Genomic DNA, 72,089 nt, shown 5'->3' on the forward strand with positions numbered 1-72,089 from the left:
TCTCTCTCTCTCTCTCCCCCCCTTTCTCCCTCTCTCTCTCTCTCCCCCCTTTCTCTCTCTCTCTCTCCCCCCTTTCTCCCTCTCTCTCTCTCCCCCCTTTCTCTCTCTCTCTCTCTCTCCCCCCTTTCTCTCTCTCTCCCCCCTTCTCTCTCTCTCTCTCCCCCCCTCTTTCTCTCTCTCTCCCCCCCCTTTCTCTCTCTCTCTCTCCCCCCCTTTCTCTCTCTCCCCCCCCTTTCTCTCTCTCTCTCCCCCCTCTCTCTCTCTCTCCCCCTTTCTCCCCCTTTCTCTCTCCTCCTTTCTCTCTCTCCCACTCACAGTCTGTCTCCTTCTACAAAAATAAATATACACTAAAACAAATTTTTTTAAAGCAAGAAAATCTTCATGGCTGGTATGAGGGAGACAGAGAGGAGAGTTATTGTGTAAGACAACTTTCACCATCACTAATGGAATCACTGCCATCCATTGACTCGATGGAATTTTTTTACGTTACAATAATAAACTCTTGTCATATATTGTATTTAGTGTAGTTGGCAATAAGGCAGCAGAGGAAAGGGTCTACATCTATAGGCAGCCTGACCTAGAATGAAGCAAAGCATTCCTCAGCTTACTCTTGTATGGAAAAGCAAAGCACTATCCATAGGTGCTTTGAATTGACAAAAAATAAAATAAAATAAAATACACTAGTGCCGGTTGTAGGCACCTTCCAACGTTCTGAAAAATCACAGATTTCTGCCAAACACCACAGCCTGAGATCGAGCATCTGATCATAGGAGATGATCACCCACAATTCTGCAGCGAGAGAGCAAGAGAGCGGCCACTGAACCAGTTGTGAACATGTGACATTTGGCCTCTCATACTACTCCTATTGCAAGACATCGTTTGTTCATCAAGTTAATATTTATTAGAAATGTTTGCACATCTTGCAGAACACTCACAGAACAAGTAACTCACAATCCAAGGTTTTACTGCATTTTCTACTATCTCTTGGCAGTGAAGTATGGTGGTATGACTAAATTTAAAATCAGCAGGATATAAATGGAAATGGTAGACATAACTTCCAGTCATTTCCTTCACTCTTCCTCCCCTCCCCCTCCTCCCCGCCGACTTTCTTTTCCCTCCTTCCCACTGACTGGGAAATGCCACTGGAAAAGCTACCACTACCTTGGGATGGCACAGCTCCCCCTCCAGCCCTGAATCACTTGCTCTGGATGGTCATGTGAAACAAAAATAAAATACTTATTTCCAGTCTCTTCATTTTAACAGTTTGCCTACCATGTTTTACTAGCTTTGGAGAACCCTCCTATAGAATAATAGTTGACAACCTAGGAGCTGCAATAGGAAAAATGCATATTTTAGAAGAATATGAATATTCTCCATCCTCATAGCTACTGGTAAGAACTAGACATTGTAATCTTCCCCAAAAGCATTCCTGCTCACTAATTTTTCATTCACAAGAAAATAAATTTTCCTTGTTAGGTTGAAGTTACATTAAGCCAAAAAATTCAGGCATTATATTGAGTGCCTACATGATAATAGAATATGGCTGCTTAAAAGGAGTAAATGTTAATAAATAGAAGGTCAGAATACAAGAATTTCACTGTGTAATATAAGTGTATGTAATAGAAATATAATACACACACACACACACACACACACACACACACAGTATTAGAGCTACACTTCTCTTTCCCAAATATGATGGTATGCCACATGAAATTGTTAATTTACATGTGACAGATCATTATGATATAGTTTTACTCTAACCCCGCTCAATAAAGCGCACTAAAATAATGATACATGTAGTAAATAATGTTAGATTTGAAGAATAAAAGTTACTCTTCACCAGTAAATACAGTGACAATTAAGGTTATCATCAGCATCTTAGACATCATATCCTAAATTCCTGGAGGTAAGAAAAAAAAACATTTGAAACCACCTCTATACTTCAATAGTACTTTCTTCAAAGAAAGTACTAGAAAAAAGTTTAACAAATTTCTCATATTTGCTCTTAAGATGTCACACAAATCCCCAGTCTTACTATTGGTGAATATACTCTGCTTTTCTTTAAACATCCTGCATTAAACAAAGAAATCCAATAATACATTTAAAGCTATATAAATACATGTGCGTGTATTCAGTCACAAGAGAAAACAGGCTGATGAGGTTTGAGGGGTTCGACTTAGAAAACCCAAGGATATATAGAAACACTCCTAAGGGAAGATGACAAGGTGAATTTTTACAGAAATGTCAATAGATTAAATTTGGAGTAACTCTGCCCTTGATATAATAGTTGGCATAAACAAGGAGCCATGAGTTATCAGCTGTTCACATAAGCAGCTTTAGAGAATCATGGAAAGGAGATTAAATGGACATAATTGATAATGCAAGCTCTCCATAATTCTAGGGGTTTCAGGACCAGACTTCCACAGAGCCTCTGGCTAGGCATCATTGCTTACCTCCACCACAACACTGGCTGACAGTGTGCTCTTTGGTGTTGACCTATTGTTCCTCAAAAGAGTTATAGACACAAATGCAAATACAAATCTATTGGATTTTCAACCCATTTTTATAAAGCTTTCACTTTAAGAATAAAAAAGAAGAAATAACACCCAATTTCCTACTTAACTCTATAAGCACATGAAAGACAAACTTCTCATACATAGATGTTGTATTTACCTTTTTAATATTCAGTATCCAATTTCTCTGTTGGGGAGGTGCATTTTAAGAAAACACATAAAAAATATAAAAACATTCATTTATATCAGGTTCCTTTTCTTGCCTACCACATGGTGTAATAAACCAAGATTAATACATAATTCAATGGAAAACACTAGCATATTTTGCTATATTTAGAAGTGAACTTTTCTAGATGATTTTTTAAATCAAATTACAAGTGATAGGCTGCTGCATCATAGACATCTCTCCCAGAATACAGTGTGTTATTTCCTAAGAGTGAATTTTTTCCACTCACTTCATAAAGTCATATAGATGAATGGTACCTGAATAGAGAAACTACATTAACGTATATATACATTTCTATTCCTTAAAACAAGTATTTTAGAGTATAACGTACAACAAAGATCAGTAGTTTTTTTTAAGGTTTACTTATTTTTGAGAGGGAGAGTGAGAGAGCGAGCAAGCCGGGGAGGAGTACAGAGAGGGAGACACAAAATCTGAGGCAGGCTCCAGGCTCTGAGCTGTCAGTACAGAGCCCGATGCGGGACTTGAACCCAAGAACTGAGAGATCATGACCTGAGCCGAAGTCGGACGCTCAACCAACTAAGGCACACAGGTGTCCCAAGATCAGCAATTTTTAAGTCAGGCTTCCTGGACTTCAATCCCAGCTTCCCCATCTATTAGTTGTATAACTCTAGGCAAGTTCTAACTGCCTCCCCCAGTTTTCATTTCTCTCATCTGAGCAAAGGTCATATTAATCAAGTCTGAAGTGCCTGGGTAGCTCAGTTGTTTGAACATGTGACTTGATTCTGCCTCAGGTCATGATCTCAGGGTTCATGAAATTGAGCCCAATGTCAAGCTCTGCACTAATAGCACAGAGCCTCCTTAGGATTCCCAGTCTCACTCTCTCTCTCTGCTGCTCCCCTGCTTGTTCTCTTCCTCCCCCTCTCTCTCCATATTTTTTCCTCTCCCCCTCTCTCAAAATAAATAAACTTAAAAAAAATAAAGTCTATTTCTGTTTTGAGGATAAAATGAGATAAGGCATCTCAATGAACAAAATGCTACAGAGTTTATAAATTCTCAAGAAGGGTTAGCTATTATTATTCATATGTTTACCTTGTTATTTCCACACATGAAAAACAAAAGTCTACTGTTACAATCCATCAAAAAGAGTTACGTACCCAATCTGCAACAGACTACTTCTGTCCCCTCAGAATACACTTGCTGAAACCCTAATCCCAATGCGCTAGTATTAGAGGTAGAAACTTTCAGAGGCAATTAAGCCATCAAAATGGAACATTCACCTTTTGGGATGAGCACTGGGTGTTGTATGGAAACCAATTTGACAATAAATTTCATTAAAAAAATGCAGCATTCATGAAGGAGATTAGTCCCTTTACAAGATTCTAGAGAACTAGCTAGTTCTCTACTCTCTGCTGTGTGAGGACTCCTGGTGTCCTCAGGAGAAGAAAACCATCCATAAGTCAGCAATTGGGCCTCCCCAGGCACCAAATCTGCCAGCAACTTGATCTTGGACTCCTAGCCTCTAGAACAGGGAAAAATAAATGTTTGCTGTTTAAGCCAGTCTACAATAATTTGTTATAGCAGCCCAAACAGGCTGAGACATCATCCCACAAACTGACAAAAAGAGGAATTTCTCCTCCTTTATCACCACTGCGCAGAAACAAAAAGAGCCCATTATTATGTATGTACACATATATAATTGTTGTATGAGATAAAATGTGTGTTAAGACATCCAGTTTGTCTTTAAGGTGCTATGCAGTTGAAAAATCCTGCATATAAATGTATACGTTTACTTTGGGGCCATTTTAAGCGTATCCCTGTAGCAGTTGTCTGCAGGAAACAAAGTAAACCTCTCTTCTATGGTTGCTCATTTCCGCACTTTCTAAGAGCCTTCGCATGTGGGATATTCTTTGTCCTACTACATCCTTTCTTTCCTTAATACTCTACTTTAAACTCACACACTAACACACTCTTTCCAGAATAGTTCATTTGACTCTCATCACAGTGAAAACCTTATCACCCTATATCCATGGGCTCTTTTCTCCTTTATGGGTGCCCTTTCACAGCAAGATCATGTCCATAACTCACCCGGATTGGAAAACTGAGTCATTTCCAATTTTCCCTTCTCCCTCACCCTGCACACTTCCCCTCCAAGTTCAATCCAGTGCATTACCAAATTATTTCCTAATATGAGCCCTACCTATTCCCCACCCACCCTCAGGGAAACTGCTAGTATTAAAGTATTTTAAGTGTGTGTTCTTTCTTGAAATAATGCAATATGTTCTAATATCCCTACCTCTCAATATAGGTCTCGTTTCTTACATATATTTTGTAACGTTTCGGAACGTTTGGCATGAAATGTGTACATCACAAGAGCAGTTGAAGGATTGAATTTGGATACTTATAATTTGTCTTCCCATCATGTCACTGAAACACTCCAAGAAAATGATTAAAATTATTGAATAACAAAGTAGCTCTGATGCTGAAGCTTTCTTATGAACAGGAGCTGTTATAGGTCAACTCTCAAACGTACTTTAGCAAGCAATCGGCCCGCCCTCAAGCACATTACAATATGGTCTTTGTTAATAAATTGGTAGGGATCTTGCATACAAAACTGCTTAACCGTTGAGTTTCCATTTGGATTTGGATTTTTACAAGCCAGGGGAATACCCCTAGCTATCGAACCACACAGTATTGATCTTTGGTGAAGTTTTGCTGTAAAGAAGTGTTCAACTCCCAAACAGATGCCGAGATTCAGGAAAGTTATTATTTTGCAAGTGATGTGAAGAGCTTCGGTGGTGTACCGCGGGTTGATAATTTTAGAGCTATTCTCCTGAACATAGTCCATCTCCTCCCGCATTAGTATCATTTATAGCATCCAAAAGGCATTTGAATTCAGCAGATTTCCTGGAACCCCAGAAGGGATTCATTATATATCCTTTCCAAAGTTAATGTCTCTCTATTTGCATAAAAATTTAATTCCATCACAGCTTCCAATCAGAGGCAATAGGAGAGCTTTGTGGATGTCTAAAGGTTTTTGTATCTGAATAGATCATGAGGATGGAGCTTCACATTCACTGTTGACCTTTTATCTTTTATCACTGAATTATACACACTACAAAAGGATATACAACTTAGAAAAATCATCTCTCACAAAGATGCAGGAGCTTGTCTATAAAGAGGACATATGTCGTGATGGGTTTTGTAATGAAATACCACCAGCCTTTTCTTCAAAGTCAAAAAGAAACCTCCACATAGATTCCAATGATGGGAAGTCCTCTAAAACAGGACCATTAAATTTCTGCTCTACTTAATTATTAAGCTCCCCTTTTAGGGGACTGAATTAAGTTAGTAGTCCTAACACTTTGACCTTGCCATTGTTTCTTACTTGTAAGAAAATGCAAAGTATTTTTACTTTTTTTTAACGTTCATTTATTTTGAAAGAGAGAAAAAGCAGGGAGGGGCAGAGGGAGGGAGGGAAGGAGGGAGGGGGAGGGAGGGAGGGGGGAAGGGAGGGAGGGAAAGGGAGAGACGGAGGGAGGGAGGGAGGGAGGGAGAGAGAGAGAGAGAGAGAGAGAGAGAGAGAGAGAGAATATCCTAAGCAGGCTCTGTAATGTCAACAGAGAGCCTGACACAGGCCTTGATCCCACGAACCTTGAAATCATGACCTGAGTTCAAATCAAGAGTCAGACACTCAACCAACCTAGCCATCTAGTCGCTCCAAAGATGCAAAGCATTTAAACTGATGAATTCCTAGATGAGCCATCCATAGTCAGGCCCCAGAACAGAACTTGTATAGTTCAGGTTTCCTTAACTCTGGTCACAAAAGGTGTTAGAGTCATTTATTCATTCAGGTGTCCTTTACTCATAGGTATCCTGGTTCACCTAAGATAGTCCCTGTTTATACCTATTGTTTTGGTATAATTATTAATAGCATCACCTTAAAGGGCTCCTTTTGGATGATACAGTATGTGGTAACGATTGTTTTAATATCTTATTTATTTTTGATACAGAGAGAGAGACAGAGTATAATCAGGAGAGGAACAGAGAGAGAGAGAGGGAGACACAGAATCTGAAGCAGGCTCCAGGCTCTGAGCTGTCAGCACAGAGCCCAATGTGGGGCTTGAACTCAAGAACCATGAGATCATGACCTGAGCTGAAGTCAGACGCCCAGCTGACTGAACCACCCAGGCACCCATGTGGTAACCATTTTAACTGAAGGCTATGTATATGCCAGGCCATTTTAGGTTTCAGGTAATGGACAAAAGCACTCCAGTCAAGCAATGAAATCCTTTTCCTGCCTACAACCATAGATCAGCAAGGAGAGTCATTGAAGCACAGGAGAAAGAAAAACAAAAAAGAAGAAACAACCAGCTAATGAGTGTTAGAAACCAAAGCAGCTAGAGGCAGACTAGGATGACCAGATGGAGACGAGTAGGAAATTGCATATTAATTACTCAAAGATAAAGGTTTTTGTCTTGTCAATTCCCTCGAGAGGATGGGTATTTCAGAGAACAATCACACTATAATTATACCTACATGTTATTAGTATCACACTTAATGTATATGTGCGTTTCCATAAAATATTAGCCAATGTGCACCCAATCTGGTTCATCTGTGTTGTTTAATTAGTTCATTCCCAAGACCTTCCCTGCTGTTTATTTACCCACTGAAGTTATTAAACTCCTAAATTAGTAACTGCGCATCCATGTTTAAGCGTAAATCAGTAAAACCATCTTCTTGGATGCCAAAACAGACCAAGTGTGCAACCCTTTAAAGGCAAAAAGGATACTACAAGTGGAGGACATGTAAGGTCCAGAAACATGGCAACTGGGGCTGTTCTTTCAGGGGATCTAGAAAGATCTAGAAAGATAGTTTTACCCCCAGATGATTCCAATAGGAGCACCTGCATAATGTAGTAGAAAATACAAGGAGTTTGCAATCAGAAGGTTTGAACTTGGGTCATACATACTAACTAACTGAGCTTCAATTTTTTACCTCCAAGTATCACATCCTCATATAAGAAATGCAGATGATAATCATACTGATTTCACAGTGTTATTTTTAGGGTCAAATGAGTTAAGATACAATCATGGAATAGAAGATGCTGGCAATGACTCTAGGGCTGCTAGTACACCCTCGTTTTCTTCATCCCATTTCTACAACTCCCTTCAAATTGGTCCGATTTCAATTATTTCAAAAATATTTTCCTTTGTTCATCTATTTTCTCAACATTGGCATGTAGGCAACAAGAAAAGTAGGCATACGAGTACACACAATTTTTTCTGACAACATGCATTTCTTTTTTTGTTGAATCCAGTCAACTCTGCTCTTGGGTTTATTAATAATATAATTAACGACACTTGTCTAAACACTTCACTTTGCAGCTATTTGTTTTATTTCCAGGAGGAAAGAACCATAGTTTATTTTTATCTCCTTGCTAAGAGCAAAGATTTTTCAAATAATCAAAGCTAGTAGGGTTCTGTCATCTAAGGACATCACGTGTCTTTCCTGAGAAGAACTGTCTGATTAGTGACTACTCTCAGAGTAACTGATGGCAAGTGCATGGATTCATACTGTTCGTGATTATCTGGCCCATACTTCATTCAAATTGACATCTATACCTCCTAATAAATAGTCCTAGGGTCTTTTTATGCTCTGTTATAAAAAAGTCTTCTTTTTCAACACATGAGAGCATTCACAGTTGAGAATGAAGTTTTAAATAAAAAATTACAAGTTAGAATTGAAATTACAATTTAAATCGCAGTTCAGTATCTGAAAAAGAAGATCATTCCAAGCCACTCTCTTTAGAAGACCAAAAAACTCCATTTCACAAAGCTTCCTATCTATGCTATTATTTAACCAACCATGAGTACTCAATGCCTGAATTTCTGTAGTGGTTGATACTCTGTACTCAGCTACTCCAATCCCAATCTCTTATAATTCATTTTTTATTATTTTTCTGGAAATCTCAAGCTTTTCATACTTCTTGTCTGGTTCATTATAAGCATTTCTGTAGGAAACTGATGACCAATGTCAATGCTAACATTTTACAAATGTTATAAAATCATTGGGGCAGTGGCAAAATTATATAATCACTAGTAATTACATCCCAATCAGACCAGGGGAACTTCACTATGTTGCTCCATGCTTCAGTCACCATTATAAATTAACTTTACAGTTTATAGTTATAAATTATAGTTACTCAAAAATATCCAGGAAATGATATTAAGCTACCAGGATACAACTGACAATAAGGAGATTAAAGATAAATTTAAAACCTTAGTTAATAAAGATAGAGACATGCTATCAACTTTGGTTGTGTTCATTTACATACTCAGTCACCCATTTATTCAACAAGTATTTATCCAACACCTACACTGGGCCAAGCATCATTTTAGATTATAAATCTATTAGGATATATAGGTTAGCAAAATTTCTGCCTTCAAGGAGCTCATATTCTAGTAGATAGAGACTAACAATGTGCATTATTAAGAAAAAAGTATACAGTACCTAGGAAGTTTATTCCTAGGGAATAAAGGGATGGTCATTTTCCCTCAAGATAACAGCTAATTATTAAAAGTCACTAGTACAGAAGCATTTGCTTAAGTATTTAGGAGCTTTTACAGTACAAAATTACCCATTTTTCTTGCCATCCCTCAAATGTATTCCTAACTGCCATTAATAAAATATGCAGCTACAACAGAAAAAAAAAAAGAAACATAGGTCATCTTAAATTTGATGTTATCTATTTAGTTGCAAAGGTGAGGTCATGTCAGTCCTATCAATAAAATTGTGTTCTGACATAGTACACTAAAAACAATAGCTCTAATTACTCCAGGAAAAGCAGCTGCTGCCTGGGAACAGCTGTGCATCTAGGATAGAACCAATTTATTTCAGTTGATATCATAACTATGATAGGTTCAATAATGTTCCACCATGGCTGTACAATGTGTATTTTGTGGGTCACTATTGCTCTTATTGTAGAATCACATTTTGTTTTAAATGTCTCTAATGACTCTATTGTTACCAAAAAATGGGTGTTAACAACATCAAGAAGATGTTAGCCACTAATGCAGCAATCAAAGTAACATGCATATTCTCAATCTCTCTGCAAAACTGCATCCGTTTCTCATTTAGAACTCAATTCAAGAAACGTTAATTGAATGCTACTAAATGCCAGGATTCTTGCAACATATTATAAGGAATATGATTAACAAAATCATGTGCCCCATCCTTCAGGAGGCACCCCCTTGGGGTCTGCAAAGTGACTAGCTCTACTTAAAAGATGTCAGTATTTGAATACACATGGGAGAGATTTTGAACTGTATTCGGATTTGGCCCTAGTCAATTAGCATTTTCTAGATCTCAGATACCATCACTCCAACTTCTTGGGCCTGTATTTTCGCTTGCTTATTTTTCCCCTTTCAAATCACACTTGCAAATGTGAAATTTCCAACTGTGAATCAGGATAGCAGAAGAGGTGTGCTCACACTCATAAAATGGCAGGTGGGGCACATGTTTGAAAAGAATGTCCCTGATGGAACTAAAGATCAAGGTAAATGAAGAGAGGTCATTCGAGAAAGAAACTGTTCATCACCTGGCAAGAACAAGGGTATCTATCAAAGCCGAGGAACTTAACTTCTTTGTGCCAGGAATTTAGTTTTAAGTACATGAAATAAAATAAATAGCATTACCAAACAAATCAATGAAATAGAAATTTTTTTTTTATTGTCATACAATTATGTGTTCATTATTAGGAGGTTACATTATAGAGGTAGCAGCCTCTTTATTTCACAGTAGTGTTGAGTGCAAACGATACTGTGAAATCTCTGCAACAACTCTGATAGGGTTTGCAAACATCTGGGATTTCCACTGACAAGTTCACAGGTGCTAAGACAGTGGTTTGTTACCTTCACATATAATTGAAGGACATGCAAAATTTTATAGGTTATATTTTACTGATTATAAAATACATCGTCACCCTCCTACCCTCCATCACTGGTCGGTGGTAGAGACCTAATTCCTACCAATGCTTAGTGTCATTCAGCAGTTTAATTGCCCAATGCCTCACAAAAGCAGCATCTTATCACCCTCACCCATTTGCCACAAAAGCATCAACCTCATTATGCCCCACAAAGCTTCCTGTCATCACTGCTACTGTGCTCGTGAGAATGTGCACTTGGATTAGGAGTTCTATTTGCCAGTCTTGGGTCTGATAAATGCACCACTGTTAAATGTCATTTTCAAAACCACAAAAATCATAGTACTCAACATTCCTGCAGCCTGTCAGAAATACGCCAAATACAGGATACAGCACCAAGACAACTCTATTGAGACCTACAATCAAGTTTAGATGGTTTATAAAATCTAGACATTATAACCAAATCCTTTGGTTAATGACGGACAGGAGCAACACAAACAAAGAAACTCTCTGAGTGCTGTTATTCCCTGAGTCGGTTGCCAAGTCTGGTGCCAAAGAAAAAGAATCGTGTAAACTGTGTCAGCAAAGGTAGAATGTTCTCTTAGGATGCAGACAGACAGCCTGACGTCAGAGTTCAAATAAAAGCAAGATACGCTGCTTGATCCATGTGTCAGTGTGTGGAATACTGTGCCATTCTATCTCTGGAGTAGTTTCATCTGTGACACCTATAAGGAATATTTCTCAAAAGACACTCACTTACTGCAAAGAACCAAACATGTAATGTACATTTGAGACATTCTAGGTCCACTCAGTAATGCTGAACATTCCTGACCACATGCATACACCACATGAACACAGTAACTTCAATGCCAACTGCTTTGCTGCTGTGCAGAACAAACAGTGCCCTTGAGGGGAAACAAAAAATGGAAGGAGTGCCTTTTAAGCACCTACAGGGGACAATAATTTCCACAAGAAAAGAGATATGAGAAGACTAGGAGGGGAGAGGAGGTGAGGTGGACCCATGGTGCTAGAGTACAAGGCCCTCACAGAGGGTACAAAGCATGGCTGCATGAAGTACCCAAGGGCATGGGATCCTTGCCCATGGAGCCCCAGATACTTCAAAGTTGCCTGTACCCAAGGTGTTGCTCACAAACCCAAAGTTACAAAACCTCAAAACCCCATTATGAGCTTGAAAAATGTGAACATCTCCCATGTTTTACTTACTGGAAGATTCCCAGATTCTGGCATAGCCCCACAAGGAGGGAAACTGAATTTTCTATTAAAGGAAATAACTATCTCAAAGCTTTCTTGCTCATCCACTTCTTAAAAAGATTTTTTGCTACAGATTTTTAATAATGTACTACACCTATTTCTACCTTCTAAGACTGACAAATGTAGGCAGTCATTTCAAGGACAACAAATGTTAGAAGTCCTACATTCATTCTGTGAATAACAGAACCTGAATATTAGAAAATACAGACTATGTAAAGAGACTTTTAATAAACCTAAAATAACACCTTCAAGCTTATTACCCAATAATATTTGGTACAGAAACAAAGTTCTTCTGGCTCTAAAATTGTACTATTAGCTTGTTTTTAATTTGAAATCCCTGTATTTTTGTGGCTTTTTTACATTCATTCCCTAGTGCCTTTGAGATGAAATAATTCCCTTCTGAGCCAAACTTCCCCTCAGATAAGTGTGAAGTTATTGTGTATCTCAAGATCCAAGTTGAAATTTTTAATATAAGTGCAATTAGGTGAATTTTTAAGATTGCAAAGATATTTACACAAAGTAAAACAAAACCAATGATCAAGTTATGAGCTCATTAACCCCGGCAGGGACCAATGAACTTATTGGTCTTATTACCTAGACCAAAGCTCACAGAGCCACTGTTCATGCTGGCGACTGAAATGGTCAACAAAGACAGACATGAGCCAGGCCCTCTGCCTTCTGCAGTGTTTGAATCTGCACAAGCGCCCTGACCCAGACAACATCAGGACAATCAATGTCTTCCGAGAAAACAGAGTATCCAAGAATGTTCCAGAGAGAGAAACTGGAATAACCCAGAAATACTTTATTTCGTAGGTTTTCAAGTCTAGCGAGCCAGTAAAAAGACAAACTTATAAAACCTAAACGTGAGATCACAAAGTATCAAGAACCTTAAGATGGAGATCACGTTTTCCATTTAGAACAGCAAAAAATCACTGCAAAGAATGAGCCATTTTTTTTTTTAAAGAAAGTAAGTGGGTTTGGAGGTGGGGAAGAGAGGAGAGCTTGTGGTAAATCCTTGTTTTTCCAAAATAATTATTCTTCTAGAAGATAATGTATCTCCACCCCATTAATACCAGCCTTAGTTATGGGTCTTATTTGCCTAATGAAAATGAAGGAGTTGAACCCCTCCCAAAAAGAGGTGTTAAGCATCACTTTCTCTTGTGCTTATCATGAGCTCAGCATGCCCAGATGAGAGCGGCTTCTTCAGTCTGGATCCCACAATGAAGCAAACCCCAAGCGGGATCACAGCTGATTCCAGATAAATAGGTAGCAGGAACAAGAAATAAACTTGTTTTTGTAAGCCACCAAGATCTGAGGTTAATGCCTGTAGCATAATTTAGCCTAAACTCTTAGGGGACTGATAAGATTCCATAGGCCAAAAGCAGAAGCAAAGAGCACATTCCAAGAAAAACAAAATGTACTGCAACTACTTGTTAACTCTACCCCAGAACCCCACTATCAGCATGCGACCTCATCTCTGAGCTGAGATAGTGCTCCAGGACATAGCACCAGACCCGTACTACAGGCTACAGCCCCAAGCCAATGGCTTCTGCAGTGTCCAAACTTTCTGGAGCACATAACTGTAACTCTCTATTTCATTGGCTTTTATAGCTCTAGTGATTTGACCATCTAGCACTTCCATTCTTCTGAAAGCAGTAATCTTCCACTGTTGGTCATCAAAAAGATTTTCCCCTTTTCTGTGTGACCAAGGAGTAGAAAGTAAGAAGAAAAAGAGGAAGGTAATGAGAAGGAATCACATTCCATATACTCAGACACAGAAAAAGTAGAACTTTATTTTCTGAAACAATTTGACTCTGTATTCAACCTGTATTTGGGGGGCCCCTCTATCACTGGATCAAGCCACAGTTTTGAAATTCCATATAGTGGCTTGCTAAGTAAAGTATGGGCAAAGGTCATCTAGGTCATCTCATAGTCCACACAATCGGTCACTGAAATATTTACCCTACCGGTCCTTAAAGCTCTTTGCCATTTGTGACTGCAAGATGCTTCTGTGGCACACCTTCAGCAAGCCTTTATGAGGTGGACTATAAACCTCTTTGCCTAGATAAACCTTACAGCAGTTCCAGCCCAAGGATCTCTCTGCCTTCCTAAATGAACTCCCTAGGAAACAGGTCTCTGTTCTCATCACACTTGTCTGGTCCTCAACTGGAAATCTCTAGCATAGGGAATATCCTGCTTCCTTTATGCTTGGGGATAATTGTTTTTTTAATAGCCAGGCAACATCTACGTAGCCTCTTTGGCTTGAATTTCTCAAAACAAATGCCAGGAAGAATCATTGTCAATTTCTGTTTTCCATCCAGCCATATCTCTACTCTGAGGCAGACATAGGACTTCTTAGAAGTTACAAAACTATTATGATAGGCAGAATTTCTAGGAATAGCCCAGAAGATTCTACACCTTTGGGACCCCAAGGAGCTAGGGGTGTGCCCCCACTGATAGCCAGCAAGGAAATGGAGACCTCAGATGTACAGCCACAAGTGACTGGATGTCGCCAACATCTTGAATACACTTAAAAGCAGTCTCTTCCCCAGAATCTCCAGGTCAGAGGCCAGCACAGCCAACACCTTGATTTTGACCTTGTAAGCAGAGAAGCCAGCAGGCTCACCTGGATTTCTGACCTATAGAACTGTGAACTAATAGATTTGTGTTGCTTTAATTAGCTACCTTGTGGTAATTTGTTACACAGCAATAGAAAATGTAGCCATATTCCCTGTACCCAACTTCACTCGGGGGAAAAATAAGGATCACCAATTCTCTAAGCACTATTAATGATTCTTCAAGGACCATTTTCCCTCTTATTCAAATTGTTTAACTAATAGTGGCTGTTTCCCTTATTCTTCTTAGAGCATTAAAATAGCGTTTATTAAACTTATAGAGGGATTCTGTTTTCTTTTTTATGCTCTCCGTATGTGCCCACATTCATTTTAAACCCTTGCTTGACCTGAAACAAAGATGGTAATTTCATATGGTTTGCCTAATAAACTACTTCCTCAAGGACTTTGGATTTTCTCCAATGTTGGAAAATATTCTAACTCTTCTAACTGTGTACTTAGAGATCAGAGGATGTAGTTTCCCCTTAACAGAGTTGAGGTTTAAAAAAAATTTTAATCCATTTTTACCAAGGGTACCCTATGCAAGATGTACTATGATCTGAATTGCCATTGGTTTTGAGAATTCAATTTCAAAAATCAGTTTATTTCCTTAGTAGTTTAACTCTATGGATCAAAATTTTCAAGAATTACAGGACATACTTCAAACCAGAGTATAAGAAGTTCATCTTATTTCATTTTATAGTGAATTTTATTTTTAAATATACCTGAAAAGGTACCCTTTTTTAAAAAAAATTAAATACTGTAAAAGTAAAAGCTGATTGGTGTGGTTTCTGAATTTTAGACAACAAAAAAGTATAAAGGTCAAAATAGCTACTTCCGTCCTAAGTCACCATTATATACTTGGAGTTCTTAAGCACCCCTTCAGACAGGATTTTTAGTTTTCATCTCCTAAAAAGGGTCAGCATTTGGAAGGAAGTACCTCATTCAACGAAGTTTTAAAGGCTCCAGAAGCTGTATACTGTAACTCAGGGACCTATCAAAGCCCTAATGTGCTATAAAAAAATGCTTTTTGATTCTTGAAATGTTGCTTCTATATAATTCTGAGTCCCTCCTGTAAGTTTGTCAGCAATAAAAGCATCACTAGGTTGTGTTCACTGAAGTTTTGATCTTTAAAAAATGTCTTCAGGACACAAAGCTCCATTATATTCTTAATGATTTCACATCTGGGCACTAGCTAACATCCTCTGAAGACAACTGTAACAGTCCTTGCTGGAAGGCTGGACCAATCCTTAACGGGATTGGTTAATATACAATAAAACATAGTGAAGTAGGTGTTTGACTCTGTGATTTATTATGAATAAGGCAGACCCTTTCCTCTTACCAGATTACCAACAAGTCTGAAACGTCACTACCTTTGCCTTTTTTTCCCCTAAGTGTTCATGGCCAAAATTTAATGGCTAAAATCTACAAGCTAATACTCTTTGGGGGATTGCAGTTCCTGGGAAACAGGAGTAGGGAAAAGAAAATGAGTCTGGAAAGGAAGGAGAGAACATAATGGGGAGTGTTACCAAGTTACTCTCAGCTTTCCACCAAATGCAGTGGAGTGCTCAATCTCACATGAGGTCTTCACAAAGCAAATACAAAATACTGTTTGTCCTAACAACCCACAGAGACATGGAAGGGACAGGATTTATTGGAAGCTTGTTTGTCCCATGGAACTCTGGGTCCCTGACACTTCCAGTTGCACCACACCAGCCGATCTGGGAGTCCCTAGGAAGACCCAAGACATCAGTGGAGGCACTTGTAATGCTTACGGGACACCTGCAAGTAGAGGCAAGTCACCAGGCAGGTACAAATTCAGACATTCCCCACCTTCCCTCCAGAAGCTACGTGGGCTCAGCCTATTGCGCACATGAAAACTCAGCAGGTCCAATGGTGTCTGTGCCTCAGGAGCATGAGTGAAGGCCCAGAGGTGAGAAGTTCTTACCATGATGTTTGAGCCAAGAGGATGCCAGGTCATCATGAGGATGACCTGAGAACAGCTGTCCCCAGTAGAAGGCAACAGTAGAGTTCAAGGAGCCTCCTTATGACTAATATTGAAACTGCCCCCTTTAAGGTCTAGAACAACACAGTTGGTCTCAGGCAATATTCCTGGAAATTCAGCTAGAACATCAAGGAGCAAATCTTGGCCAAGCAAACCCAGGGGTCTGATTAAACTGATCCAACACAGTCTATCTCCTGTGGAACTCAGATTCTTGCTCGCCGTCCAAGAGGGGGAAAAAATGATCTCATTCTCTTTCTTTCTTCCTCCAAGGAAAAAAGAAAAATGACCTCATTTCTCCCCTGAAGGAGCTACTTCTTCCAAAAAGGTGGCTTATTTCAGTCCCCAAAAAAGAGAAAAATGGTTTTCAAACTGAATTCTAGTCCCCACTACTACAGTTGGTCCCAATGATGTAATCGAAGCTCATTACTTCCCTCCTCCCCTAGCCATTCTATCACTCCCTTGCCTTAAGCCAGCACTTTCACTGCTCTGGGCTACTGGTCTGGTGAGGTGATCCACACATTTATCTCCAAAGGGTCTTAACCTTCAGCTGCCTTGTCTTTATCAGACCACCATTGTTCAGTTGTCCATTTACAATTTCTCCTGAGTATGGAAGCACCAAAACACATAGCCATGATTACAAACAGCTTCCCTCTTGCCCCTTTGCCCCTTATGTATCAGGAGGGATGTTATATATATTACACACACACACACACACACACACACAGGAAAGTCACTGAAAAAAAAAAATAAAAAAAAACTTAGCATTTTCCTAACACCCACCATCACCACTACCAGCACCAGCAATAACAAACTTGTATTGCTAAATTTAAGAAAGCCAAAGATACCCACCACAGTGATTTGATCGAGTACAAAAATCAAACACAGGGGCACCTGGGTGGTTCAGTCAGTTAAGCGTCTGACTCTTGGTTTCAGCTCAGGTCATGATCTCACAGTTCCTGAATTCAAGCCCCACATCCAGCTCTATGCTGAAAGCACAGAGCCTGCTTCAGATTCTGTGTCTCCCTCTCTCTCTGCCCTCCCCCACTCTCTTTCTCAAAAATTAAAAAAAAAAAAAAAATCAAACACATACTTACCATTGTTTAACCATAAGTAACTTTGTCATAAGAATTGCTACAGCCTACTTAATGAAGGAAAGATATTATGTCGGATATTAACATGTTTTTATACAGTTTACTTGTTAGATTTATAAACACTACACCAGAGCATCATCCTGATACCATCTCTAGAATTCTTTTCGTAGGTTTCAGATCCAAATGAAACGATGTCATGCTAATATCTTCCTATTTCTTCCCTCCCCAAAAAAGTAATCTTTTGAATCGAATCTAAGATTCTAAACATATACATGCTGTTACAGTAATTCCTATAGTCAAGTGAGGATTCATCTTAGCACCTAAACAGAGGAAATAAGGACTGTAGTTTTGCAGAAATCCAGATTATTTCCATTTAAACCATTATGTACAGTGAGAATGTATTTTATTATTTGAGGATTTTTCATTTCATCAATAAAATATAATTACAGCTCTGATAATAAACTTGAATTTCTGGAACACCCAGTAACTCCCTTGGAAATAGTTGAAACAGGCTTTGATTACTTGAGTGATACAGATTGTTTAAAAGGAAAAGATACACAGAGAGTAAAGGGGAAATAAAAGCATGTTCAGCAAACTAAGAAAATTGTCAGAAATAGTTAAGAATCATCATACTGGAGCTAGAGCCCTTAATTAGAATTCTAATCCCAAACCAAGCACATCTGCTTTTCTTCTTTAACACTGAGAAGTGAATGTTTCAGTCTTTTGTTCCAACAAACTTCACCCAACAATTCAGTGTTTTATGTAGAACAATTTCCCAATCCACCGTGTTGTCGTTTTGTTTATTTGTTTGACCACGTTATCAACTTCAAGTTTACCCAAAACAACTCCAAAATTATTTAAGAAAAATAATCTCAAAGGCAACCATTACCAAATACAACACGCAGCTTCTCTCAGATGCACAAATTTTATTTGTGATGAGAGTGTCTCATAGGCCATTAGAGAAGAAGAAAAAAATAACTGGAACAGCTAAAACAATTATACAGTGTAATGGTTTCATCATCACCATTTCACTGATTCACATCTGCGACTATATTGAATCTGGTACTAATTAAATAGGGACATCATAGGAAATAAAACATCTGGACCAGAATCATGGCTGAGGTACTCATCACAAACATTTTCAATCCCTCACACTTTCTTCTCACTTGACAAGGCTTCATGTAGAAATGTTTGTCTTCCTTAACAAAATTCTGAAACAAGGAGTTGATTCCCATAAATATTTATGTTTTCCATCAGCCTCTAGAATGGACTAGAATAATATAAATATTTCAAATTAGTTCTGTTAAAAATTGCTTTTCTTCTGGTAATTTATAAAGTGAATCTCCTTTCACATCCACCTCTGGGGACAACATGGAGCTTTTTTTTCTATGTTTATAATTCCTTTCATTCTAATCACTAAAATTTTTAAGAATGTTCTTCCCAGGTCATTTCTTTGGCAGCCTGGTAATACAAATATCTTAAGGGTGTCTCCCGTACAAGTTTTGAAATCATCCTTATCCAGCACCAATAATAAAGACGGTCACTAGGGTCTATATTAATGTCTGAAAATCTCTCTCTCTCTCTCTCTCTCTCTCTCTCTCTCTCTCACACACACACACACACACACACACACACAGAAACTGCTCAGTGTTTGTTTTTTTCTTTAAAAAAAAGCATAAGTCAAATCTTATTTTGTACTGTGATAAGATCAGATCTGGAGAAGAGTTTTAGACAGTTCATGGTGGTGGTGACAGGGGCTATAGGTTCCTGCTTATCAAGCCAATCATTCAGTAGAATCATGAAATGTCCTCAAAAGAAAAAAATTCATCTGTTTCTTCTCCCTCCCTCCCATATTCATACAAAGGGTGATTATAACCTCTGCTGTCAGACTTCTCAAAGTAGGGGTTTCAACAGCATTACTTCAGCTAAAGGTCAGCATTTGTTTTATGTTTATTTACTTTTGAGAGAGAGAGACAGGCAGAGCAGGAGAAAGGGAGACACAGACTCCAAAGTAGGCTCCCGGCTCTGAGCTGTCAGCACAGATCCCGACGTGGGGTTTGAACCCACAAACTGTGAGCTCATGACCTGAGCTGAAGTCAGACATTCAACCATCAGACACTCAACCTACGGAGCCACCCAGGCGCCCCAGGTCAGGTTTTATCTATTCACTGAAAATACATGGGACTCTGAGGTCCTGGCATTGCTCTGAATGTAGCCCTCAATGGAAACCTGCCCTAGTGAAGTTACAAAAACAAAAGAACAAAATGTGTCTAGAGTTTTGTTGTTTTTGTGTCTTCCTGCTTTAAACTAAAAAGAATTCAAGAATAAATTAAAGCATCTAAACTTAGTTTACAATCTAGCTGAGAACTGACTCATAAATCACAATGTGACCCAATGAGAATGGAATTTTGTATTACTGTTCAGGGATTTATGGTTAACATTGAATTTCAATAATTACACTTATATTTGTATATAATCACTAAATAAATAAGCATTTAGAAGAAATGGGCAAAAAGTATGGCTGTTACCCTTTGAGAGATTACCTTTGGTTTCTACTCACAGTTTTCCTTGGAAATATAAAATTTAAATACCTGATTTAAGTATACCATATACAAGACCAGATGAAGTCCTGTTTTCAAGAGGAGAGCAGGCAAAGCAACAGTGTACTACTGGAAAAACATATAACTTAATATTGTATAGGAGAAACATAAAAACTCCAGTAGATCATGAGGGTTTTCTGGGGTAAGTATTTATTTCAGTTTCTATTGGCATGTTTTTTAACATGTAATGTGTAGCCTACAATAAAAACCTTTAATACTGAAGCATGAAAACATGAGCCCAAATAAGAGCAGGGAGAAAGGTCTATACAGGTATAACCAGAGAAAACTCACATACTGAAATCAGCAGGCAAGAATTTTTTTTTTAATGTTTATTCATTTTTTGAGAGAGACACAGCACACGAGTGGAGGAGGAGCAGACAGAGAGGCAGACACAGAATCCAAAGCAGGCTCCAGGTTCTGAGCTGTAAGCACAGAGCCCAACAGATTGAACTCACGAACCATGAGATCATGACCTAAGCCGAAGTCAGACACTTAACCAACTGAGCCACCCAGGTGCACCAAGCAGACAAGGATTTTTAAGGCAAGCATTATAAATAGGTTAGATATGCTTATATAGGAAAGATAACCAACATGTGTGAACAGATGAGGAATTTCAGCAGAAAAAATGCAAGTAAGGGTAACCAAATAGAAATTCTAGAAGGAAAAATATGACATTAGAAAAACAAATCATCCAATAAATTTAAGAACAGAAGAAAGTTTCAGTGAACTCAAACATAGGTTACAAGAAAATATTCAAATAATAATACAAATAAGTGGGGGAAAATGAACAAAGCTCTGATATTAGCAGGAAAATATCAAATAGTACATATGTAATTCAAGTCTCATAATGAGAACAAGAGAATACCAATCTTCACAAATTTTCATAAAATAGAGGGGGATGGACAGACATCCTATTTTGTATAGCCAACATAACTCTGATACCAAAACCTGATAAAGTTATTAGAGGAAAACAAAATAGAGCAATATTCCTTTTGATCAAATATGGGAAAATCCTTTAAAAATATTAGCAAATCAGGGGCACCTGGGAGGAAACTCTAGGGGTATGGGCAATTATTTTTTTTTTTAACGTTTATTTATTTATTTATTTTTTTTTTTTTTTTGAGACAGAGAGAGACAGAGCATGAACGGGGGAGGGTCAGAGAGAGGGAGACACAGAATCTGAAACAGGCTCCAGGCTCTGAGCTGTCAGCACAGAGCCCGACGCGGGGCTCGAACTCACGGACCGTGAGATCATGACCTGAGCTGAAGCTGGATGCTCAACTGACTGAGCCACCCAGGCGCCCCTATGGGCAATTATTTAAAGGGAAGTCACTCATTTGGGTGCCTGAGTGGCTCAATCAGTTAAGCATCCGCTTCAGCTACGGTTATGATATGGTTAGCGGGTTCAAGCCCCACATTGGGCTCTGTGCTGACAGCCGGCACCTAGAGCCTGCTGTGGATTCTGTGTCTCCCTCGCTCTCTGCCCCTTTCCTGATCACACTCTCTCTCAAAAGTAAACAAACATTTTCAAAAATTTAAAAATATTAGCAAATCCAACAAAACAACGTGGGGGGATAATAAAGAAAAAAATCATGTGATTATCTTTACAGACTCAAAAAAACATTTGACAAAATTTAACACCCATTTGGTAATTTTTTTAAATGAATAAACACTCTCAACAACTAGGAATTGAAGAAATCTCTTCAATCTGATTAGGACACCCAGAGATGTCCTCACACTTAATGCCAAAGGACTAATTGTTTTTTTCCCCTAATATCAGGAACAAGCAAGAATGTCCACTTTCACCACATCTATTCAACATGGCATTAGATGTTCCAGCCAGTCAGTAACAACCCGACAACACAAGTCATTAACAATATGAACAACAAGCCATCAGGAAAGGGAAAAGTAAGATTTGTATTCATAGATGACACATTGTATACATAGAAAATCCTAATGAATCTTTCAAAAACCTACTGGAATTAATAATGAACTTAGCATATCCTCAGAAATCCGTTCCATTTCTATGTATTAGCAATAAACAATAAAAACATTAAAAAGATGATTGTTTTTTGTGCAATTGAACAATACAGTATCAGAAAATATCAACTATTTAGGGGAAGAGATATTAAAGACTTCTAGATAAAAACTAATTTGATACAGATCATAAACATTAAAGCCATAATCTTTCTAGAAGAAAAAAAGACTTTTTGTGACCTTAGTGAAGGCAAAGATGGAAACAATATAAAAATCACTAATCATAACACTAAAATCATAATAATAAGACTTAAAAACTAGAAAATTCTGCTTACCCAAAAACTTACAGATTGGAGAAGAAAAAATTGTATGCATAGGACAAAAAGCCCCAAAATATATTTTTTTTAAGTCCTATGATTCAGTAAGACCAACAACGTATTTAAAATGAGTAAACATTTGAACACACACTTCACAAGATACAGTAGCCAATAAACATATGAAAAGGTGCTCAACATTAGTTATTAAGAAAATACAATTTAAGGCCATAATGAGATACCATTTTACCCATTAAAATGACTATGCTAGTAGACAATACTGAATGCCAGCAAGCAGTTGGAGCTTTCAGACATTGTTGATGGCAGTAGAAAATAATACAAGCAATTGGGAAATACCATATGACCCTGCAATAGCATTTCTGAATATTTACCCCCCCCAAAAAAATAATAAATTATGCTTACAAAAAAAAAAAAAACAAACAAAGGCTTGTACAAGAACAATCATCAAAGTCATTCACCATAGCTACAAACTAGAAACAACCCAAAGGTTTATCAACCCTTACATAGATTGTGATATAGTCCACACAATGGACTACTACCACCTGATAAAAAGATAGGACTCATTAATATATGCACAACATAAACGAACATTTAAACACCATGTTGGACAAAGGCTATACCCAAATGAGCACATATTAAATTATTTGATTTATATTTAGGCAAGAACAGGGAAAACTAATCTGTGGTGATTGAAATCAGACACTAGTTTTTTCTGGGGGCTGGGGAATTGACTGACAGAGTTGCAAAGGAATGAATTGTTCTTTTATCTTGATTTGAGTGGGAGTTCCATAGCTGTATAGAATAGTCAGAGCCCATCAAACTATACACTTGAGATCTGTGAATGACATTAATGAAAATGGAATCTCCCTAAAAGAAAGAAAGATAAGAAATGTGTAAGACAACAGTTAGGAAAGGCCAATTTATCTGAGAGTGTGCCAGATATAGAAGAATCATTACTCAAGGTTTAATAAATGGCTACCGTATGCAACACATTCAGAGGTTAAAAAGTAGAACATTTGATAAGATTAAGAAATTTAAACTATAATGGGTGCTCACATTTAGCACCATGTTATATTTATATTCATGAAAGCATCTCTTCAATTAGAAATATCACCAGCGGAGCAGGAAAAGTAGTAAGAACAATACTCATCAAGTGGAATCAGTCAAGACAAGGCTAAAGCCAGGCAAGCAATTCATCACATACCTCACAAAAAGAGGGAGCCAGTCCAGGAAAAGACCTGGAGCTTACCGTGCCGGGTGAAGGAGGAAGATTCCTCACCAGGATGTGGGAGAGAAATCGGAGGACTCCGAGTAGAACAAGACCAGAGAAGCAGCTGCTGTGGAGAAGCGTTTTTATCGGAAAGCTGGTACCTCGTGGTGAGCTGGGGTCTGCTTGATCAGAGCCACATGCACACCTGATTCTACTCAACTTCCTTAACATCCAGAGGGGCAAGACGGCCAGCTGCACCTGAAAACTTACCAGCATAGACTTGCCTTTTGGAATTTCAAGGCCTGTCTGGCCATCACCTCTATTTTCCTCAATTCTTGGCTCCAAGTGGCTGTTTTTTCTGGATTCTCCTAGAGTTCTCTGATCTCGCCTATAACCTGTCTATGTGATAGCTCCCCCCAGAGAGGTCTTCTCCACACAGGCGCTGCTGTCTATCTGTCTGGACCAGGCCTGTGCCTTCCCCACCTGGAGATACTTAGTCTCCATTAGTCTGCCCTCAGCTCGTCCTGCATCCCTTAATATTCGAGGCTCCCTTCAAGATAAGGAACTTGACATTTTCCAGATATTCTTAAAGTCACGATGGGGAGCCTTAACTGAGTTTGCCATAACAATTAACCAAAAAAAGAAAAAAATCTCTTGCGTTTATCATTCACTAGTATTGAAAAATTAAACAGTCGCAGCCTTGTGCTAATTTTACCCTACCTTTCCCTCAATTTCTGTCTTCAAACTTATTTGCCATTTTCAGCTAGAGCCAGAATGACACTTGCTGGGATTGTGGCATGGAGTCTTCTGAGAGACCCTGAAACCTAAGCACATGCAGGTCTTCCAATGTTAGCAACAGGCCTTGGCATTAACAGAAGCTTCCTGAGGACAGGCTTTCACCCAGCCAGTCCTCACCCCAGACTTCAGATGAGCCGGGACCCACAATCAAGACGTCCTAACTGGGACATGAGCAGACGTTATTATTCTGCAGCTTCAGTGACCACCCTTAGCTATTTATATTCTACAAATTCAACCTTGCCCCTAGGACGTAGAGGCCTTTCTGTATATTCTTAAATGGGTTAAAAAGCTCTAGGACCTGGGGGTGCCGGGTGGCTCAGTCTGTTAAACATCCTACTCTTGGTTTCAGCTCAGGTCATGATCTCACGGTTCCTCAGATCAAGCCCCGCATCCAGCTCCATGCTGACAGTGCAGAGCCTGCTTGGGATTCACTGTCTCCCTCTCTCTCTCTGACCCTCCCCTGCTTGCACACACTTTATCTCTCTCAAAATAAATAAATAAACATAAAACAAAAAGGACTCCAGGTCTTTTTCAGAGTTGTTCACATTGGTGTGTAAGGAGGCCTGGCCCCTACAGTTTTAGCACATCTCCCACCAGCTATGCAGAATTTACCATGTCCCGGCAGTCACTGATATGACTCTTTGTTTTGTTTCCATAATGAAAACTTGTGACTGCTGGCTTTATTCCTTGACAGAGTTCGATAGCCTCCCCACTTAAAAAAGGGGTTCCAAGTCTTCTAATAATACCACTAAAGGAAAAATATTGAGAGGACTTAAAAGAAAGCAAGGGAGAGAAAAGGAAAGGCTTTAAATTTTTTTTTTTTAATGTTTATTTATTTTTGAGACAGAGAGAGACAGAGCATGAATGGGGGAGGGGCAGAGAGAGAGGGAGACACAGAATCGGAAGCAGGCTCCAGACTCCGAGCCATCAGCCCAGAGCCTGACGCGGGGCTCGAACTCACCAACCGTGAGATCGTGACCTGAGCTGAAGTCGGACGCTCAACCGACTGAGCCACCCAGGAGCCCCAGGAAAGGCTTTAAAAAGAGACTTAGAGGGGTGCCTGGGAGGCTCAGTCAATTAAGCATCTGACTCTTGATCTCGGCTCAGGTCACAACCTCTCAGTTTGTGAGTTCGAGCCCCACATCGAGTTCTGCGCTGACAGCACAGAGCCTGCTGGGGATTCTGTCTCTCTATCTCTAAAATAAATAGTTAAATAAATAAATAAATAAATAAATACATAAGACACATAATACAAGTGGCTTCACAAAGAAGATGGCAGGTCACCTTGCAGGACATACTTTCATCTGCCTGTTACGAAGGCAGTATGAGTCTGTCTACAAACTAGTGTGCATGAGTAATAAGTCTACTTTTAAATAATTTAATGTCTTTCTCTTCCTACCAGTAAGGTGGAAAATTAGCCTCTGTCAATTTGGGGTTTCACACTTCTCCCCAGGTTTATATCAAGGTTCCCAGAGATATTCAGGATATTCAGACACAAGGATGGCCCATCAAGTTCTAGAAACAGGCGGTCTCCTGGACGGGTGTATCTGCTGAGGCTTCCAGTTCAGATCTTGCTTATCTTTCTATGGCTCTTCACGTAATCCTGTCTAAAAGGCTTTTTCCAGTCCTGTGGCTTCCTCTACTAACTCTATGCCAGCTCTGGGGCAGAATCTAACTCTGTGGCTTCCCTGGCAGACTGGAGCACAGGCCTCTGGGTGAGGCTGTCTAGTATAGCCAAGGAGATGCTCTCTACCTGGGACCTTGTCTTCTCCAGAACCCTACCCCCCAAAGAAGTACACACAACACCCCCTCCCCACAACACCACTTCTCACACTCCTCCGCCGCTCAAGGCCACTTTGCCATTTTGCACAAGTCAGACACTGACAGAGAGGAGCAAGAGGAGAGAAAGATGAAGTTGGAGGAAAACAGCCACCGGTTCTTACCGTCATACTGGGTCAGACTTCAGGATGCGGGCCAACATTGAAATGGCCTAATTTACAAACTGCATTGCATAAGGAAGATTTAGGAAAACTGCTCTGATGAGTAAAATTTTATGTGGGTCAACTAGCTTTATAAGGATATCCTCAAGAATTACTTGCAAACAACATGTGTGGGTCCAAAGGTTGGCATAATGAATGGAAGAAGTAGTAACTCATTAAGGACAGAGTTGTTGCAGAAAGAAAACAAGAGAAAAGTGGAGAGAGATAGAGAAGCAGAGCCCCCATGAATCCTAGAGAGGAAAACAAAAAGTCTCACTCCCCAGCAAGGGCAGGGTGGCTAAAATCACACATAGAAGGTTGGTCCTTAAGCCTGGCTTCCTTCTGGACTGCTGAGCCCCAGGGATTCGTATGAGCTTTTCTCCCCTCCACTCTTGCCTTGAATAGAAGCAAGAGAAGGAGCCACAAGTTTAAATGTATTTAAAAGTGATTTGCTACATGATATAATGTTTTTTTTCTTTTTTTAATTTAAATTTTAGTTACTATACAGTACAATATTGGTTCCAGGAGTAGAATTCAGTGATTCATCACTTCCATACAACACCCAGGGCTCATCACAAGTACCCATCATCCATCTAGCCCATCCCCCACCCACCTCCTTCCAGCAACCCTGTTTGTTCCCTATCGTTAAGAGTCTCTTGTGGTTTGTTTTCCTCTCTCCTCTCCCCCTCCTTTCCATATGTTCATCTGTTTTGTGTGGGCTCTTAAATCCCACATATGAGTGAAATCATATGGTATATAATGTTTTGGGAAACATACTGAGAAGGTTGATTGCTGGTTTTGTTAGAGCAAGCAGTTAGGTTTTAACAGGATGCCTGGAGGCCATCCTCCAGCAAAGGGGGCATCAGGTTCAGCTCACAGGAAAGTCCGAGGCCTGTCCTGAGGACACTCAAAAACAAAGCCACAAGAAAGCAAACCAGACAGGCCTGAGAGTAAGAAGGCCAGAGACCCTGACCAAGTAAGGGAGAAAACTTCGAAACCACTCCCAAAGAAACCTACTCCCCAAGTAATAAATATTCCACCCCCTAGATAACACTGTCAATAAAAGATGGAGACCCAAACCTCAGGGCACGTAGCTCTCCGTGAGCTTGCCTGCTTTCACATCCCACTTGAATCAACTTTCCCACTTGTACTGCTCAAACACTGTGTCTGCTCCATCCTTGAATTTTTTCTTGCAAGGAGACTAAGGGCCTCTGGGGACATCTTGGGGATGGGCTGAGCAGAGGCCTCAGGGCCTGGGGTCTCCCCAGTCCACCAGGCAACAGTTTCCCTAGAATATTTCTGGTGATTTTCACTCACTAAAGAATATGAAGGGGCATTAATTATAGCAACACATAGGTCATGCTGCTCAGACTTTTAAGACAAGAATACACACGCCACTTAAACTGGCACAAAGCTTCAGCAACGTTTCCCCTGCAGAAGGCAAGAAATGGCCAAAGCTGCACTATGCCAACCATTCGCCAGAGTGTGTGACTGTCACAGCCAGGTTTTCTAACACAACTGAGCACACACAGCTCCAGGTAGCCCTGATAAAAGACTGCCAAAGGTTGGGAGGCTCTCACTGGCCACTGGTTAAATGATTACTTCTTTTTATTCATTGATCATTTCAGAGTTTGGTCCAATTACTGCACAATTTCTGCTCTCATTCAGAAAATTTACAATGCCCACATAATCTAAGACTGACAGGATGTAGGGCTCCTCTGCTCTGCAAAGGCCGAACAGGTCTTTAATTCTTTTCAAGCAGACCATTTTCCGATTAAAAACTTTTGAATTTCTGGTTAAATACTCAGGAAATCTCTTCAGAGAAAGACTCTGTAATGTATCCAGTGTCATTACTGTGGCTGCAGATCAACTCATTGTTGGTAGAGCTCCTTGGGGCTCAGTTAGAAGACATTTTTTTTTATTTTCTTTACAAATGCTCAAGGCTTACGTTTGCACACGGTTAATTTGCATTTTTATGGGGCTGAACCCATTTTGTATGCCAGGGAGACGTCTGTGGATTTTGCACAGGATACTTTTTTTTAAACGCATTTAACATAATGAAGGATAGATTGCTAGATATTAAAGTATAGAGGTTAGTACAAAATATTTGAAAATGTGCTTCATCTAGACATATTAAACTGAGAAATATTATATCTTTCTCCTTGAAAACTGAAATCTATGCAATTGGGACAGAGTATACATTTATACCAGTGTGTGTGTCTGTGTGTGTGTGTGTGTGTGTGTGTGTGTGTGTGTGTGCATATGGGACTCACATACTTGATTACTTCTTTTGTAAAAGAGTGTTTTTTTATAAAATTCAATAAAAAATAATGAAGTTATACAGAGTATGAAAAAAGAAATGCTAAGTTGCCAGCATTCTACAACTGCCGTAGAAGCCCCATAATGGAAGATATTTAAAATTAACCAGAAAACATCATAAGCAGAAATAACACAGAGGAAATTAGCATGGATTCTTTTCCAAAAGAAATCGAGGGAAAGAATCAGGAAATATGACCGTGGCTGCCATGAGGGAGCTAGAATTTTTTAAGTAGCATTACAGAATTCCTCATAAGGAATAATTCATTCATTTAGTAAATATATATTGAGTCCCCATCCTTACAAAGCACTGTCAACTCACTGTACGAATGCAAGGATAAACAAGACACAGTCCCTATTCTAAACTTATAAAAAATGGAAAACAGCCAAGAAGAATTGCCAATATTTTCTTAATTTGTGTGTCTTGTTTTCCATATAAGAAACTCCCCAAGCAGTGGTGCTTTGCCACTCAAAATGGGGTCTGTGGATCAGCAACAGTAGCTTCAGCTGAGGGCTTGTTAGAAATACTGTCTCAGCCCCACCCCAGACCTGCTGAATTAAAATCTACATTTTCACAAGATCCCCAGGTGATCTGCATGCACAGTAAAATCTAAGAAGCACTGGTCTAGTGGTCTGTTTGCCAGCATGTTTAATTGTGCCAAAGCTCTATTCCAAAGCAATTAATTTCCAAATTATAAATTATATCTCTTTAAAAAAAACACTTTGATTATGCTCTTCCTTGTTCAAAATCCTTCAGTAGTTTCCTAACATTTTCACCTTGGCCTTCCTGACATCCCACAGTCTGACCCCTACTTATCTTTTCTTCTAAAAGATGGCATACCTGTGTACACACACACACACACACACACACACACACACACACACACCTCAGGAATCCGGTATCACCATCCCCAGACACTCCCTGCATTCAGTTTTACCCAGCTTCCTTATTCATTAGATCACCTCTACCTCAAACAATGCTTCTTAATTTTGGTTGCCCATTAGAAGCCCTTGGGAAAGATTTAAAAATACCGATACTCAGTCTTCACACCAGACTAAGTTAATCAAAATCTCTAGAGGTGCTGCCCACAGTGCACACATTCCTATTTTTACAGCTCCCGAGGGTGATTCCAATATGCAACCAAGGCTGTGAACCACTGGCCTAGAAAATTTTCCCTCCTCCCCATTCATGTTCTGAAATCCTACCTATTCTTCAGGATGGAAATCAAATGCCCCATGTGCAGCCTCTTGATCGTTCCGGCCCGCTGGGATCTCTCCCTTACAACTCACAGACACCTTGCCTCGGTACTTTCTTTTGGCAAACCGCAACACAGCAAGTACTGCACAGGTGCTTGTGCACAGTACATACTCTATATTATTTTTTTAATGAAAAGTTTATGAAATCTACATTTTCCAATGAATTCCTGGAGAAAGACTGGAAGCAAAATGTGATTCCCATCTCCCACTAATGATAAATGTGCGTGGTAACAACAGAGCATAGCAGGGAGTGGAGCACTGAACACATAGGAACATAATAATTGAGAAGAGATAAAACTGGGAGATGGTGGGGGTAGGGAAGGTGGGCTCCTTCCACATTCTGATCTCTCACCTACCTGGTGCAGGTAATGACAGGTCACCACACAACCTAGTTGCCAAAGTCAGGAAGACTCCTTCCTATTCTTCACTCTTATTTTCTTCATTAGTTGTCTCCCTTCACTATGTAAGGTCAAGGAGGGCAGAGAATTTTCTCTGTTTTATTCTTTCCCATTGTGTGGAAGAGCATGTAGCACAGAAAAGGTGTGATGGTTAATTTTTTGTGCCACCTTGGCTGGGCTATGAGTGCCCAGGTATCTGCTTAAACAGATCTGTTTCTGAATGAGATTAACATTTGAATCAGTCCACTGAATAAAGCATATGGCCCTCCCCAGTGTGAGTGGCCCCCATCCAACCCACTGAGGGATTGAACAGAACAAAAAGGCTGCATAAATGATAATCTGCTTTATCTGCTTGACTGTCTTCAAGGTGGGTATTGATCTTCTGCCTTTAGACTTTTACTTGAACTAGAACTCATACCATCAACTCTCCTGGTTCTCAGGCCTTTAGACTCTGCTGGGAACTATGTCATTTTGGCTGTGTTTCTCTGGAAAATCCTAATATGGATTTTGGTACCAAGAGTAATTCCAGAGGAACAGAATGTTAAAGATGAGTTTTCTGGATACAATGATGTTGGTTGGTTGCTCCTAATGTCTGCACAAAATAGTGAAAGAAAAGGATAAGCTCAGAGATTCCAATTCCCACCTGAAGTGCTACATCAATGACCTAAGAGCTTCTGTGCTGCCCTGAACGAGATCTGTATCTCGTATAGCCATGGGGCTGAAATTGCTGCTAATCAGATGAAGAACTTCATCCTGCCAGGGGCTGAATTACAATGCAAGTGGAGACACCCCCACAAGGTGTATACTGCTAAAATGAAGGCATTGACTAGGAAAGAACGGGATCCTAGAAGTTGGGTTGGAGGCATTTGGGAAGTCCCTGATGAAGCTGGGGACATTGAGGCCCTAAATCCTGATGAGTCGTGTTTGCCAGGGGAAATGGCCCCCTCACCCTCAGTGGAAGCAGCCTCCCCACATCCAGTAGTATTGGCTCCTTTACTGACAATGATGTCTACTAGTCTTTCCACACCAGTCTGAGAGAATTAACCCTGCATGGACTGAGGAAACTATAATGGCCTCCCCTAAAGCAGTTCCATGCAAGACAATGCTGATTCTTTTCAGGACCCATCCCACCACACATCTTTGCTTCTAGACTTACAACTATAAATAAATCCCAGAAGGTCATTTAGGAAGTATGTTACACTCCCAGAAAATTACCTGAGTTTTCTACTTTATATAGAGAGAAATCTGAGGAACGTGTGAGGGAATGGATATAAAGATTATGGGATGATGATGGGAGAAACATAAAGTTGGATCAGGCCAAATTCATGGATATGGGCTCACTAAGAAAAGATTCTGTATTTAATGTTGAAAGCAGTTGGATGTGTTAGAAAGGACTCTAATATTTTGTTTGGTTGGTTGGCTGAAATATGGACCAGAAAGTGGCTCAGGATGAGCAAGTCAGAAATATCGGACTTGTCTTGGTTTAATGTAGAGGAAGATATTCAAAAGCTTAGAGTGTATTTGTCATTTAAGACCTACTCACCCCTCTGAGGAGGGTCCAGAAATCTTTCACCACTACTATCAGAAATAAATTTGTAATTGGACTATGGTATCCTTGAAGAATTCTGTGATTACTTTTCACTGTACCAAGAGTAGGCCAGATCTTACAGTGAGAATTACAGTCACTAAATTGGGAAACACAAATGTAATAGGAGTAACGGGATTCTAGGGTGACAGGGGCTAAGTGGCAGCCCTCAGTCTTCAGAGGCAAGGTGAATGTGGTTACTGTAATGGACAGCAGAATCAAGCAGTGATCAGAACAGTATGACTTGTGCATATCTATGGCACTGGCTGGTTGATTACGGTGTTCCTAGAAATGAATTAGATAGGAAGCCTACTAAATTGTTGCTTGATCTGTATAAACAAAAATACTTGGCCAACTGAACAAAAGTCTTACCTAAATCATAAAAACAGAAAGTCATGGTCTCTCAATCAATTCTCAGACTCGAGCCAGTTTACAGACCCAGTACCGCTTGAGTGAAAGGGAGGCTGGTACAGGGGTATGCAGTTATTGATGTAGCAAAACTTTTTTCTTCATACCAATTAATAAAGACCACCATAACCTGTTTGCTTTTAGCTAGCAAAACAGTACTACACATTCACCATCTTACCTCAAAGGTATATCAACTATCCAGCCCCATGTTAGAATTTAGCTTGTAGGGATCTTTGTTGCCTTTTTCTTCCACATGATATTACACTGATCCATTACATTGATGATAATATATTAACTTGACTTAGTGAGCAACTACTCTAGGCTAATTGGCAAGACATATGTCTGACAGAGGACAAGGAATAAATCTGACAAAAGTTCAGGGGATTTCTACTTCAGCAAAATTTCTAGGTATACAGTGGTGTTAGGCATTTTGAGATACCCTTTCTAAGGTGAAGGATAAGTTATTGCATCTGGCCTCTCCTACAATTATGAAAGAAGCACAATGCCTAGAAGACCTCTTTGGATTTTGGCAACAACATATTCCTCATTTGGTTGTGTTACTCTGACCCATTTACCAAGTCACTTGAAAAGCTGCTAGTTTTGAGTGAGACTTAAAATCAGAGAAGGCTTTGCAACAGGTCCAGGCTACCATGCAAGCTGTTCGGCCACTTGTGCCAAATGATTCAGCCACTTGAGCAACAAATCCAACAGTGCTTAAAGTGTCAGTGGCAGACAGGGATGCTGCCTTTGGCAGGCCCCTATAGGTGAATCATTGAGCAGTCCCTTTGGATTTTAGAACAAAGCCCTGCCATCTTTTGTGAATAACTATCCCTTTTTTTGAAAAACAGTTATTGGCCTGTTACTAGGTGTTAGTAGAAACTGAACACTTAACCAGGTTACCATGCAACCCGAGCAACGTGCGCTGGGTGTCATCTGACTCAACAGGCTGTAAACTTAGACATTCTGTCGAGTAGAATTGTTATATATTAGATTATACCTGAGCAATTGAAGGCACAAAGAAGTGGCTCCTGCTTTATTGCTACTTCTCTCTCCCCCAACCTGCATATAAGGCTTCCTGAGGAGTTCCCTACCGTCACTTGACAGAAGGGAAGACTCAGCCTGGTTTAAAGATGGGTCTGCACAATACGCAGTCACCACCCTAAATTGGGCCGCTGCAAGACTACAGCCCCTTCCAGGGATATCCCTGGAGGATAGTGGTGAAGAGACATCCCTCCCAGTGGGCAGAACTTCAAGCAGTGAACTTGGTGGTTTACTTTTCTTGGAAAGATAAATGACCAGATATGCAATTATATATCAATTCATGTGGTATGACCACTAATTTGGCTGGATGGGCAGGGTCTTGGAAATAACATGTTTAGAAAATTGGTGAGGAAATTTAGAAAGAGGTATGTGGAAACCTGTCTGACTGGCCAAAGACATGAAGATTTGTATGTCCCATGTGAATGCTCACCAAAGGGTGACATCTTTAGAGGAGTATTTTAATAAATAAGTAGATAGAATGACTCATTCTGTGGATACCAGTCAGCCTTTTCCCCTAGCCACCTTTGCCATCGCTCGATGGACTCATGAACAAAGTGACCATGGTTGCAGAGATGGAAGTTATACATGGGCTCAGCAACATGAACTTCCAGTCGCCAAGGCCAACCTCTAATTGTCCAACCTTTTAGCAGCAAAGACCAACACTAACTCCCCAATATGACACCATTCCAACCTGGTGGCAGGTTGCTTACACTGGACCACTTCTTTCATGGAAGTTTTGTTTTTACTGGAATATACACTTACTCTGGATATAAATTTGCCTTCTCTGCATGCAGTGTTTCTCCAAAAACTGCTATGTGTGCACTTTACAGAATCCACCATCGTGGCATTCCACACAGCATCACTTCTGAATAAGAAACTCATCTCATAGCAAAAGGAGGGTAGCAATGGGTCCATGTTCATTGAATTCACTGGTCTTCCCATGCTCTTCACTATTCTGAAGTAGCTGGTTTGACAGAACAGTGGAATGGCCTCTTGAAAACTGAGTTTCGTCCCTAGGTGGGTGACAATACCTTCCAAGTCTGGGGCAAGGTTTTCCAGAAAGCTCTAGATGCTCTGAAACAGCATACAATATTTGGTGCTGTTTCCCCTGCAGCCAGGATTCACATGTCCAGGAATCTAGGGGTGGAGTAGCACCACTCACTATTGCCCCTAGTGACTCACTAGCAAAAGGTTTTGCAATCTTATGACCTGCAGGCCTAGAGGTCTTAATTCCAAAGGAAAGAATGTTTCCACCAAGAGACATGACAATGATCTTATTAAAGTGAAAATTAAGACCACTGTCTGGATACTTTGGACTCCTCATTCCCCTGAATTAATAGGCAAAGAAAGGAGGTACCGTGCTGGCTAGGGCAATTGATCCCCACAACCAAGAGGAAACTGGACTACTATGTCATAGTGTAGGTAAGGAATAAGAAATAGTATGTTTGGAATACAGGAGAGAACTTACAGCATCTCCTAGAATGACCATTTCCATGTGATTAAAGTCAATGGAAAACTACAACAATCCAATCCAGACAGTACTTCTAAGGGCCTAGAACAGGAATGAAGGTTTTAGTCTCTCCAACATGTAAAGAACCACAATTAGCTGAGGTGCTTGCTGAAGGCAAAGGGAAGACAGAATGAGTAGCAGAAAAGGATAGTTATAAATACCAGCTATGATCACATGACCAGTTACAGAAACAAGGACTGTGATTGTCGTATTTCTTGCTTATTTTGTTATTGAATAGGTTTGTGTTTGTGTATGTGTGTGTGTATTATATTATATATTATACATTATATATTACATATTATATATTATGTGTATATACATATATGTATATATTAAATAAACATCTTTGTTCTCTATCATGTAACATAGATGCACTGGATTTATGCCATAGAATTTAAGTACTGTTGATTTTATATCACAGTATATAAGTTATTGGATACCAAGAATAGTAAATATTACTCCAGGACTTTACCTCCTCTTTTGGAAAAAAGATTTGGGTGTTTTCAGTTGTATGCAGAATAATTGTATCATGCTAGACAGACTTCTGACCTCGTTACTGTCTTTATTCGGGGATTAAGTATGGTTTAAGGAGATGCATATGGGTGAAAAGTTGATAAGGGGTAGACTTGGGATGGTTAATTTTATGTGTCAACTGGGCCACAAGCACTCAGATATTTGGCTAAACATTATTCTAGGTGTGTCTTAAAGGTGTTTCTGGATGCGATTAAATTTGAATCAGTCAACTGAGTAAAGACAGCCCTCCCCAAGGTCAGCAGTCCTCATCCAATCTGTTGAAGGCCTGAAGAGAACAAAAGATCTGAGTAAGGGTAATCTCCCCCTTCTGCCTGACTGTCTTCAAGCTGAGCTTGCATCCTCTCCTGCTTCAGACTTGGACTTGAAATGAAGGCTGAGAAGGAGAGCTGATTACAAGTGTCCCACTCCAAGTCCACGTCTTGAGTCTGCCAACTATAGATCGTGGGACTGCTCAACTTCTATAATCACATTAGCCAATTCCTTATAACAAATCTCTTTATAAATATGTTTCCTATTCTGTTTCTCTGGAGAACACTGACTAATATAGAAGGTATTCAGTATATACTTTTTTGAGTGAATGAATGAGTGACTCTTCACTGTTACTTGGTTCAAGCCTTCAAACCTCACCTGAAAGGCTTTATAATTCTTCTTAGCTTAGACAAACACATGTACACTCCATCATTTATGCCTTGAAGAACTGATCTTTCTAAACACGTAATGTGACCACTGTGGCAACAGTTCTCTCCAGCTTAAAATTAAGAGCTCCTCATCATCTTCCCCTACAAAACAAGGTTTAGTTTCTTAAACATACTACATAAAGCCTTGAGATCTAACCTAACCTTGAGATGTATTCAGCCTCATCTTCAATACTTCTCACTCTGAACTTCACATTTCAGTGCCAACAAATCGCTTGACTGTCAGTTTTTCTAACATACAAGAGCCTCACTCATTTCTGCCCTTACATACATTGTCCTGACTGCTTCAAATGCTTCCCTGCCCCTTGTCCACCTGGAAAACTCTTTTCATTGTTCACAACTAAGTTCAGTGACAACTCCTCCAAAAGCCTCTGTTTATCTTCCAAGAGACGGTTAACCCCATCTTGTTAAATATTAACCCTATAGATTTAGCTTACTTCTACATTTTCTATTATTCTCCCTTTTTACACTTTTGTTTGTTATGTGAGTTAGGATCCTTTGGGCAACAAAAATCCATAAAGCCATTACTGTCTTAAACCAACCGCAATTCATCATCTAGAGCTTGGCAAATTGCCACATGAACAAAATTGGGATTCTGTAAGCTGAAGAAGGGAGAATGGCTGTAGAATAAGTAACCAACAGTGGTAGCACACTGGTCTGTATCTCTTCCTCTCCATTGAAATGTGGGTGGTTTGAAGGCAAGGTCTACATCATTTCATCCTCTAGCCAAAGCCCATGGAACACTGCTTACCACAAAATGTATATAAGTGGATTCTGGAGCTTATCTAGGAAAAACCCTAGTTAAAATAATTTTATATGGACACCAGTCATATTGGATTAGGGCCCATCCAAATGACCTCACTATAGCTTGATTACATTACCTCTGTAAACGCTAGGCCCAGAAAGGTCACATCCTGCAGTACTAAGATTTAGAACTTCAAAATGCAAAACTTAAGGGTGCATGCAACTCAACCTATAACACATGTACCATTTTATCCTCTCAATAATCATCTGAGGTAATACTGTTGTCTTCCTTATTTCACAGAGAAGGACATTGTGAACTGAAGAAGTCAAGTGGGTTTCCCAAGGACAAAAGGGTTGGTAAAGCAGACTCATGTATGTTATTCATGAACATGATTTAATTTATTCGTGGCAGGATTATTCATAAAGTACATCTTCTAATTCTGAAATATTTGGTAACAGCATCTAAAATATCCATTTTAGCTCTATTTTGGAGGTAAATGGTATTATAATCAGGAATTATAGACCTAGAGTTGGTAGTTACCCTGGAATTCACAGAGTTCAATTCCTTTATTTCACACATGTGAAAACTAAGGCCCAGATATGTAAATTTACTTACCTAAACTCACACAGTATGCTCATAGCAAGATTTAACCAGAATGCAGGTATCTCAGCCTAAAGTCCATTCTGTGTTGTGCCTCTGACTCATAAAGCATAAAGCAGGCCGGTCTTAAAGGAGATTCCCTGGGTCTGTGTGAACTTTGCTACCAACGAATATATAGCACTGATTAATTACACTGCTGTTCATCCAGCAAATATTTTGGAGAATGTACCATCCACAAAAGAGACAATATATATCATGGGTAAAAGCATGGGCCTTGGGGACCATACCATTCAGATCTTGATACTGTTACTAAGTTGACCTTGGGAAATGAACCAAACTTCCTATCATTCTGACTCCTCATGATAGCTCTTGACTCACAAAGTAATAACAAGAATTAAATAAGTTAACTCATGCAAAGGACTTAGTAAGTACCCAACATACAGTGATATTCAGCAAATGTTAGCTGTTAGGTCTTACTCTGTGCCTAGGCCTGTCCTAGGTACTGGAGATACAGATGTTAAAGACAAATGCAGGGTCAGACAAACCGGTACGTGGAAATTGCATCAGCAATCAGAAAGCACAATATTATAGGCCTGTATACGATGCTTTGGGAGTCCTTTAACTAACCTGAGTAAACTCTACTATATATACTAGGCTAATATGGTGGGACATTAGAAAGAATCTCTGGTAAAAATTTTGCATTTTTCTGGACACCTAGGTGGCTCAGTCGATTAAGCATCAGACTCTTGATCTCGGCTCAGGTCATGACCTCACAGTTCATGAGTTCCAGCCCTGCTTCAGGCTCTGCACTGAGCTCAGAGCCTGCTTGGGATTCTCTCCCCCTACCTCTCTGCTCCTCCCTGATTTGTGCACGTGTGTGCTCGCTCTCTCTCTCTCTCTCAAAATAAATAAATAAACTTTTAAAAAAATTTGCATTTTTCAATTAATTCTGCCAGGCTGGTCAGGGAAGGCTGCCCAAAAGAGTTCTTACTTGAGCTATGTCTATATACATTATTTATTTAGGTAAATAAAAAAAGGGGGGGAGGGGCATTCCAGACCAAGGAGAGGGACATTGTCAAAAACATGCAAGCACTTCACTAAAGCTAGATTTTGAGGATTCTTGGAAGTGGGAGGTGGATCGAGGAATGGAAGGAGATAAAGGTGGAGAAGGAAATCAAACTCAGACAATGCAAGGCTGTGCCAAGATGTTGGGAATTTAGTCTGACAAAAATAGAAAGCCTATAAAGGATTTTAAGCAGGAAAGTAAAGTGGTTTAACATGTGTTGACCTCACTTTCTACTATCTGTTGGTCTCACCTTACCACACTCCTGACCGGGTTAGGCAAGATATTTTAGACATTAGATATTGAGGGGATTTGCCCTTTCTAGTTCCAAAATTTCCTTTACTCTGCAACAAATCTCTGTAGATATCAATACAAAGAAACTTTAGATTCATTTGGAGATAATGGAAGTGGCATGGTTTATGGTACCAGGATAGCTTAATGTGGTAAAGAAAATACATTTTTATATGAGACATCCAAATTGAAAATCCTTGTCCTCATTATAAAGCACGTCCTGAGCAATATGCAATGATATTACAGATCATCTGCAACAGCTATAGCCATGTAGCTTTCGAAAATGAAATAGTACCAACAGAGCCTGTACAAAACAGTAATGAGTAACATGATGCTACATAATTAATAAAATACTGTTTCACAACAGGATTTGCAAAAGCAAGATCAACTTGTTGGGATATGAGAAGTCAAGGACTAATGACTAGTATTCGTTAAGCCTTAAACTAGTTCTCCCCCTGTAGTACCTATGGCCCATCCATTAGTGTTTATGTAGCTACAAATCTTTGAAAGGGGGACTTATCTGAATATGAAATGTGCCCTTATTGGGGGAGGGGGGGGCCGGGAGGTGGGGGAAGGCAACAGCTGCAATTATTGCTATAGTAAGCTGGTAATTTGATTCTTTGAGGGTTTTTTTTTTTAATCTTTTTAATACAAAGGCGCCTAGATGGCTCAGTCTGATTTTGGCTCGGGTCATGATCCCTCCGTTCCTGAGTTGGGACGCTGACAGCTCAGAGCCTGGAGCCTGCTTCAGATTCTGTCTCCCTCTCTCTCTGCCCCTCCCCCACTCACACTCTGTCTTTCTCTCTCTCTCAAAAATATATAAACATTAAAAAAAATAAAAATAAGTAAATAAAAAAGTAAAATATTTTTCATACATATTCTGAAACATTGATCTAGAAGCAACTTCTCTAATTCTTTCAGTGCCACCTGACCAGCATCCAAATGAACCTATTTTTCTTAGCATAACTTAATTTCAATTATATAGGTAGGTCATAAGTTTTCACCATTAAAACTGCACTTAAATTGAGACTAGCCTTGCTTTCTAAATTGCTTCCTTAATAAACATTTTACTGATGAGGACTAGAGTACCCAGTACACAAAATTATTCTCCGTGAATTTAATTTTGTGGAATATTAGAAAAAGCAACACCATATATTCCTAAATCAAAAACCCATAAAAAGATTGAGTGAGTTTTGTCCTAGGCGAAACTTTAGAGAAAGCTAAAATGAGTTAAATTGTAATATAATGGCACAGAGGGACTGATGTTTTTCCAACCCTACTAGCAATTCTCTTGGTAACCAATATATGCCAATTATGTAGAAGTTGCGTCCAAACAGCTAAAATGGAAACTCCTTGAGGGCAGATAAAATAGTTTGTCTTTATACCCACATCTCAACACAGGGCCTACTATAGCACAGATGCTCAGAGAATGTGTGCCAAACTGTTAACAATTGGATGGCTGTAGAGCTCAGCCAGTCATTTATATGCCTGAACGTGTTTTCTTCTCAATGGAAAACAACACCTTGTGGAACCACCAGAATATTTCTTAAAACAGGTATTACTTACCTCCCTCTCCATGGAGCTTCTGATATGTTTAATGGATTTATCACCCACCACAATAAAACCTTACAATTTCAGACCAGAAGCTCCAAATCTACTACATTTTATGTGTCTCTCCTTGGTATTTTTTATTGTACTGGATTATATTGCCCTGAATAACAGGGGCCACATTTTTATATGCATCTTTTTTAATCACCCCCATAGCATCTAACATAGTGACTTTAAGCATAATAGGCAAGAAAATGTTGAGAAAATGAGTTAAAACAAATCAGTCAAACAAGCTTAGTCATCCCTTCTTCCTCTCCCCACACTTTAAACTCATCATTTTACACATAAAGAGATTGAGGCTTTGAGAAAGTAACTTAATTGTTCAGGGAGACATAGCCAATTACTGGCAAGATTTCCAAACTATGTTGCCTTCCTTGTGCTGCTATTTCTGGAAGAGAAAATTGTAGCAGAAATACACTAAGAGAGAAAAGCTTATTGATAGTGAAAGTTGTAAGTAATGTACTACAAGGGAAAGTCAAGCCATTACAAATGTAGCAACAACATTGTAATTTGATCAAAGCATAGAAACAGACAATCTACTCTCACCCCACACTGTTAGTCCCCAGTTTCAATTTCTTACAGAGTTAACATTTACTGACTGCTTATTATATGCCAGGCCTGTTGTGCCAAATAAACACTTTACGAAGATTATTTCATTTACTTTTCAAAGCATTACTCCAAAACGGACATCATTATCCACATTTTTATGGATGAGAAAACAAAGGCTCCAAGTGCTGGAATGACTTACTCAAGATCGCAGAGCTAAATGTGGTAGACCTAACATCTAAAGCCAGGTCTGTCAACTCCAAAGACCATCCTCTTCCCGTGATGCATTTTTCCTTCTTGCCAATAAAAAATGAATGAGAATATTTTAAAGATTTTTCAATGCCATTTGAAATCTGCTACTAAATATGAAGCTTTTACCACTTCTATCACAGAGGATATGTGCACTTTTCACATTACTGTACCTCCTTCTGTAGCTGCCTCTGCATTGGAGAGGGGAGACCAGGAACAGCATTCCTGGAATCCCCTTCATCACCTGGCTCTGGCTTAGAACTGGCTGTGTTGAGTCCTTGGTGTGGGAGACAGAAGGCGGGCAGAGGCAGCTCCAGGCAGACACGTGTGAGGTCCGTAGCAGCTTCCAGGCTGTCCAACGTGGCTGAGAGAGTGGGCAGCAGACCCTGGAGACCACTTGCCTCAGTGGTAAAGGCTGAGTTGGTGGCAAGAGCTTTATAGAATCCTTGAAATCACAGAAGCTGCCAGGAGACACCTGGAAAACAATCATTCACTATACCATCATTGGTGGATTCCCGAATCTTTACCTCTCTAGCCTTTTCAACTTCTGTAAACCTGCCATTCCATGGAGAAAAGCCTCCTCCATATTTGGAATACAGTAATAGTTGTGCTTTCCCAGCTGAACCCCTGGCTAATTACAGATGCCTCGGTCAATTTCAAAATTACAAGTCAAAATAAAATCAAACATAATAATTTACAATTTGTTTATCAAAACACTAACCTTTTCCCTTCATCTCTCCCCCACAACAAAGCATCAAAAATTTTATATGTAAGACTTTTGTCTCTTGTTAAAAATTCCAGTCACTTTTTGTGGACCCTAAGATGAGCTGGCAAAGGAAACTGTAGACTTTCTCCTTTAGATTGTTTTAGATTAAGAGGACCATCCATTTTGATATTTCAGAGCATTTTTTTCCTTGAATCAGGGTCTGTTCAAGAAACGTTTGTTAAGAGGTCTTCTATAAAATTTTTGAATGTTTATTTATTTTTTAGAAAGAGACAGAGTATGAGTGGGGAGGGGCAAAGAGAGAGGGAGACACAGAATCTAAAACAGGCTCCAGGCTCCAAGCTGTCACTGCAGAGCCCAACGTGGAGCTCGAACCCACGAACTATGAGATAATGACCTGAGCTGAAGTTGGATGCTCAGCTGAGTAAGCCACCCAGGTGCCCCATTAAGGGGTCTTCTAATATTACCGTCTTGTAATTTTGTCTGGCTGGTGACATAAAAACGACAATGCTGAGGAAGACTCTGTGTGTGTGTGTGTGTGTGTGTGTGTGTGTGTGTGTGTAATGCATCTATATATTTTAATTGCTAAGAATGTTCCCCAGGGAAGACATCTGTTATGCCAATATAAAAAATTTTAAATGAACACAATCTCACTGTTTTAATTCCAAAATTAAAACTGCCAAATTTGTAATTTGATGGTGTACTGCCTCTGAATTCTTAATTATTCCTATTTTCTTCCAAGGCCACTAGATGGTGGCTCTGCTATGGAAACCCTCATGGTCATGGAAACTTTCTCCATCTCTATTACAGCATTATTGGATCATACACTGTGCAGGAAAAAAATCTATTTCTAAAAGAAATAAAGACGTAGTAAAAAGGGCTATGGAAAAACTAGAGAGAATAGGTTCCTCGGAAAGTTCTATCACCTCCCCACTGTATGCCAAACCCCTCTGGGTGTGTGGAACTAAAAATTACATAGAGTGGCTTCTCTAGTAAAGTGTGAAGCCAGGTTTCTCTCAGAGGTAGCATTTGGTAAGTTCCTGTACGCTGGAATTGAGGGAGATAAAATAATTCTATTGTGGCTTTCAGGATTTGAATGATTAATGGTATTATTCAGCAAGATAGAAAACAAAGGAAGGGAATTTATGGAGATGAAAATACTGGGCTAAATATATGATATGGTGCATCTAAGCGGCCATTGGGACTCATTCAGGGGATGACAGGAGATGATGCCAGAGAAAGGTAAGTAAAAGCCAAAACATGAAGGAATTATGTAGCATGCTAAGGAGTTTAAATTTTATTCTATGGGGACCAGGGAGCCATTGAAGGTTTTTAGGGAGAATATCCTGATGAAACTTGAATTTTAGACAGTTCGTGTCGGTGCCACTACAAAAGATATAATGAAGAGAATGAAGAGAGAAGACTTGGTACTTACTTCACTGTTTCCTCAAAACCTCACTCACTGATGCTTTTACTTTTGCCCAGCTCTTACCTTGTGTGGTTACACAAGATTCTAGTCTCACAGCTCTCTCCTTGCACCAGACTTTCACTGCTCCTCAGATTCTGTGTAACCGAGATTGTAATTGTTAATATGAAAAATAGCTAAGGTAGTTGACAAAGGGTAGGAAATGGTTTAATGCCTGTTTCCAGAAGGTGAATTTAGCTCTCCATCACTCAGGATAGTTCAACAGCACATCCAGAATAGTTTAACAGCAAAGATTTCAAATTAAGGGAGCATCGACAGAGATGTGGGCCTGATCTTGTGAACCAGCAAGAAAATGGTGGAGAACCAGGGGCCAGCAACAGCAATCGGGGACAGCGCGTGTTACTCTCAGCCGGTGAAAAGTGGAGCCAAGAAGAGCAGCTACCTAGCAAAAGCTATGGCTACACAGGAGTACAGCCACAGCCAGAACTGCTGCCAGGCAGGGAAGGAGTGAGGGCGACAGATCAAGTGACCTCACTTCTCCCGTCCTCTGCTCTCCAGCCAGCGCCTCTGCCTGGCCAAACAGTAAGGGACCCCTGGGGATCCAGGCCATAGAGGATAGTTTTCCAGAGCACAGAGCACTACAGGAATGATTGCAGATCTCCGCAGACACATGGAGAACAACCAGCACAAGTGTATTCACTGTAGGTACGTGAGGGAATGATGTCAGTAAAACACAGAGGTCGCATTGGTAGAAGCACAATTTTTCCCACTACATTTATGTTTCAAGCCATCCAATATTAGAAGTTATATACTCAGAAAATATGAGGTGGTCGAACCAATAGGCAAAAGAATCTACTCAACGAAAAGGAAACTATCTGAGGTCAGTACTCCACATAACACTGATACTTAAGGGGTAGGCCCAAGGAAGGGAATCCGTCATGAAGACTTGGGAGAAACAGAGATCAAGTGATCCAAAACCAAAGAAGAAAAGGGGTTTCAAAGACAGATTAAGCAATAATAAAGTAGCCTCTGGCATATGTAGCTTTAACTTCCTTAGTTTCAATTACTTAAGCAACCGCAAGTTCCCATGACTAGTAACAATTTAAAATCTTAGTGAGGACACAAACCTGAGTTCTCAGCTGGTGTGCACAGCACATCACTTAGCAGGCAGCACCCAGGGAACCTAAATGGTGTCAAGGATACACGAACTCTCGCTGAGAATCTGAACCAGCAATCCAAAAGAAGTTATCATGGCATTGTAGGCTATGGTGATATTCAAGAATCTAGGGTGTACAATGTTCTGGAACATATTTCGCCCAGGCGTCGAGGGTCTGCTATATCACAGAGGTAATAAGCACAGCAAATGTTAAAATTTTACCCACTGTATGTGGCAGTTATCAGTCACTGGAGATTTTGATATAGAAATTTCCAGAAATATTGAAGTGGAGGCCAATGGAAGGTGGGTTGGGGAGACAAGAAACAGAAGCCAGAATGTAGGTGATTATGGAATGAAGGGGAGGGGAGGACGTCAGCAGGGAATGTAATGTATCCTTTCAAACAGGATATGCAGAGGAGTAACTTGGCTGTCACTTCTGGGCCTAGAAGGCTTCATCAGAGTTTGATTAATGAAGAAAGAAAATGTGTGGGACGGCAGCCTCTTCCTAGAGATATCTCCCTCATAAATCTTGGAGGCCTCGATAATTAGAAAACTAGAAAGCTAAGATGTGATGTAGAGTAAAGGTGTGAGGGGCCAGTAGTGTCTGCACTTAGATGCCATGCCCAGGAGAGTATGAGCTCTGTTTTCATTAACTACTAAATCAGCAGAGGTGAGCTCAGCACCTTAAAACAGGCCATTGCTTTCATTTGTTAAATGTGACAGACGAAAGTGGAATGATCTGAGATAGTGCCCAGCTCGTTCTATAAAGTGTCCCAGACAAAAAGTGGATGCACCCACGGCAGAGATAGAGCTGAAGCCCAGGTCGCTACAGCTAGTCCTCGGATTCGGTCATCCTTATGATCCATTCATTTTGAATGAGAGCCACCAGAAGACTTAACCACAGTGAGGGGTCCTCTAAATGTGTTACTTTTCTCCATATCACTGTAATATTTGTGGTAGGTCAGGGAATAACACTAAACCAGGAAATAGTAAACCTGGGCCACAGCCCTAGTTTTTCGGTAACTGATCGTGTGGCGTTGGACAATTCATGCACTACATATCTATTGAGTAGTGCAAGTCAGGTACTGCATCAAGCCCTGGGTCTGGGACAATGAACAAGAGAGTCACCATGGAATTTAGGAAAGAGACAAATAGGTAAACAACTACAAGACAACATCCTAACAACTGAATGGTGCATGTAGCAAATGCAGCAGCATATCCTTTCAAATGAGGCGCTATAATACCCCCGTGGCATCAGGGGAGGCTTCACAAAGGAAGTGATAATCTGAGCAGTTAGAGGCAAATCAGATCTAGGCAGTCTCTTCCCATCTCCGAACCATGGTTTCTATAAAAAGAAAATAAGGGAGGTTGCTAACGGATCCCTTGGATCCCTTTTGGCTGTTACAGTGTGTGATCCAATTTTTCTATGATAGAACAGAGCTGCGGGGGGGGGAGGGGGGGGGGACCTTGAAATACTGTCCATAAAAAAGATAAATGCTGTGCTTTAAATTGCAGGGGGAAAAATGAGAAGTAGAAATGGTAGTGTTCAAAAACGAGAGAGAGAGAGAGAAACACAGACAGAGAGTGATCAAGTGAGAGCACATTTTCTAGGGCAGAAAGGATTTTTGTTTATTTTTTAACATAATACACCAAAAAATAAATACAATTATCCCAATTTCTGCCCACAGTTTTCAGCATTGTGCAGCCTTTATTTAATGATACATCAAAACACATTCTCTGCCAATCCCTCTGTTGCTTAGGAACCGGCAGTCAAGAGCCTAAGCTCAGAGACTCCAAAGTCGTCATTAAAAGGCTTTGTGCACTGCTATCAGTAAAATGCTAATTTTGCAAGCCTGATTGATACCTTCCTGTTAGCAAGTTCCAGGAATGAGAACCCAGATCCTGCTAATTTGGCTAGTTCCCCTTTATTCGGCTCAGTGTGGTTTATGAAAATAAATAAATAAATAAAAGGCTGTCAGCCAAAGACTAGGAGCATTTTATTCTGAAGAGCCAGCCCAACACACTCCATGTTCTTGTCAAGCCAGGATAGGAAAATTATTTACCTACCGCCTATATTTACTTAGAGTTTTCTGCTATGCAAGTCGGACTATTTCTAGCCGCATAATTGGTCTATATCCTTTCCGGTCACCATTTGGTTTCATCATCCTTGACCTGGGCTTGAAGAGGAACGCGAAAGAAAACACTTCTTTTGTTGGCGTGTGCACTATGACGGGCGCCTCTTCATCGTGTTAGGAATACCAACGGCCTCTAAGAGACTCCCCAGCTGTGTTACTGTTAGAACCTTGAGCTCCCAATCCACTCTCTTCCCTGACTCACACCCACAGATAGCGGCCGCTGTCACCACCTCTCTCCTTGACTTGACCTTGGATCAACGCTGCCGCTCCACAGTTTTGGTTCCTGCAGAACTGCAATATTGCACTGCCACCACAAAAGTCAGCTCTTTCAGCCATCGTCTGCTCCATCGCGGCTGTCACTCCCACCATGCCCAACTCCCAAACTGGCCCTGTGCTGGTGGCGTCATTTCTCCCTGCTGGCTCTGTGCTGGGGGCTGGGAGAAAGCTGCCCCTTCCGCCATAGGTTCCTCGCCTCTTTCCCATTTCCTGGGGCATCCAATGCTACTTCTTCCTCCTTCTGCTCTCAAAGCAGAAACTTTGAGATGAGACTGCCTTCTCTTTCACTGGAGAGAACACATGCATCTTCCAATGTGCTCACAAACCTCACATCTATCTTCTCTACTTTGGTAGGGATGGCTCTGCTTATGTTCAAGCAGCCACATGCCTGATCCATATGGAGTCCTTTATTGTAGCAGCTGAGAGAATGCTTCTCGCCTCTACCTGCAGGGAAGGTATTGGCCTAGACCCCCAACTGCTAGGCTCCAAAATCCATCCCTGTGTCTACAGCAACGATTTGCTTCCTTGGCTGCCTCCCAGATATCTAAGGCAATAGGGATAGTAAGGCAGACCCATTCCTGGGAGGCACAGGATTTCTCTTAAACAGGCATCTTTGGTTCCAGGACTCCCTAAAAGCCTTGCAAACATTTCTTAGATCAGATGTGATGTTTCCACCCAACTTTCCTTCCCACAGTCCATTCTAGTCCATCAGCTCCCCTGCCTCTCCTAGGTCCCTTCCTACTTTCTCCCAAGGGTCCCTCTAACACAACTCAGTCACACTGCATCCTGTCTTGTAGTCTGAACTAACACACTCCTCCACCAGCTTGGCTTCTCTGGGTCTACAGATGTGCAGTTTCCTCTGTGAGACCCTTGCTGTGACTGCTCACTGGCACTTTCACCTATGAATTCTTTGGGAAACCTTTGCCTCATAATATTTGAGTGCTTTTACATGGCTACATTGCAAAGGTACTGGCCACTGGCAAGTTGCCTCACATCAACTGAAGACTCAGGGCTGGTACGCATCCAGAATGCTTGATTGTCCCAGTATCCACTTCCTTCTCCAAAGGTACACCCCAAGATGTATAGAGCATTAATGGCCCCTGTGCATGCAACCAACTATCACCCAAACAAATTTTAGGGGGTTGGTCGTGAGTGCTATGGATCTCATGAGACTATTCCAGTCCTTAACTGTGCCAGAAGCATTTTTCCAGACCCTTCCAGCCCTTCTCTGCCACAAAATGTTAGGTTTCTTTCAAGCTCATCCACTCAACCCTAAAGTGGGTTACAGAGTGTTCAAGAGAGCATAGATCAAAAAGGTTTCCTGAGTTCTGCCATAGAAGGTTCTGCAATCGTAAGTGCCCTGAAATCAATCCAGTTCTGAATGATGCTCCAAACCCAACACGTTCTAGGAAGGAACTATATCTTAAATGCATAGTACTGACCAGCTGTGAACCAAGCTTATCTGTAGGGTTGAAAATAGTGAAAGGGAGATACAAGAGTAACTATAGTCATTTTTTTCTATCAATATTGAGGCTCCATACAATGTGTGTGTGTTATAGCAAGAAATATAGCAAAAGAGGATTTGTAACAACTGTTCAGTTTCCAACAGAGGAATATGCAATAGCTATTAAATTGCTTCTTGAGGCCCCAGACATAGGGCTTCCCTGCCTTGAGACCAGCTTATCTGTTCCTTACCAGGTCCAGGTGGAGGGACCCAAAGAGAGTACAAAAAATTGGCAGGCAAAATTATTTCCCCTCCTCTCATGGAAGAAGAAACAATGAGTAGGAACAAATTCATGCAAAACAAATTGCAATAGCTGAAGACCAGAAGTGCCAAAGACATCTAAAAAAAAAAAATACATAATGCCAAAGACTGGAAGAAAACAGAGCTTCGAGAAGGCACCAACAATGGTGAGAAAACACACCTTTTACTCTAACAGGTTCTCTCTCCATTCCAGAATGAATGCACAGAGCAGCAACACAAAAAGAATGCTCCTGTTTGAAGACCCAAGAACAAGTACCTCCATGGAGAAGAGAAGGTTTACCCTTTGAACAGGAGCTGAGCAGATGTGGCTTTGATGTCTGCACAGCATTAGAACTTCAGTGTAAATCTGATGACCTCATCTCCCCTCAGCCAGTGATTAATTCTATTTATAAAATACGGCTCATCAGATCAAAGTTAATCTTTTCCATATCAGGCTGTTCTTCATAAGGGATTAGTACACTGGGCTTTTACCTTAGAGGGGAGAGATTTAAGGGCTATTAGATTGAAGGACTTGCAATGCCTATTTGTTGATAACCTTAAATTCTATTCCAACTTTTCAACTTTCTTCAAAAACATAAAGCTCCTCAAATATCATTGATTTGTATTTACTGTCATCTCACGCTTGCCAACACTGTCATGAATACGTGCACACATACACACACATTTGTAGATTCCATGCCATCAAAATGTCTCTACCAAAAGGCAAGCACAACCACTGAGAATCTGTACAGCATCTTGATTAAGAGCTTGGCTTCTGGTGCCAGATGCCTAGATTTGAATTCTACTTCTGTTGTTTATCAGCCATGTGATCCTTGGCAATTTATTTAACCTCAATGTGTCTCAGTTTCTTCATCCTTAAAATGGAGTTACAGCAGGACCTGACTCACAGGGTCACTATGAAGATTAAACAAGTTAATATGCAAAGTATTTTAAACAGAGCCTGGGTCTACATGCGTCAGCTTTAGCTTCACCCTACGAACTCAGGAACATGACTTGTACCATAGAGCATTCCAACTTGAGGCAAGGGGGCTGGTTTTTTGTTTCCCCATGTCAGTCGGTTAAAAATGTAAACTAGACAAGGTGTTCCATAGTGTAGGAGGAAGAAAGAAGAACACCACCCATGCTCTCACCCCACACCCCACACCCCCACCCCCACCAACAACTCCATTACATAGGTAAGCTGCCATTCAGCTTGGGGCAAAAATGTCTTATTCCCAATGTGTACACACTTAGGAGAAAGAAGAAGGAAGTTCGAACATTTTCTGCCCTTCAGCACAGTTGTTTGACTAGTTCCCCTAATTTTCTTTCACAGTTAGATCTCAGTGTGGTTAATATTAGGTCTCTGTGGCATTAATACTCTTTAACTAAATTATTCTCATCAGTACCTTGTGAACTGAATGCTGATTTGAGGACTCTCACTTCCCAGTGCGTAAATGAGGTCATATTAACAGAAATAGCTCAAATTTCACCGGCTTATTATTTTGCTTGTCCTTAACACCCCCAGACCTTTACCCCCTCCAACCACCAAGTACTCCAGGAGTCTGCAGAGGCTGAGTCACAAGTGCTCATGTTAAATCTGTCCCTTCTGGGTGTGGGATTTCCACTGCAAGCTTTCTCTAGACACCACCATCATCTCCCCCGGTGCTCTGCCCATGCTCTGGGGATACACTTCAATATAGACCTCCAAACCTGGGTTTTGCTGGGGCTCTGATGTTTTTAAAAGCATCATTTTAAGGATTAAAATAGCTCTGTCAGTTTCATTCACAGTGCTTGTGCCCCAACAGAATTTAGACATGAATCCAATGAGGGGGTCAGGACTGGCAAATACAAAGGATAGACTCAATTCTGTGCTAAAATTGCTTATCTTTTGCAATGACTGAGGCTTGCAAATTGGGTTCCTAAGACAGATTTTCCCAGAGGTCATTTCTCAGTTCTCATGCTAATTGTTGACTGGTTGAGTCCAGCTGTGTATCTATAAATTAAATCTGACCTCCGCCAGAATCTTGACCCTGCAATAGTGAAAGTCAGTGACCAACACACTGGACCATAAATACAATTAGGTTTACTTTTTTCCTTGAGGAAAATCAGAGTAAATTATTATATTAATTAGAACTCTCCAGAGAAACAGAACCAATAGATTCGGTTCTGTATCTCCCTCTGTATCTGTATCAATATATGTGTGTAAATATGTATATCCAAATAAATAGATAGGTAAGTAGATGTCAAGAGAGAGAAAAATTTATCATGAAGAAGCAGCTCACAAGAATTTGAAGGCTGAGAAGGTCCATTATCTGCTGTCTGCAAGCCAGAGACCCAGAAAAGCCAGTGGTGTAATTCAATCCAAGTCCCAAAGCCTGAGAGCCAGGTGAGCAGATGGCATAAGTTCCAGTCCAAAGACAGAAGATATGTCTCAGCTCAAACAGTGAACAGGTTAAAAACAGTGAAGGGGGGTGGGGCAGGGCCGCAAATTCTTCCTTGTTCTGCTTTTCATTCTGTTGAGGCCCTCACTGGATCAGAGGATGGCCACCCACATGGAGAGGACATTCCACTTTACTGAATCCTAATTCAAATGCTAACCTAATCCAGAAATACCATCACAGATACACCAAGAAACAATGTTTCATCTGGGCACTCCATGGCAAGCCAAATTGACAAACCATCACAAGGATGAAATTCTGAAGAGTTAACCAAGAATACAGCGCTATGTAGGAGTCAAAGTTTTCGGCTCGCCAAACCTTTCTTGTTGCTTGATATGAAACCATTGCCTCCTTCTCACCAGAAAGAGCCAAGCAATACTTGGAACTTTTACTGCCCTTCAGACAAACGTATAACAACACCTTACCATTTTCATATTTTTTCTTTCTAATAAATGAGATACAGAGTGAGTTCAGAGGCAGAAAAATACCATGAGGGATTTTGGGTTGTTTTTTTTTTTTTTTTTACACCAGTGAGAAGCTTTTCAGATATTACAGCCTGGAGCCTTTCTTACTACCACCAACAGATGGGACACAATATCCACCAATGAGCCATTATGGTCTTTGGTTGTTATTTTTCCTACAGTTCTGCTGGAACACATTCAGAAAAATAATACACATTTCTGGGGCAGGTTTGCATTATAATTTTGGAGAGTAATCCAGGTTTTTTTTTTCTCCTTGTCTATTTTTCACTGCACTGAAAACTGAACCTCTCTCTGGGTCTATTTGGACTTCACTGGGAAGATGCAACTTGGCAAAACACAGTAACACTGGGCTACAAATGGTTTGTAAAAACGTCAATGGTCCCACATGGGAGTCAGTACATCTGCCATTCGAACTAGATTGTATTGGCTCTGTTGGCAGTAATATGGGACCATATATGCAGTTATCACTAAAAGGCTTTTCATACTGTGACAATCAGATCCCCTGGTGCTCAGACATTACATTCATTTTCCAACTCATTCATCATGTGAATGAAATGAGAGAATAATGAGATCTGGTCTTCGTAGTTACCCATCATTTAGTGAGGATACCGCATTCAAGGTTTTGGACGGAAAAAGAAAGATAAATAAAAGACTTACCAGTCCTAATATCCCACAGTCCTAGTAACTCATGAGCCCTGATGTCTCCCAGAAACTACAATGTAACAACAAGCCCTTGAGAAAGTAGGAGGGGGAATCTAGCAGAGCCCAGCTGGCTATTCCAGGCAGGTACACCTTCGACATGCTCTTCCTTATTTTATCAGGTTCTGGATAAAAATTTTTGTGCCATTTAAATCTTCCTGACTAAATCAGAATAAGATTACATATTCTACAACCCTATAAATCCACTTTCAGTCATTTATTCTGAAAAAAATAACCAGAGATGTACGTAAATATAAACAGTCAAAAATATACTTTGCTGTGATATTTAAAAGAGTGGAAAATTGGAAACAATCTAAATTTCCAACAAGCATAGACTACTCGAATAAGTTATAATGGAGCACCCCTCATAAACAATGTATGTGAAGAACATTTAAATACATGGAGAAATATTCAAATATATCAAGTGAAAATCAGAATACAAAATAGTATGTATACTATACTACCAATTATGTAAGGAAAAAAGTATTAGCAATTATTCTCTCTAGGTAGTGGAATTATGAATAATGACATTTTTCATTTCCACATTTTCTGTATCTTTTAATATTTCAACAGTAGACATATGTAAGGAAACTATAATAAATGACATTTTTAAGAATTCAAGAGTGATAAAATAGACAGAATAGACAGAATCCAATACCACAAAACCACTGGGGCAAAATGAAGAAAGGGACTAAAGGATGTTACACACAGAATGAAACATCCCCTGCTGAGTGTTCTCCTTCAATTAGAACATACTGCCTTTCAACGGCAACAGGGAAACATAAACACTTTTGCATGTAGTTTGCCGTAAATGAAATGCCCATTCATGGATACATTCATTCAACATACAGTTGTTAGAAACCACTGTAAGGTCTCTGTTACTCCTCCACACAATGGAAACATAGTGGCAAACAAGCCAGAAACCCACCTGATTTGGTGGAATTCCAATTTTCTTTTAATCTTTGCAAACATCCCATGAGATGAGTGTGTTTATTCCTTGTATACAGGTTAGAAAACAGACCCAGAGAGATTATGTTGCCTGCTACAGCTAGTCAGAAGAGCCAGTACTCAACCCAAGTCCTCTGATTCCCCAAGACCAAGGTTCTGTTGACAACACTAGAGGTTTTCAAAGAGTAGAATCCATTTTTAAGTGAAATTATATTTGCTCTATTCCACCAGTTCTCCTAAATGTTTTTCACATTGTAACTTCAAAAATGTGAAGTATCTCATAAATGCTGCCAACTAGGAAGCAATAGAGATGAAATTCTGGTAGCCTGCACATTTGCATCAAGTCTTGCAAAACTGGAATCAGTGGCTTGCAAGAAAATCTCAGAGGTGGTAATAGAGCATTCTTTCAAGAAATATTGCCTTACCAACATTCTTGATGGTACAGAGGATGATACTGTCTGAAAACCATAGACATTAAAGATTCAGACTCCGGGGCGCCTGGGTGGCGCAGTCAGTTAAGCGTCCGACTTCAGCCAGGTCACGATCTTGCGGTCCCTGAGTCCGTGAGTTCGAGCCCCGCGTCGGGCTCTGGGCTGATGGCTCGGAGCCTGGAGCCTGTTTCCGATTCTGTGTCTCCCTCTCTCTCTGCCCCTCCCCCGCTCATGCTGTGTCTCTCTCTGTCCCAAAAATAAATAAAAAACGTTGAAAAAAAAAAATTTAAAAAAAAAAGATTCAGACTCCAGATTTATAAAGAAGTTTAAGGAATACCTTAACCAATTAATATTGTTTATGCCCTTTCATTACGAATAAAATTTTAGAATAAGTCAGAGAAAGACAAATACTATATGATTTAACTCATATGTGGAATTTAAGAAACAAATGAGCAAAGGGGGAAAAAAGAGAGAAAGACAAACCAAGAAACAGACTCTTAACTATAGAGAACAAACTGATGGTTACCAGAGGGGAGGTGGGGGGGGGGGGGGTGACACAGGTGATAGGGATTAAAGAATACACTTGTCATGATGAGCACCTGGTGTTGTATGGAAGTGTTGACTCACTATATTGTATCCTTGAAACTAATATTTCACTGTGTGTTAACTAACTGGAATTTAAATAAAAACTTTAAAAAAGAGAATAAAAATTTTAAATCCAAGTGATAAGAAAATACTGCACCATGGTTATCTTGGCAGCTGCGCTTCTCAGTTATGTGATGAACATGGCGCATCTTGCAATCCATGTCTTCTTAGGTTCTCTGCAACATGGTAAAAGCCCATAGTTTGGATCTGACCAAACAGGTGAATTCTAAGCCCCACCATCTCCATACTGAGCTTCAAAAAGGATAACTCTTCAAGGGGGTTGGCCCCTCTTATCCTCTTCAACGGGCAGAGATCAGAAGCACTGGGGCCTCATTGCAAACTTGATCGTTGAAATCATGTTTACAATCCTTGAAACACTTCTAAAGGGCCAACCATTTCTTGCAGCACAGATTCTTGATATTTTCACCTCCAAATTCCATTCCAAACTAGGCCCAGATGAGATGGGAATGAGACAAGATGTGCAAACATTATGGCATAGATTTCAGAATCAGGCTCCCTTGTTTTCAAAATCGAAGCTGCCTATTTATTGACAGTATGATCTTGGATGGCTTATTTAAACTTTCTGTGCCTCTGTTTCCCCCATCCATTAATAACAGCACAAACTTTATAGGGTTTGGAAGATTAAAAGAAAAAATTTCATGTCAAATACCAAATATATTATAAGCCCTGAACGAATGTTCCCTATTTTATTATGGGGGAGGGGAAAGACCTAAAAATTATAGGTTTACTTCTGAGACTTTGCCTCCAATCCTCCAACAAAATATGATCTATCATCTGTTCTCATCAATGACAGGTATTTATTGAGCACTTGTAGTGTGGGAGGCACCCTCTGGGAGTTTATCATCTATTAGAGAGATGAGATACAGACAGCACAAAAATAACTACAATACAAGACAGTAAATTATTAGCAGTGTGGAAAATAGTACTTTAAATTTTTAGAAGAGAAGGTATTACCTTTTTTTAAGGATAGAAATGAAGGCTTCACAGAAGAAGTAGGATTTGGTAATTCAGACCAGATGCTATTCTGAAAAGCAAATGAGAAGTCACTGGAGTTTTGTGAACACAAGTGACCTACTCAAGGTCATGTTTTAGTAAACATTCTTAATAGGTCAGCAGGAATATAGATCAGCTCCTCTTTGGAGGAGAGCAAGGGGGAAAAGGTGTCATTTTCCTGAGCACTTGTCAAGTGTATTTAGCCATAGGTGAACTCAGAAGGGAGCAAGAGCTTCAACAAAGATTAAAAAGCCATTAGAGGGGTAGGTGAAATGAGATGCAATGGTTATCCAGAACAAAACTAATAAACCCAGATTGAAACAAAAAAAGAGATTTAGATTAAATTTACTGGTGGAAGGTTGAGGGTTGAACAGATTACATTAATCCAGGCTAGGGAAGAATGTGTTAAATATAAAATATTCTATTTCAAGTTAGGTCAATGACTCCACGGCAGGCACAGGCATAATTAATTTGTGACTTCAGGCTAAAAGAAGAAATTGAAAAGCTGAATTAAATAAACTGCATCAATAATAGTGAAATCCAAAAAAGCCTCCATGGCCATTTGCTCCATGGTTACCAAAGACCCTGAACAATGGAATCTCATAATAAAGGATGCATTCGTCACAAAGTGGGAGAGAAATTATTCCAGGAACTCGCCTTGATTTTTATTATCACTATCATAAAACTGTTAAAGGATTATTAATATTGATGTTTGTTCAGGGAGTTCACATCACCATTTCATGCAAGCGGCTTAAAATCTGCCTTCTTTGAAGCCCACCAAGCTGTTTACATAACCCTAAATGCATGGCAAGAGTTCAACTGGTAATTGTGATTTCAGATGTAGTTTGTATTAGTCGCTCTCCCAGCGTCTAATCACAACAGTTCATGGGAAACAATAAAAGACAGGCAAGTGTTTTCAGCCAACAGTTCCCTGAGACGATCTACTTGGGCATTCAATTTCACAGATCAAATAGGTTATTACAAACATACACACAAGGGTTTTATTGAGCCCATTAAACAACTAAAATTATACAGCTGAGGGTTCCAAAATATGTTTGTTTAAACACTTTGTTGGAGATAGAAAAATTAGGTCAGACACAGATGGGAATTATTTAGGTTTACTTTTAAACCTTCTGAAAATCATCACTCACTGTTGGCAGCCTCCCACCTTTTGTCTGTATTTCTAGCTCAGGACACAGCTGTTGTCATTTTCCTCATATTACTGTTTCTACACTTGGGGTCAACACTTCTCCCAACAAGAGCACAAAAGAAATAGCATTTCTGGGGTAAGTGGCTGAAGTTAGCTTTTGAATCAGCTAACCCAAAAGATTCAAGTTAGGCAGCTCCTACCTAACCTGAAGCCAGCTACGTAAACTAAAACTGAAGAGCCACAGAGGGCAGAGTAATGCCAATAGGTCAGACTTCCAGGGCATAGCCAAAAGAGAGATGTTTTCACAGTTTATGGAGAAAAATCCCAAGATCCCAGAAAACAGGTGTCGGGGATAATCCTGCATATTTACCCACAGCAAAGTTCTGCCAACTCAAACAGTGTGTTCAGAGGCAGACAAGGGCCTGAAGATGACTGGCCTCTGTCAGAAAGAGAGGGCATCACTACTAAGTAGTGACAGGGTGTGAGCCAGAGCCTGAATGTTACATGAAACAAAGAGCCCTACCTGGAAGTCAGGATTGTAGAAACACCTTTTAGGAATAACATCATGGCTTTCAGAGGCTACACAGTTCACATAAATAGATGAAACACCACCCCCCCCAAGGGGTTTGCAGCCTTTGTTGCACATCAGAATCACCTGAAGAGTTTTAAATAGTACTGATGCCTTGATCCCACCCCCAAAATATTCTCATGTGGTTGGTATGCGATGCAGCCTGGACATCCAGATACTTGAAAATGCCCCCAAGTGATTCTGTTGGGCAGCCAAAGCTAAGAGCCATGAGCTAAGACAGCACAATAGGAAAAGTTGATCATGCAGATACAAGTGATGCTTAAAAGTGTTCAAATCCTTTTGTTTTTTAGTTTTTTTTAATGTTTATTTATTTTTGAGAGAGAGAGACAGATAGACAGACAAAGCAAGAGTGGGGGAAGGGCAGAGAGAGAGGAAGACACAGAATCTGAAGCAGGCTCCAGGCTCTGAGCTGTCAGCACAGAGCCCACTGTGGGGCTCAAACTCACGAACTCACGAACTCACGCACCATGAGATCATGAGCTGAGGTGACATGAGCCGAAGTCAGACACTCAACTCACTGAGCCACACAGGCGCCCCTCTTTTGTTTTTTTAAACACTCGGCAGGCCAAATAAACACCTCTACTGTCTAAAGCGCAGAGTCTGCAAAGACACCAAGAAAGACCCAACTTAAACTAATGCTGCTCTAGCAAACAGTGCTGATAAAGTAAAACTATGCTTTCAAGCAAAATAAGGGGATGATGATTATGACTGTGAATTAGCAACTACTGAGTACCAACTGTGTGCTATGCAGCATTGTTTTTAACCCTAACTAAAATATCACCTCAAGAACGATGTCTAAATATCCTATGACTTCACTCATATGAGAACTTTAAGATACAAAACAGATGAACACAAAGGAGGGAAGCAAAAATAATATAAAAACAGGGAGGGGGACAAAACATAAGAGACTCTTAAATATGGAGAACAAACAGAGGGTTCCTGGAGGGGTTGTGGGGGGGGGGATGGGCTAAATGGGTCAGGGGCATTAAGGAATCTACCCCTGAAATCATTGTTGCACCATATGCTAACTTGGATGTAAATTAAAAAAATAAATAAATATCTTTATTTTACCATCAAAAAAAGAACAATATCTAGCATATAGGAAATACTTGATAAATATCTGTAAATTCATATTGTCCCATTTGACAGATGAGGAAATAAAAAGCTCAGCCAGGTTAAATGATGTGTCCAAAGTAACACAGTTACTTTGCAACACAGTAGTGGAGGACTCAATATTTCAACAGTGTGAATCTTTCCATGTGGCTATGCCCCCCTTATCCTTGAGAAGTCTGAATTATCTAAAATCTTAGAGACAGAGAGTTTTAGAGATCTGGTATGGGGTTTTGCCTAAATCCAAGTTGTATTTGAGATACCTAGCAGGACCAGATCTCACTTTCCAGAAACAACACCTTGTTTGCTAATTTGAAAAAACACAACGTTTTTATGCCCAAATAACAGAGTCATTTTAACAATGTAATCATTATAATATATGTATAATATATTACATTCAAACAAATTCCAAGAATTAACCCACTCAAAATAAATGACTAGAACATCTGCTATGTAACAAACTAGCATTGCAGATTTAAAATAGCAACGAACTCCCAGTAATGTAAGTAACTCAATGAAGGAGATGTGGAAAAGTCTAAAAGACTAGCCATAGCAGGGAAGGAGAAAAAGAAAACAGAGAACAGTCAATGTATACAAAAGCCATTGTTGTATATATAAGCCATATACAAAAAAAAAAAAAATTGGAAAGGAAAAGGATAACACACACAGCCAAGAGCAGAACACAAGCTAAATATAAATAGGTAGCCTTGAATGCCAGGCTAAGAAGCTTAACTTTATTCAACACATGCTGTGTTCACTGCATAGGATCCTTCCCCCTTGTTAATATCTGGGAAAATTTCTATGTGGTTCTACCTAAAAAAATGTCTATTCAATTCCTCCGCCCACTTTTTAATTGCATTTTTAATTGAGTTGAGTGAGTTTTTATACATTTTGGACACTGACCCTTTGTCCAATATATGGATTCCAAATATTTTGTCCCATTAGGCAGGTGGCCTTTTCATTTTGTTGAATGTGTATTTTGTTGCACAGAAGCTTTCCAGTTTGATGGAGTCCCACATATTGATTTTTGCTTTTGTTGATAGACTTTTGCTGCCATATCCAAAAAACACTGTTGCCAAGGCCCTTGTCAAGAAGACTTTTCTCAGTGTTTTTTTCCCTAGGAGTTATAATAGTTCAGATCTTATGTTTAAGTCTTTCACCCATTTCAAGTTAATTTTTGTGAGTGGTATAAGATAGGGGTTCAATTTCATTTTTCTGTATGTTTGTAGTTATCCAATTTCCCCCAAAACCCTTTATTGAAGAGATTGTCCTTTCTCCATCAGTAATGTTGGCTCCCTTGTCAAATATTAGTTGACTGCATATGTGAGGGGTTATTTCTGGTTTCTCAATTCTGTTCCATTGGTCTATATGTCTGTTTCCATGCCAGGACCATACTATTTTAATTATTACAGCTTTGTAGTATAGAATGAAATCAGGAGGTGTGCCATCTTGGAAAAAAGGCAGTGCTGACAAAGTTCCTCTTTTTATCCTCTCCAATGCACCCAAACCCTTGTTGTTGTTTGTTTGTTTGTTTGTTTGTTTGTTTGTTTTTCTCCAGCAAAGTGCTGGAATCTTTCCTCAGAGAACCTGGACTTCTACAAAGGCTCTCTCTGGGTATCTCCCCATGGCAGCACTCTAGGTGCTCCCCAACCTCAGCCAAGAGGACCTAGAGCCTATTTGCAGGTTTCTGCTGGTTCCACAGCTCATACAGGTGGGTGAGACTTCTCCTTGGTCTTTGGCCAATGGTAATGGGTCCCACAACTTCCACAGGGGCCCTGCTATTTGTGGAGTAGATACTAAATTTTAATTGTTAGAAGAAGGGACAACAAGAGGGATGTCTTCTGCGGTCATGATGCTTACCTTCCTCTCTAAAGCATAGGTTTGATATGGCTAACTGAAACCATTTATTGTTTACAGGACCATAAGAGTGAAGTTTCTCTGTAACAAAAAGTAAACATTCGCTGGTCTATAAACTTCTATAAATAGATTTTGCCTTAAAAAAACAAAACTCTTACAGAAACACCACTTTTAAGTGTTTCAGACTAAGTCAGTAGTTTAGTTCTAGGCAATAAATGTATACTGATGACTCAGGAGGACTCCAAAGACTTGGGAAGATACATTAACTCTGAGCCATGAGATTACAAATTTAGACTCTACCATCCAGAAGAGGATTCATGTCAATCATCTTAACCCATCCAATTCCTAGGAAAGACCTTGTGAAAAGAAGATCTATCTGCAATAATTTACTTTGCCTTGAAGAGAAACATTTTTAAACTAATAGCCAGGGTAACGCTCACAGACAAAATACCTGACCCGTGAAATATCTCTTGCTTACTTTTAATGACTATTCTCAACTCAGGAGTTTGTCATAATCACTCCTTCTTATTGATGTGATGGTAAATTAATCTTTGCACTCTGTGGGGGAAAAAAAATGAAAGTACCTGAATACACCCTTAAAGTTATGTTCTGAAAATCAATTTTTACTGATGAAAGATGGTAAATCACTCTTTAATAATTTATATATTCTCCAGTGTGAAATTTTACTTAAGATAGAAAGTATTTCTAAAAGCTATCTTGATAGAAATAAATGAAACAATATACAATAAAGCTTGGTCTGTGTCCCATTACAGACACCCTTCAATTTATATAAAGACCACTAAGGCTTTCCTGTTATAGATAGATAGATAGGTAGTTGGGGGTGGGAGGAAGGGTGAAGGAGAGTTGGAGAGAAGAAGAGAGAGAAAAAGAGAAAATAGAAGGATGCCAATATTATTGAAATAACAATCGACTGCTATTATTTTAGTTGATGAGAATAACCTGATGAAATCTTTCCTTCAACAGGAAACTCCCAACTCTGATCTCCCAACTCTGGATGACTATTTGAGGATTTATAATTACTTGTGCTGGTCATCCTTGAAAACTGGTAAATGCTTATCTCACCAGCTCCTAAGTATTATGGTAAAAACATAAGCTCTCAAGATACAATGTATGGGTTTGATATGTGGGTATTGTGACCTTGTGTTCATTTCTTCACTTTCTATTCTTCAATTTCCTTGTAAGTAAACTGGTAATAATAGAACTTATAGCAGGTACTATAAATAGAAGATACTATATAAATAGCAGGTACTATAGCAGATACTGCTTATGGAGTTGTAAAGAGTTTAATTCATAAGTACATCATCAATGTTAGTTATAGTATATTTATTTACACTAAAGGAGCCACTAAATACTGATGATATCTAGAATAATACTGATGATGTCGGAGAGCTAATAAAAATAATTGCTATTTATTAGATCGTACTAAGTTTAGACACAAGTCCTAAAAGCTTTAAATGCATTAATTTATTATATATTCACAACAGTCCTGTGATATATATACTATTATCCTTCTCATTGTTATAGAAAAGGAACCAAGACTTTAAAAGGTAATGAGAACAGTTCATAGTCACTCAGCAGCAGAACTTGGAGTCAAGGCCAGAACTATTTTTCCCAGAAACAGAAATTTAAACATTTTGCATGTCCGTGAGCTTTATCCCCAATTAAATATAGGCAAGAAAATCTTCCAAAATTTTTCCTACACTTGTCTCCTTGATTATCTTCATCTTTTCTTAAAGGAAACATGTTTTGCTACTATGTGCCAAATATTAACCAGTTTTTTTCTGCACCTAAAAATATTCCTTCCAAATGTATGACTTAAAAAGAGGTGGTAAACCAGTGATCAATCACAATCATGCATTTTTCCAATGCTAAAGGCATTTTTAACATTTGAGATTGATGGAATGCCAGTTCACTTCTTATTGAAAATATCAACTCATTCAATTATACCTATTGACTTTAAAGAAACTTAAAGCCAATTTTACTTAATTTTGTTGTCAAATGTAGTTAGATTTCAAATGGGCATAAAGATTAAACACAGGATTATTAAAACATGAGTTATAACCTATAACTGGAGTCAAATGCAACTCATCTTTTATGTAGCCATTTTTCATTATTTAAGCTCTTCAATACCATTCCATTACTCTTTCTCCAAGAAATAGCAATTCCAATTCTAAGACATTAGGCATAGTTTAAAAAATCGAAACTGCAGTAAGTTTGGGGAGGACTATTATTTTAGAAAGTTCAAGCATTTGCCTCATGCCTCTCTTTGCAACAACCACTACTATTTATTGAGCATTTATTTGGTGCCAGGCAGTGGTACCCACAATCTCACTTATTCAACACAACAGATCTATTGATTTCACAGATGGAGAAACTGAGGCTTAAAAGTAGAAGTAATGTGTCCAAGCCAACCTGCTAATTCATCAGGTTTATTGGCTGTGCTTCCTTAGCAGCCAATATCAATCCTATGTAGTCCTTACTATTGTTTATCCACCCACCTGGAAGTGATCCGACATGTAAAAGCAGGACCATTTGTCTGAATATCCAGAGATACGTTATGAAATATTAGAAACATGGCAATGATTTGCATCATGTTCTAGATTACTGGCTTACAAACTTTAGTGCATATGAAAATCACATGTAAATCTTATTTAAAATGAAGATTCCTAGGAACTACTCCCCACCCCACACAGAGATTTTAATCATTTTGGGTAAGGCCAGAGAATCTGAATTTGTAACAAGCATCACAGGTAATTCTGATACAAGTAATTTGCAGATCCCACTTTAAAAACCAGAATTCTAGATTAAAAACAAAAAAAAAAAGGTCAGTTAGAATCAGAGACGCAGAAAATTCACACTTTGAGACACCTCCTCTATTTCAAACACGTGGTGATGATTAATAAAGCATAATGACTTTTAAATAGCCAAACTCAAGGGGCGCCTGGATAGCTCAGTCAGTTGAGCATCTGACTCTCGGTTTCAGCTCAGGTCATGATCTCATAGGAAATCATGGGATTGAGTCCCATATCGGGCTCTGGGCTGGAGGTTCAGAGCCTGCTTGGGATTCTCTCTCTCCCTCTCTCTCTGCCCCTCTTCCTTTCTCTCTCAAAATAAATAAATAAATATTAAAATAAATAAATAAGTAGCCAAACTCAAAAATAATATAAATATCTCTATGGAACAAAGTTGAATCTCTGTGGAGCAAGGCAGTGGGCATGAAATGAAGCAGTGGGCTTACCAGCTCTCAATCCAGAGGCAGGCATGTGTGATTGGCAGGTAAACTTCTCTAACAAATGAAAACAGTAAGACCAGACAAAATAGAATCTGATGCAGAAATCATTCATAGGAGCACAGATAGGCAGTATAATATAATAATAGGAAAAATTCACCAAGACTATATAATCATCATAAATTTCAATGTAATAATAGCCTCCCCTCAAAATATCCAAAGAAAAATGTGATAAAACTATAGGTAGAAACCAAAAAGATATACAACTATAATGAAAGATTTGAACATACCTGTATCAGAAACCGATGGATCAAATAGGAAGAAATGTGTAGGTGGTGAGAGTATGTGACAACAAAATTAACAAGTTTTATGGAATAGATAAAATATCCTACAGAAATAAATAGAAAACATACACTCTTTCCACAAGTAAAATAAAGAGCATTTATAAAAATTGACCATGTGATAAACCACAATGGCAAATTCAACAAAATTTCAAACAGCAGCATGCTTACCCTACTTTCTGTCAATATCTGATTTAATATTAATGTGAAAATAAGATAATAAAATCATATGTTTATAAACTTTGAAGGCATTTAATATAAATTGTGCTAAAGAGGAAATGACAATAAAGTTATAAAAAATGTAGAAGTAATAATGAAAATGCTACATATGAATAATGGTATATGGTTAAAGAAATAGATGAAAAATTTATATAGCTTTAAGTGCATTTATTTAAAAAAGGAAAGATTAGGAATAAATAAGCTAAGATTTTAATTTAATGAGCTGTAAAGAGAATAACAGACTAAACCCAAAAATTAAAAACCAAAAAAAAAAGGAGTAATGGACATTAACAGAAATTAATGGAATAGAAAAGGCAACAGCAGAGAGCAATGAATCAAAAGCTGATACTTTAAAAAATATTCTAACAAAAATGGATTTAAAAAGAAAGAGGGAGGGAAGAGGATGAAGGTAGAAAACAGGAGAAAGCACAGCAAAAATGTTAGAAATGAAAAGGGACATAATTGGAAAGTTTGGATTTGAAAATCACAAGTGAAATCTATGAATGAATGAATTTATGGCAATAAATTAGAATATATGTATAAAGTAAATCTTTTTCAAGAAAATTTACTCAAGAGGGGCACCTGGGCGCCTCGGTTGGTTGAGCGTCCGATGGTTGATTTTGGCTCAGGTCATGATCTCACAGTTCGTGAGTTCGAGCCGTAAGTCAGGCTTAGAGCTGAGAGCAAGAAGCCTGCTTGGGATTTTCTCTCTTTACCTCTCTCTGCCCCTTCCCCATGCTCTCATTCTCTGTCTCTCTCTCTCTTTCTCTAAATAAATCAAATTTTAAAAAATAAGAAAAAAGTCTACTCAAAAGAAATGAGAAAATTTAAATATGTCAACAACTATTCAGGAATTTGAATGGAAAATCAAAAGACTTATAGATGGTAAGACAAATGATTTCAGGTTTTTCCAAACTTAAAGAAATAGTATTTTTATTATATAAACTGTTTCAGATAATACAATAAGGAAGACTAACCCAGCTGCTTTATGATAGTAGCATAGTCTACCCAAATCAGACTAGGGAAGTACAAGAAAAAGAAATTTTAATCACAATTTTAACCACAATTATAGAAAAAAATCCTAAATAAACATTAGTAAATCAAATTTAGCAGATTATTTTTTAGATGTGCCACAAGCAAGTAGTTTATCTCTGGAACTCCAGGATGATTTAGCATCGCCAAAGCTATGAACCTGATACTCAACATTAATAGATTATCAGAGAAAATAGTAGCATCTCAATGGATGCAGAAAAGCATGTACTAATGTTCATCATCTATTCATGAAACTATGATTAGCAAATGAGAAATATAAGAAAACTTCATTGATCCTGATAGAGTATTTAATAAACTTAGAGCAAACATCATGCTAAATAAAGAATATGTTAGTAATATTCTCATCAAAGACAGTATCAGAACAAGAATATTCTCTATCATGTTTTGTCAAACAAATGAGAAACTAGAATTAGAAAGAAACAAAATTGACTCTATTTGAAAAACAGTGTTATTACAGTATACCTAGAAATTCAAGAGAAACTATGGGCATAGTATTAGAAATACTAACACAGACTAGCAATGTTCTTTAGCACAAGACCAACTCATCACAGCTATTAGCATTCCCATATGCCAGCAATAACCAAATAGAAAATAAAATAGAAAAATACATCCTGTTCACTACAGCAACAAAAATATACAAGGTATCTAAAATGAATTTAATAAAACTTGTGGAAGATTTTTATAAAAATAATATGAAATAATATTTAAGGGCACAAAAAAGATGAAAATGGAAAGATATACTAACTACAATAGATAGAAAGATGCATTATTTAAATGTCTACTCACTCCAAATTAATCTATAAATTCAATGAACCACCATTGCACTACTTAGATTTATTAAAAGACAAAGTGTCATATTGACATGGAAATAGACACATAGACATACAGAAATCTCAGAAACAGACTTTTTTCATTTGGACACAATAGATGGCAATACTTGTCAGTAGAAAATTGATGAATCGTTCATTAAACGGTGCCGGAGAAATTTGTCCCCTGTATTGGAAAAATAAATAAATAAAACTAGGTTCCTGAAAAAAAATAAATAAAAATTCTGCAAAAAAAAGTTTGCAGAAATTACAAAAATAATTTTCAGGAGGAATAAAGGTCTAAATGTAAAATAAAGGATAAAAAATATATTTTGAAGGGGCGCCTGGGTGGCGCAGTCGGTTAAGCGTCGACTTCAGTTCAGGTCACGATCTCGCGGTCCGTGAGTTCGAACCCCGCGTCGGGCTCTGGGCTGATGGCTCAGAGCCTGGAGCCTGCTTCCGATTCTGTGTCTCCCTCTCTCTCTGCCCCTCCCCCATTCATGCTCTGTCTCTCTCTGTCTCAAAAATAAATAAACGTTAAAAAAAATTTTTTTAAAAAAAAAAAAAAGAACTTCCCCATAAAGAATAGTCAACGAAATTTAAAAAAAAAAAAAAAAAATATATATATATATATATATATATATATATATATATATATATATTTTGAAGACTAGGAAAATATCTTTACAGCTTCAAGATAGGGAAGAGTTTCTTAAAATAAATAATAAAAAGGATAAATAATAAAACAAGTTTAAAATTTGAAAACATAAAATATCTGTTTACTTAACATTGAAATCATAAAAGGATGTTTATCAAATATTTATCAAATATATTGGTATATTATTTTTGATAAGCAACTAAATAAAATCGGAAGAAATAGAATGGATCTATAAGATTTTAGAATAGTGTTTTTCTACTTCTGTGAAAAATGCCTCTGGAATTTTGATAGGGATCACATTGATTCTGTGGACTGCTTTAATTTTAACCTTAATTTTCTTCCAATCTACGAACGTGGACTATCTTTCCACTTGTGCCTTCAATTTCTTTTATAATGTCTTATATTTTTTAGTGTACAGGTTTTTCACCTCCTTGGTTAAATTTATTCCTAAGTATTTTATTGTTTTTGATGCTACTATAAATGGAAATGTTTTCTTAACTTCTCTTTTTGATTATATGTTGTTAGTGTACTGAAACCAAACTCCTTTTTCTACTAAAGTATGATTAACATACAATGTTATATTGGTTGCAGAAATGCAACATATTGACTCAACAATTCTACATACTCCTCAATGCTCACCATAAGTATAGCCACCATCTGTTACCATACAACATTATTAAAATTTATTGACTATATTCTCTATGTTGTATTCTTTCTTCATCTCCATAAGTTATTGATTGATTCATTGATTGCTTGAAGTATAATTGACACAATGTTATATTAGTTTCAGGTGTACAACATTCTTGTACAATAGTTCTATATATTACTACAGTATCATGGACTATATTCCCTAGGCTGTCCTTTCCATCTCCATGACTTACTAATTTATAACTGGAAGTTTGTGCCCCTTAATCCCCTTGATCTATCTCACCTACCCCCATCCGCCTTCCCTCTGGCAATTATCAGTTTGTCTTCTATATTTAAAAGTCTGGTTTTATGAATAGACACTTCTCTAAAGAAGACATCCGGATGGCCAACAGGCACATGAAAAGATGTTCAACGTCGCTCCTTATCAGGGAAATACAAATCAAAACCACACTCAGATATCACCTCACGCCAGTCAGAGTGGCCAAAATGAACAAATCAGGAGACTATAGATGCTGGAGAGGATGTGGAGAAATGGGAACCCTCTTGCACTGTTGGTGGGAATGCAAATTGGTGCAGCCGCTCTGGAAAGCAGTGTGGAGGTTCCCCAGAAAATTAAAAATAGACCTACCCTATGACCCAGCAATAGCACTGCTAGGAATTTACCCAAGGGATACAGGAGTACTGATGCATAGGGGCACTTGTACCCCAATGTTTATAGCAGCACTCTCAACAATAGCCAAATTATGGAAAGAGCCTAAATGTCCATCAACTGATGAATGGATAAAGAAATTGTGGTTTATATACACAATGGAATACTACGTGGCAATGAGAAAGAATGAAATATGGCCTTTTGTAGCAACGTGGATGGAACTGGAGAGTGTGATGCTAAGTGAAATAAGCTATACAGAGAAAGACAGATACCATATGTTTTCACTCTTAAGTGGATCCTGAGAAACTTAGCAGAAACCCATGGGGGAGGGGAAGGAAAAAAAAAAAAAAAAGAGGTTAGAGTGGGAGAGAGCCAAAGCATAAGAGACTTAAAAACTGAGAACAAACTGAGGGTTGATGGGGGTGGGAGGGAGGGGAGGGTGGGTGATGGGTATTGAGGAGGGCACCTTTTGGGATGAGCACTGGGTGTTGTATGGAAACCAATTTGACAATAAATTTCATATATTGGAAAAAAAATAAAAATAAATAAATAAATAAATAAATAAATAAAATAAAAGTCTGTTTTTTTATTTGTTTGTTTCTATGTTCATTTGTTTTGTTTAGTTTCCACATATAAGTGAAATTCTATGGTATTTGTCTTTTTCTGTGTCAGACAGTGGACGAGGTGAAGTATCCTTCAGACTCAGAAGGCACTTGGAGACTGAAAAACAAAGCAAGTCACTTTGTTCTTTTTTACACAGTGTTTTATTCAGGGTAAACTTACTGACAGTGGGGACTGGGAGGGGGAATGACCCACAGCAACTATGTGGCTGTTGTCCACCCCTATCCTCTGCCAAGATGGACATAGGTATTTTCTCTGGGGGATGATACCGTATATTTTTTCCCCTTAATATCATCAGAGGGTGTGTCTATATTGTATAGAGTCGTTTCGGTCAGCACCCATATTAACAACCCTACCTCCGTACCAAGCATCAGAAGTTCAGAAGCCGTTACCTGCATGTGCATTGGGCCCTGACCAGTGTAGAATAGGGTGTTAAGAATAAAATTGAATGTGAGTGCTGGTTCCAAGGGTTAGGACACTAAGCCACCTGGGGCAGGCAGGTGGCATGCCAAGCTAATTTCCAATGAACTAAAGTCTTACCAGCTGGACAGTCTTGTGACAATTGCAAAATGAGTCTGTCCTCCTTCCCAGCAGCCTCAAACCTCCTGCAAGTCCCTGAGCTCATAGCAATGAGCTGGTGATGTTGGTTAGGCATTCATGTGCTCATGTCTGTTCTATTGTGGGCATGACATTAAGGTGTCAAATTACCTCTGTTAGTCATGGAGACCATCCTTTGAGAGAGCTGTCTAGCGACAAAGTCTTTGAAGTGTTTTTTATTAGTCCGTTCACCCTTTCAATTAGGCCCACAGCAGTGGAATTGTATGGCAGGTGGAAAGTCCATAATATATCCTGGGCCTCTGCCCATTTTTGGATGCCATAGCCGGTAAAATGTGTACTTGATCACTATCTATCTGAGTTGGCATTCCATACATGCCTCCTCATTTTGTTAACCCTTTATAGTTGCAACCTGATTGGCTGTTTTACAGACAAAGGCTTGTACAAGTCCTGTGTTTTGTCTGCACAGGTCAGGGCATAGTTGTGCCCTTCCAATACTGGCAAAGGGCCTATGTAATCTATTTGTCAGCGAGAAATAGGACATGCAATAGGAGGTGCCCCGGGGTATGGTGCAAGGGCAGGTGCCTGAGGCAGTTCCTCTTAGCAGCTTGCAGACCAGGACACTTGAAATGCAGATGTAAGCTTTTTACTATTTCCCAAGTCATTGTGGGAACTTGGTGTCCCGATTTATGATGGGCCCTTCTGCTCCATCAGTTGGAGTCAGCATTTCCTGCAGCAGGAGGGTCCATGCCCAGCCTAGAACATCTGCTTCACGAGTGCCTGGCAGTGTGGATGGGGAGTGAGTGGAACACCACGTGTGCATACTTGGGCGGCTGTACCAGGTTTCATGCATACATCCCAAATATCTTTCCATAGTTCCACTCCCCACAGAAGTCTATGTAATACGGCCCAGGTTTCTTTGTGCTGTTGCAACATCCATATGGTCGATCCTGACAACATGCTGAGCTGTCAGTGGCCAAATTCATTGGCTTGGGCTCATGCCTCAACACAATCCATACCGCTTTCAATTCTTCCCACTGACTACTGTGTATAGTTCCTTCTTTGAACCAAAGTACAGCAGAATCCAGTTGCATGGCAGAGAAACACCAAATATAGGCAGGTGTCCCTGTCAACTGCCATCAACGTACCATGTGTCCACTGGAAGTGAACCTACCCTTCCTTTACCTGGGGGAGAGGAGGCATAATGTCAGTGACTTCTGCAAGTTGGGCCGAGTCATAAGTGACCAGCCCTAGTAGTGAGTGTGGTTCATGAGAGAGCAGGCTGGTATTTTAAGTGCTCCTCTGTTGTAGGGAGACATGCCAAGCAAGGTGCTTACTTGGGCAGAGGCATTCTTAGGTTTGCTGAACATGTCCTTAATGCTTCTTCCTACTGGCAGACAGGTTCATGTCATCAAGAGCAGGTCAGTAGTCATTCCTTTGTCTGTTGCAGGGCAAGATACACAGCTAGTAGCTGCTTCTTGATGGGACAATACCTGTTTTCTGTTCCCTTCCATAATTGAGACCAGAATCCTAACAGGATTTATTTCCCATTTTGTTGTTGCCACAAGCCCCAGCCCAACCTTTCTGGATATGAACTTACATCTAATTCACGACTTGCATCTGGCCTGTATTTGTTTTGCTACCATTGTTTATCTTTAAGAAATACTCTTGTTGGTTAACACCCCAATCCCATTGTTTCCATTTCTTAACCAAGGCATATAAAGGACTTAATATATATGCTGCATGGGGGATAAAAGGTCTCCAGCAACTCAATAAACCAACAAAAGCCTGTAATTCCTTTCCCATTTTGGGAATTGTGGAGACTGTATTTTATCAATGACTATCTTCAGCATTGCTTTTGTCTTACCTGCCCAGATGATGCCCAGGATCTTTACTGATTGACCTGGCCCTTGGACCCTGTTGGTATTTAACTCCCCTATTCATGATTTTAAGTATGCCTGTAACGATGCTGCTGCTGCTTGAAACACAGAGGATAAATCATCACAAGTTAGCCTAACATCATCTATATAATGATAAAGCACCATCTCCTCTGGCAATATCTATTTTTCCAAATCTCTGCCTACCATTCCATGACGAATTGTGAGACTATTTAGATACCCTTGGGGTAACACGTGGAAGGTCCCTTGTCTCCCATTCCATATAAAGCCAGTAGCTCTTAGGATCATGTCCTCATGGAATACTGGAAAAGGCATTAGAAACATCTAGTATATAATGATATATCTTAATGGATGCCATGATTTTTTCTAACAGTAAGGCTTACCCTCAGTATATATGCAAAATTTGATCACTACTCACTCCTCTCCTATGTCACCCTAAATCTAAGCCCTCGCCATGTGTTACCTAGGCTATTGAAATGCTTCCTGATTGGTGTTCATGCTTCTACATTTCTCCATCTATAATCTATTTTCAAATCAGCAATCAGAGAAATCTTGTTCAAAGACAGGATGATTCTGTTACTCCTCCACTCAAAACCCCACAGTGACATTTCATCTCACTGAGAGAAAAACCTTCACTATCACAAAGATCTAAAAAGTAGTTTTTAATTGTAACCACAAGTGTTTTCTTAAATACTATTATTTGGGATGTTTCACAATAAGAAATAAGTCAGGGTCCCTATTCCTTCTCTGACCTCTTCCCATTTCTTATTCATTTATTCCTCTCCCATCATACTGGCTTTCTTGCTACTCCTTGATCCTACCAAGAATACTTTCTCTTTAGGACTTTTGCACCTGCTGTTCTCTTTAGCTGAAATCCTTTCCCCCAGAAAGCCACATGACATATTTTCTTGTTTTTGCCAGGTTTATATTCATATGATGCTTTCTCATATGAGGACTTGACTATTCAGCTTCTTAAAAATTATATCATTAGCTCTCCCTTTAGCACTCCTTATCCTTCTTTCATGCTTTATTTTTCTCTGCAACACATATCACTTACCTAGCATACTACACTTTTTAATGTTTTCTTTTATTATCTGCCCCCCCACTAGAATATTACTTCCATAAGGATAGCTCTAAACCCAACACCTAGTGTGGTATATGAATGCACAAATAAATAGTGTAATCTTTTACAGCAAAAAAAATTAAAATTGTGCATGG

The sequence above is a fragment of the Panthera leo genome, chromosome B3, assembly GCF_018350215.1.
Source record: "Panthera leo isolate Ple1 chromosome B3, P.leo_Ple1_pat1.1, whole genome shotgun sequence".
NCBI classification, from domain to species: Eukaryota; Metazoa; Chordata; class Mammalia; order Carnivora; family Felidae; genus Panthera; species Panthera leo.